The following is a 72,089-nucleotide window of genomic DNA, read 5'->3' as shown; positions in this document are numbered from 1 at the left end:
CAGTATGAAATATTGCCATAACATTTCATTCCAATCAGAATCACTGTTTACTTTCAATATTAAGACCCGCAGTAGGTAAGACCACTGGCTGAAAATTAAAAGCTAATCTATGGAAAATTGTGGCCAAGGGATGTGTTGTCTACATTTGAACATTTGTTAAATAAATAATGAAACATAAGAAAGCAACGAAGCCCTTTCAGAAATCCCTGCACTTTATTTATGCCTTGGTGCCCAAACCAGGAGGAGGCTGCTCTCGCAGCTGTGCTGTTGTGACTGTCCCTGGCCTCAGCTGATGTCCGCCGATACTCGTCATTGTTGTAAAGACCTTGGAGATTCCTGTAGCAGGAAAGTTGATTTGATATTACCCACTTCTGTGTGTTCTGTAAAGTACTACTCATTTTGGCTTTTTGGACTTCTTTTTTTTCACAACAAAACTACTGTAAGACCTGTTCCAATTCACATCACAATTTGATGAATTACCTTCTCAGGATTTCATTATAAATGTGTTTTCAAGGGCTGCTGCAGAGACTGAGGTGTTTTGAAATAACAAATAGGTACAGTGGAGAAGCTGTACATCTAAATGACTTGGGGTCTCAGTGTTCCAGGGAGCGGTTTCTCCAGTTCCTCAGTGTCTGCTTTATTAATATTAGGCGGGGTAATTTTATTATTAATATGAAGCACGGTGCTTTGGCACTGGAGAAGAATTCCACCTCAGGTGTATGATGGGCCTGAGCAGCATGTGAGCAAACCACAGAACTCAGTGAAGCCTCGTTTGTGCTTAACAGCAATCAGGCATGACTTCTAGCGATTTGGTGAAGCGGGATGGACTACAGAGCTGTGGAACTTCATTAGTTCATAATTGTTTCTTTTAAGGATATTCAGGTTCACTTTCTATGGCAAATCCATGGGAGAATAAATACAGAGCAAATCTGCTTACCTCTTAAAGTCAGACTTGTCGAGGTTTGTTTTATGTTCCCAATTACCCCAATTCACTGGTTTTTCCTGGTACATGCATTTAAATGGAATCTGAAGTATTAAAATTATAGAATCATCCATCTCTACAAGACCTTAGACTTAATCTAACCAAAGAGAACAGGTCTCTCATCCAACATCACACCGGCTGGAAGTTCTAAGACTGTTTACTACTTTGTATTAATTACCATCCAAAATGTCTCATTCTAGGGAAACATCATCACCCTTCAACTTCAAAGGTTTCTAAAACTTTTCTTTTTTGTAATGGTGTTTTAATGGAGCTCCAGCCATTTTTTTTTTTTTTTTTTTTTTGGCTGCCTTGGGTTTTCGTTGCTGCGCATGGGCTTTCTTTAGTTGCGGCGAGCGGGGGGCTACTCTTCATTGCGGTGTGCGGGCTTCTCATTGTGGTGGCTTCTCTTGTTGCAGAGCATGGGCTCTAGGCACGCGGGCTTCAGTAGTTGTGACACGTGGGCTCAGTAGTTGTGGCACACGGGCTTACTTGCTCTGTGGCATGTGGCATCTTCCCGGACCAGGGCTCGACCCCGTGTCCCCTGCATTGGCAGGCGATTCTTAACCACTGCGCCACCAGGGAATCCCCAGCCAATTATCAAAATAAGACTGACTTTATAAAACTAAGCAAGCAGTGTGACCCGGATTTTGATTTGACTGACTTCTCGGTCAGCTTAGCTTCTGCAAACATGAATTTGTCCTCTGTGTGTTGGATCTGCAGATAACACACCAAGTCCAGGAAACCAGGACTTGTGATGCCATGTATAGGGCTCTAACCTGGCTTCCTTCAGGCTAAGAAGACAGCAACAGAAGTGTCCATGACTGGTAGTTTCCTTATGATTGTAGGAACTTGAGTATAGCAGATTGTAACGGAGTTGGCGTCTCACCCTTTACCCGACTTTTTGTTCAGAAGATACGTAAAACCAGGGGTCAGGATAGAGGAGGCCGCCTTAAACTCTTGCTGAACAAATAAAGCAACACATTAATTAATACCTTTATTTCTCGAAAAGCATTCTGAGTAATTCATATCAAGTATCTCTGTAGAGTTTTAGAGGCAGATGTATATTCATAGTTTTTTTAAATGAAAATCCAGGATTCTACTCACAGTCCAAAGTACTCTTTCTTTTCATCATGTCAATTTGTCTTTTCTAAGGAAGTTCAAAATTATTTCAATCTTGATGATGATTGTGAAAAAAGCCACTTATAAGTGATAGTTCCTGTTCTTGGACTTATGGAGGTTAATGATATTTTAAAACAAATATTGGCTTGTGTTTTATATACTAGAGTCTGGTTTCCATTCATTTATCCATTCAATAAATGTTTATTGAAAGATATTAGTGGACCAGGCCGTATGCCAAGAGCTGGTTTACAGTGCAGAGCCCAACACACACAGAATTGCCCTCTTCCTTTCAGACAGTAGGACTGGAAGAGAGACGGTTTGGGAATTCCCTGGTGTTCCAGTGCTTTCACCGCCCTGGCCCAGGTTCAATCCCTGGTTGGGGAACTAAGGTCCCACAAGCCATGTGGCATGGCAAAAAAAAAAAAAAAAAACAAAAAAACAGAAGGGAGATGGGTTAAAAGGGTGAGTCAAAAACTAGGATGCATCCTTTGCCATAGAAAGATGGTGAAGAAGTAAGTTATTCAGTGCTATTTCGATGTCCTGAAAAAGTAAATTACCTACTTTTATCATGACGCATGATCTTTGCCGTAATAGTTTTTAGTATCTAGAGCACATCTAAAATAGAGGTTTTATTGAAAAATTACAAAAAGTTATGACAGAATAAAATGTTAGATTAAAAAAAATGACCACATTCCAACATTTTCAGTTATCATATAGCTTTAATTGATCGCTGATACTATATGTTATCCAAATGATCACAGACCACATCTCTCTACCTGGGGAGATGAAACTTGGTTTGATTCCAAAATTTCTCATTTTTTATTATGGCTTTGCCTATTGTAGCAGACTTACAATTTTTATCTTATCCCAGGTGCTAAGCAAGCTCTATTAAGTGAAAGAGGTCTGTCAGCAAGTTGTGTTGCATTTCATTTGTATTTCTTATGGTTATTCAACTATTTAAGAATGACATAGTTTAAAGACAAAAGACTCATCAAAATGATATGCTTACATGTCTATTTCACAAACCATTGCAACATATGTGAATAATGAGAACTCTCTTCTTAACAATTAAACATAGTATTTATCTGTTGTAAGAATCGATAGTCTTTCCTAATCAAGGTAACTTTTAGATACATATAAAGTTATCGCTATTAAGCCCAATATAGTTAAACCCTCAATAATAGAATATTTTTCGTCTTTAAACAAAGGTAGTACGTACATTCTGTAATTAAGCAAAAGTAGCTGAAAATAGAATGTTAGTATGAGTTATTATTATGGCAGATTTGGCTTCTGTGAGTTTCATCAGATTCTGTACTGAAAGATTCTATTACTGAAACATTTTTAACCCTATGTAGCCTTATTAAAACAGATACCGGTATAAAGCAAAGTCTAAAGAGTCTAAATAGGTTTTTAAAGTTTAAGGGCAGATTAAAGAGTATATTGGCCAGTTAAAATATTTAGGCTGGACCCAAACGTAAACAAAGCATTAACTCATATTCCTAATATACCGGCTCAAACATACCCTTTTATATTCATAGGCCCCTCCCAGAGTTACAGCTTTGTGAAATCAAAGTTCTATAAAGCTAGAGAAGTGACTGTGTTTTTACGTGACATATAGTTGACTTGCAGTGTTATATTAATTCAGGTGTACAACATAGTGACTTGATATTCTTATAGCTTATACTCCTTATAAAGTTTTTCTAAAATACTATTGGCTACATTCCCTATGATGTGCATTACAGCCCTGTGACTTATTTTATACCTAGTAGTTTGTATCTCTTAATTCCCGTACCTGTTTTGGTCCTCTCCCCAGCCCCTTCCCTCAAATAACCACTAGTTTGTTCTTTGTATCTGTGAGTCTGTTTCTGTTTTGTTGTATTTGTTCATTTGTTTTATTTTTTAAATTTTTCACATATAAGTGGAAACATACAGTACTTGTCTTTCTCTGTCTGACTTACCTCACCAAGTATGACGCCCTCCAGGTCCATCCGTGTTATTGCAAATGGGAAGATTTAGTCTTTTCTTATGGCTGAGCAGTGACTTTATATTCGAGTTTCTCCCTTAATATTCTGTTACTATAAACTGAGTCACTGACAATGACACAAAGCCTGTTTACCTACTATTTCTACATGGATACTATTACTGTATACCTACGACCCTACCTTGCAAACATTAAGCATGATATGAGAATAAAGTAATACTTAAGTAATGTATTCTCTCTCTTTTTTTTTTTAAACATCTTTATTGGAGTATAATTGCTTTACAATGGTGTGCTAGTTTCTGCTGTATAACAAAGTGAATCAGCTATGCTTATACGTATATCCCCTCCCTCTTGCGTCTCCCTCGCACCCTCCCTATTCCACCCCTCTAGGTGGTCGCAAAGCACCGAGCTGATCTCCCTGTGCTATGTCTGTCGTACAGAGTGAAGTAAGTCAGAAAGAGAAAAGCAAATACCGTATGCCAACACATATATACAGAATCTTAAAAAAAAAAAAAGAAAAGAAAAAAAAAGAAAAAAATGGTTCTGTTGAACAAGGGGCAGGACAGGAATAATGCATTCTCCTTCTGCATCTCCAGATTACCTTTTACCATTCTACAGAGACAGAAAATTCAGAACGCTACAGGAAGAATAGATCCTTAAAAACCTTTTGAAAAAGTACATTTCAGTGGACTTACGTAAATATAGATGTATGCAGTTACTTTAGAGGAAATCTATTTAATGAAATGCATTTTATTATCTAACAAACATCCCAAAATGGCCAATAATCACACAACCAGGAATTTTGGGTTGAGCCTTCAAATTTATTATATGATACCATACATAATAAATTATTCAAGACAATCACTGTGTTATCGCTCATCTATTTCAGGGATTTAAGGAAAGTTAAATGAGGCATAATGGCTTGCGTGCTAAAACATCATCTCAAACTGGCATTGCATTTCAGAGCATTTGCTCCTGGAGCCGTGACATTCTGGGCCTAGATATTAAACATCCCGCATATGGTACGTCTTAGTACTTAAAGATAACTTAAAATAAATTTAAAGTATAGAACAGTGAGGTTTGGAGTAGAGGTTAAAGCATCCTTTACTGTGAAGGCTGCCTAATGTCTGGAAATACCTTTGGCGTATGCACAATTTATCCACCGTTTCCAAAACCACTCAGTGAAAATCTGGCTGAACAACAGTGTTTAGTTTTCCCCATGCTAAATTTCGGGCTCCTCATTCAGGTTCAGCTGCTGGGAGTTTGAAAGGAACATGAGGTTTTTTATTGTCTGGTGTTGGAGAATGGAGGCCACAGGATTTCATGACGTGACCTCTTGAACTCTCATCCCAGTAAAGGTCCACAGGTTTTCCCTCGTGGCCACAGTGCACTTTCCGATGGGTATGGCTTTGTTTTTCCTTCAGTTTTAATAAAGCCAGAGCCAACTCAAAGGGTATTTTAAGGTATATTCACCTGTTCACTGCTCTGTGTTAGGTGTCTTAAGAAAACAAAATCTGTACATATTCCATTTGGTAAATAAATACTTTTCCACATCAAGTCTATGATAACAGTAAGATGTTCTGTACGGGTGGAAATAACAGTAAGATGTTCTGTACGGGTGGAAAATGTCAGTTTACCATTGGTATGAGTGTGTTTTCAATCTTCCTGCTTTTTGCCACCTATTTGCTTTCTGAGGTGTAACCATCTTTTCCTTAACTTTTATTCAGCTGTGTTGCTTTAATGCTTCACAAAAGACTTTTAGTATTTTTGTGAACCTTCACATTTTGACCCGTAAATCGTCAATCTTACAAGTTTTAATTTGGGAATAAAGATGACAAAGACCTGAAAACTGACTTTCTGAACCAAAATTACTCTCTTAACATATATTTTTAAAGAGGAAAATTACTATGACAGGTTGATTGCAATTTAAAACATCATCTTTGGTGGATTACAAGTATTTTAAGGTTCATAATTTCCATAATCATTTTTTCTGCCTATAAAAGTGCTTCAAATTTAATTTAAAATAACATCTGTATTAATTTTTATCATTTAAATGAAACTTGATTGTTTCTAGAGCTTGTAATTCTCTGAAGTGTTGCATATCAAACTGTGCTCTCTGCAGAATTTAAATCATAAAATAAAATGTGCATGTTTTCCCCTGCAGGAATTCTATTTGAATCAAGCCCATCTTTAATTATTGTCAGAATGCACCATTAATAATTTATTAACGTTTATTGTAGTTTATACCTTACACCTTAATACACCTTAAGCTCTTTTAAATATGCATAAATTATAATTTGAATATTATTTTATTCAGCTTCTCCAGTGCTTGATTCACCTGTTACAAATTTGAATAATCTCATTGTACTGGGCATTATGGGATACTACTCACAGGAACAGAGTTTAAGTAGGCAAAACTGAACTCAGACTGTTAAGTGCATAATTATGGAGGGATGTGGCATTCTACAATTTTATGTCTACTCATTTGCTTTAATTGAAGTATGTCAGTCTTTGAAATCTTTTTGTGCTGCTAGAATGAGTATGTAGCGTACATTTCTGTGTGATTTTAGTTTCAAATCCAGGGATTGAATACAATTTAATATATTCATTGCAGTCGGTATTGACAGTAGCTTTTGCAAGGAAAGAATCTTTGGGTCAAAGTTAATTTCAAAAGGTTATGGTGTTGTCAGTTCTACAAAATTGGGAAATGGAAATGTATATTAAGTGTGTGACACTTTGGCAATTCCTAAAATGGCAAATAGTTTGCTGTAGAATGAATGTGAATAACACTTTTCCCTTCTTTTGATGTGACGCTCGAAGACATCAGAACACCGTCCAAACAGGGAAGCACAAAGGTTAGGAAATTATTTTTGCAGTCTGTTCCTACATTACAGAGCATACTGCTCTCTTCAGTATATGTCAAGCCTGAAGGATTTGTTGTACAGGAAGTACTATAGAGTAGATGTACACTGTGTGTGTATCTGTTGCATCTCTCTCTCTCTCTCTCTGGTTTTCCATTGCATCTCTCTCTCTCTCTCTCTCTGGTTTTCCATTGCATCTCTCTCTCTCTCTCTGGTTTTCCATTGCATCTCTCTCTCTCTCTCTGGTTTTCCATTGCATCTCTCTCTCTCTCTCTGGTTTTCCATTGCATCTCTCTCTCTCTCTCTGGTTTTCCTTTGCATCTCTCTCTCTCTCTCTGGTTTTCCATTGCATCTCTCTCTCTCTCTCTGGTTTTCCATTGCATCTCTCTCTCTCTCTCTGGTTTTCCATTGCATCTCTCTCTCTCTCTGGTTTTCCATTGCATCTCTCTCTCTCTCTCTGGTTTTCCGTTGCATCTCTCTCTCTCTCTCTGGTTTTCCATTACATCTCTCTCTCTCTCTCTGGTTTTCCATTGCATCTCTCTCTCTGTCTCTGGTTTTCCATTGCATCTCTCTCTCTCTCTCTGGTTTTCCATTGCATCTCTCTCTCTCTCTGGTTTTCCATTGCATCTCTCTCTCTCTCTCTGGTTTTCCATTGCATCTCTCTCTCTCTCTCTGGTTTTCCATACTATTTTTTGCATACACACTCATGCATGCACGCACACACAATATTCTGAATTCCCTTGCATGCTTACTGCAAGTTACTTACATAATTAGGACCATCTGCTCTTATTACCAACTTAGAATCGTGGCATTCTGTGATGCGACTGCAAGTCATCAAGCAGCCTGTTAGAAGAATAAGTATGCGCGACACTTCTAAAAGATTCTCCGATATCTTGCAGAGATATAATGTAAGGCCCTGAAGAAGTAATGGGTCAGTGAGTTTTAATTTCAAAAAATCCTTTGATGGGCGAATGTTGTCTAACTTTTTACTTGTAAGTACTACTTCTTGCTAAAAATAAAGAAAAGTTTAGGGGAAGCTTAAAGTATAGCTTCTCCTGTCCTAAGAAGTACATATTTAAAGAATAACAACATCATGGTAGCACAGTCAAAACATCCAATAATGAAATCATCCCTCTTACTCTTCTTAAGGCAAGACACCACTTCTCCGCTGACAAGATTTTAGAATTAAATATTGAACTGCAAGCTAAGTAAATCCCTTTGTTGTTACCTTCCAAAGTAGTCATTGTTAAAAATCTGATTGGTCATCAAAACAGCTGATTTCTGAATCGGTTTCTCTTTTAAAATGTGTAGGTTTGAAAGATGCTAGCAGGACTGTTTTTTAAACAGTTCAAGAAAATATTAGTTTTTTACTCATTCCAGGTCTAAATACTCTTGCATACATATTTACATGTCCCATATTAAAATTTATGCATTTTCTCATCGTTTATATATATATATATGTAAATGTATTTACCTTATTTTATGTGTTTTTTGGTCTTCATATTGGTAATGTTATATGCAAATTTAAGAAGCATTAAAAAATTATTCTTTCTGCATTTGAATGCCTACTAATCTGAGGTTTAATACCCTTTAATCACTCTGGTTGCTATATTGCTCTTACCTCTTCCTTCTATCTATATAAGGTGACCTGAAAGGTGATCATAAGAAATAGTAGTCATTTCCATTTTAAATATTTACTAATTATCGGTCTATAGGGTAAACTTAAAGAACCAAATACATGTGCAGTGAGAACCGTTCTTAGTGTCTGTGGTGTTGAAATGGCTCATGCAGGGCCAGTTTGCTGTACCACAAACTGCAGTCGGATCCCTGCCTGCCCTCTTGCAAATGCCAGACCCTAGACTAGAGTAGGGTCACTACAAAATGTAGATGTACCGACATTGTTCTATCACGTCTATTGAACTACACAGATACCGGTAGTGTCCTTTAAAGGGGAAAACAAAAGTAAGCCTGATTTCTAAAAATATATATATTTTTATATGTAATATATATATATGTATTAATATATTTTGTATCTAATATCTTTGTTCAAGAATAATAGGGAGGAAATGCTGAACTAATTTTTCATACCAGAAAGAGGGACTGACCGGCCATGTTTCTCTCCACCGTAACCATTCTGCAGTTTCCTCCTTTGTCAGTGCTGTTGATCTACCTTTTAAGGCAATACTAATACTACCATGGTCTTTTCCCGAGTTGGCATTCGAGATATCCATTGGCGGTGATTTTTTTTTTTAACTTCCATTTACTATTTTCTATAATTTTTAAATTTTTCGTTATTACAATCCCGAGCACAAATCAGGACATATTAATGTACCACTGATAACAATAGCACTAACCTGAAGAACGGTACTCATTCAGCGCAAATGAAGATTGACACGGGAAGTTCTCATTTTTTCCTGTTTTGCTTACTTCAAATACTTGGAAGAATCATGACATAAATATGAAGGCATTAAAGGAACTTAAAAAATTAATGTCAGGTAATGAGTATATTGGTGAATAAGAAAGTAAAATGGAAGAACATGCACCTACGTAAAACCTGCCTTTAGTTAGTCAAGTGCTTCTGCGGTTATAACTGTGAAAGCTGAATTGCTTCTCCTTATTCTTAGCATTTCCCTATGTAGTGCTTCTCTCAGTAGGAGTTATGGCCTCTAGGAAGAAAATGAGATGTGTTTTTAAGAACAGATGAAAATGAGATTGATGAATTTGGGGAAAATATGTGCTATGTAAAGTGTACACTGCAGTTTTCTTTCAGCTTTGAAACTTTAAAAGCAATGCACAGACTCTTTCTTCCCCATCATCCTTTCCCTCTCTTTGAATGTGCCCAGTGGGCGCTGTTCGATCACAACTGGATTTTCTCACAGCTTCACCCTATAGAACAGCTATTGAACGTTACCATAAAGGCTCCTGAAAAGTCACATTTAAATTCTGTGGATAAATACTTAGCATTTCCTCTGAAATTTGATTGGACTAGATGTTGGTAGAAACTTCCACTGTGATTTGGACTTCTCTTTTTTAAAAGTTTTTTTATTACTTTGCATTTATTTTTTGAAGACAGTACTTAGGGATGAAACCCATAGTCTGTTGATAACTCTACAAGTGTCATAAGAAATGGTTAAGGATTGAACATATACTTATGAATTTCAGAATTCATTCACTTTACAGAAACCCACTTTACAATTTTGTTTTTGAACTCTAAAAAAAGATGCTGAATTTATAAAAGTAACAAGGAGATATTAACAGTGCAAATTATTGGAGATTAATTTTTTTGAGGTGGGCAACCAATCACTTTCAAAATACATTTGCCAATGCAATATAGTTACATCCCATTTATTATATGAAAAGATTACAGCATATTTTTAATAGTACAAAAGATACTTCTTAAACTGTGGCTGTATTTTCATAAAGACAGGAACATGGGTTTGGCTAATTTCTGAATGTGGAAGTGGAAGAATGAATTCTTACATTTGGGAAGAAACTTGGCCATCTCTGTGTTGAAAAACTGGAACCTCTTTAACTACTTCTCCATCTCCTTGAAGAATAACTTTTGTCTACTAACTCTTAATTAGACCTCATTTTTAAACAAAATTTATTTTTTTGGTCTGATTTGTCATGAGTTGACATAACTTGGAATAAAGACAATTTCATTAACTCAAGTATAATAGAATTTTGTCTTTGAAGGTATGTGTTTTTAAGTATATTTGCGTGGGTTTAAGTATTTGTGCCTGCCTCTCTCTGTATATATTTAAAATATATGCATGGTATAGTAGTTCTGCGTTACTGCTTAAAAAAAAACCAAAAACCAAAAATCCTGCAGAACTTAGTTTCTGTGGGCCAGGAATCTGAATGCCTAACTGTGATTCAGGCTGACTCCTCTTGAGGCTGCAATCAAAGTGTTGCTTGGGGCTGCGGTCGTTTTCAGGCTTGAGTAGGGGATCCTCTTCCAAGCGCTTTCGTGTGCCTGTTGACTGTCTCCAGGTACTCACTCGTGGGTAGAGAGCGTTTCTTGCTGTGTGGGTCTCTCCATGTGGCTCATCACAGTATAGTAGCTGGCTTCCTCCAGAGTGAGGACTGATTGATAAAGGGATCGAAAGAGAGAGAAAGAGCACCAGTATGGAAGCCATGGTCTTTTCGTAACCTAATCTCAGAAGTGCATCCCGCATTTCACTCATTAGAAGTGAGTGTGTGAATCTAGCCCATACTCTTAAGGGAGGAGATTCCATAAAGGCATGAGTGCCAGGAGGCAGGGGTCCCTGAGAGTCATCTAGAGGCTGCTCCTCACATACGATCAAAACTTGCTGGAGATGAATTAACTTTTCTGGAACATCTTAGTAATAGTGATATAATTCAGTGAGGGGAAATCAGCCTCTGAGAGTAAGCATTCTCTCTTCGTTCTTTCTACTAATTACTAGAAACTAAGAAAATAATTTCATGTCTTTGCGCCCCAGCTGCTTTTTACATTTTTTATGTAAAAAGATGTCAGTTGCCACATATAACCTACTTTTAAATATTATGTTGTTTTTTGATATTTAATATTTGAAAAGTATTATATTTTTTCAATCATAAATTATATTTCACTATTTGAAGAAATTGTTCTATTTCTGTTTACCTGAACAATTTATTCTTGTGTTATATATGCAGAGGTAGCTTAGAGATGAAACATGTCAGTGCGGAGGGAGAATGCCTTGGTTCAAATGCTTGGCCAGTTGCTAGCTGTGTACAAGTGGCTTAACGTTTGTTTTCATTTTGTCGTCTGTAAAACGGAGGTGATAATAGTACTGACGTCATAGAATTGTTGTGAGGATTCTAGTCTGTATAAATATTCTGAATAGTGCTTATTACTGTTAAGCTCTCAGTTAAAGAATCTTTTTATTATTTGTGGAAATCACAGAAGTAGTAGTTGTATCAGTAGTATTAGCAGCAGTACTTTGGGAAACAGTTTGAAATAGTATAAACTGTCAGTATTCGGCTAATAAATGGACTGTTTGAGCTTAAAAAGAAATAAGACAGAGGCTCCCATATACCTGTTGTTCTATTAATGAGTTCCTTGAAATAATTTTGACCTCTTCTCCCAGAAAATAGGATTATAAGGTACAAAAGGAAATACCACGTAAGATATTATTTTTATGACAATTAACTGTCAATGAAAACAAAACCCAGCTCGGGTGACCAAATTCAGCCATGAGGTTTCATATACAGGAAAGAAAATTTTAAATGGAAATACACCTACACAGGAGGCCCATCCTATGGAAAACCTGTGATGGGGAGATAATAAAACTCCTCTCTCTGGAGCTGAGTCTGTAACATCTGCATTAGCAAACTGATACCTCAGAGGGAAAACCGAGGAAAGGAAGTTTTATTTTTTGCTTTGACGGCACTTAATGAGAAGTTGGTGGTATTTTATATGTGATCTAATAGCATTTAATTGATTAATTTTACCCTTCAACACGAGCACTGTCTTAAGTGGCTGGGGACCTCTGAGCAACCTCTAGAACTTGGCCTGGGCCGCTGTTGCTTGAAAACCATGTTTGTAACATTTCAGGTAACAAAGGGGGTATATCCACATAAGAAGTTATCTTTTCAAACCAGCGGTTTAAGTGATGTATTACTAAAGTATGATCCATTGTGATGTCGCAGATTCTGTATCATAGCTTCCCTGTTTGGCAATTTTTTTCATGTGTATTCATGAAATCCATGAGAACGTCCTCTGGTTGTCTCAGTGGGCTGTTTACCTAAATGTCTATAGTAAGTAAAACTGTAATAATCTACAATTAAAAGAACCCCTCCAGAATTGGGGCTTTACATGGTGTCGTATGAAATTGTGAGTCTGGAAATGCAGTTTTCGCGACCAAACCTTTTTAAATGATTCCACATCTCCACAGTGCACGCAATCATCAATTTATTCCCTATCCACATTTAATCTAGGCCATGTTTGGATTTATTTTTGGAGTAAATCTAACACTGTTACCTGATTTTCCTCTTCTTCTCAAATCTAATTAAATACACAGAGAATATTAACTTCAGTTGATGAAGTGACTGTGTATGTATTACTGCCTAATAAATGCTAACACAAGGCCACCAATGGTCTGAGAATTCAAATTAACGCTGCCATTAAAGCAAAGGTCTAAAGCAAAGGGATTTGTTCTCTTTCACTGAGAAATAATTGAAAGAGAGCATGGAAAAAAAGTAGTTCACAGACAAATGGGTACAATATTTACCTGAATAAAAATGGGATCAGATTCAGCATTACTTCATCGACTGCCTCTAGCAACTCCTATAGCTTTAATGCTGCTGAATTGCTTGTCTCTGTGCGTGTGTTTTATAGATTTTATGTTTAAATAAGCACATAGTCATTACTGAGATATACAGAGTTGTAAATTGGTTCATTTCATAGGTAGGAATAACTTTAGAACTGATTGTTAGCAGGGATATTGCTTCTCGTCAATCGCTTTGAGAGTCTGATGGATGTAAAGTGTCTCTTGGGGAAGAGAGAGGGCCTGCTGCTGTCTCAGTCTTTATCAGAATCCCAGCGTTTGCGCTGCTGGAGGCACGATGCACCTTGCAGCATGACTGTCCATATTTAAAGTGCGATTATTTCTTGCTTGAGTTCTTTACAGTTCCTTTTTTTTTTTTTTTAAATCCAACTTTCCATCTGGCTAAAGACCAAGATGACTATGAAAACTTTTATAAATCAGCCTTAAGAGTTTATCATTTCAGTATGTTTAAAATAATCTTCCAGAGTTAATCAAGGTTGACTAAGGCAATGTACCATCCTTATTAAATACTCCCTTGCCATCCTCTAGACTCTTGGATTCTTTGTGATATTATAACTGACACATCCAGCCAGTGATTCCTTCTCTCTGGTCACCGTGCCTCTGTAATGGGCTGAGTGGACGCTCCTAGCTCTTTCCGATGCCCCTCTCACACTGATAGAACAATTAACATACCACTAAGATGATGTCTTCAAAGCCATGCCATAAAATATGGTTTGGGGATGTTACATAGAGTATTTGTCCTTTGGTTATATTATGTCATCTTAAAAAGTTAGAAACATTCCATGGAAGAATATGAAATATATATAATGCAATGATTTTTTCCTAAGATACGCAGAATCTAACACATAAGAAAATTATATATATTTTATATTTACTAAACTATATCACATATATTTCAGTTGGCTAAATTATTACCACATTACATTGACAAAACATTTCATGAATTACCTAAAAGATGATGATGATGATGATGATAAGCCCGTCTGTTGCTTTGGCAGAGGGACTAAAGCATGTGTGGAAATTAAGTTCTTTTACGGTGATGATCAGACAGTGTATTTAAACTGCATCTTCTTCTTTCAGATTCGGGAACTTATTACTTTTTTTCCAAATGTATCTGAAGATTACTTCCAGATATTTGCCATGTCACTAAGAAAATCACAAGATATCAGTATTTATTTCATTCACAAACTGTAAATCCAGTGACATGATGCCATATATCTAAGTAAGCTACAATTAACTAGGAAGACTATGCTGTTTTGTAGCACTGTTTTGTCAAAGCACACACATCCCACCCTCATTTACTTGTAAACAGTTCTCTAAGCAGATGAAAGAGTAGAAAATGCTGTAGAAAATGAAGCTGAGGTTTGGGAAGGTGAGTGCCTCCCAGAAACCCGGCCCCGTTCTGATACTACCATTAGTACCCAGGGAGTAGGACCAGGTTGGGTAGTTTCACTGCATTAATGTGCAGGAAACTGAGGAAAGTAATCAAAACTAGAATAAATAAAATATGCTGGTCTTTCTCTATCCAGATTTCCCTTTCGTAAAATGAAAATTAGATCAAGTACATAACACTTGTGATCATCTGTCCCCCGCCCCTTTTCTCTGTATCAATAAGCTTGCACTTTTATATTTCATTATATAAGCTGCAAGCTATGCTAAGTTCTGAATTAAGGCACATGTTTAGAGACCTTTAACAGTAAAGTCACATAGACGAGTATTGAACATTTAGATGAAGTTCTCGCACACACAGAAAAGGAGAGCCTTTGTGCACACCTTCTAACGCAAAGTAAACTAATTGGTGAGGAGAGTGTTTATATTGTGGGCTAGATCTAGAAAAATGCCCTATGAGTAAGGCCTACCAAATGGAAAGTAGTTGTACAGTGTTGATTATTACCAATAAAAAGATAAATGACATAGATTTGTTTAATTTATTGTTATTAAATTTTACAAACTATAAAACACATGCATATAGGGTTTTCCAATGACTCACTCAGTTTTTGACCCTCCAACCCTATGTTTCTATTTTAACAAAAGATTTAATTTTGTTTTGAATTTCCTGCTCATATGGATTTCATGCTTAAATTATTCTCTTAGGAAAACTAGATGCTTCGAATACTACGTACATTTTTCCTGCTCATTGTGGGGTCAGGGCAGAAGCCAGGCATTTTTCTTCCTTTTTGTTGACACAGTGGACCTACACAAACTCAGTGCACAGTGGTAGTTTTTAATGAGCGGAGCCAGGAAGGAAAAAAGGGGAGGCTAAATATAAAAGAGCCTCAATGGCAAAGGAAGAAAGAGCGGTGGGGAGGGGGGGAGGCAGAGAGGGAGAGAAGGGAGGGAAGAAGGGAGGGAGGGAGGAAAGCACAGCATTAGGAAATAAAATAGGTAACAGCACACAATGGGGAGTGAGGAGATTGTTCAGGCTTCAGGGTCCCTGAAAAGTCCTCACACCTTCATTACCCCCTGTTTGACTGTGTCACAGTGGTTACTTCTTTTGGGCCTTGAAAGAGGCTTCGGGGCTTCAGCCTTGTCCCGGCCCACAGCCAGGGCTTCTGTGTCTGTAGATCATCAAGGAAGGAGGTTGGAAGGCCGAGTGAGCAGTGCTGGTGGCACACGTTTTCTTGCACCCACGCTCGGTGGAGATCTGCCTGTGTCAGTGGCAAAAGGCAAAGGTGAAAATCGCAGTAGAGGACCAGTCGCCTTTCATTAGAGACTTCTCAGTACTCCCTGAGCCTGGCAGGTTTTCAGCACCTGCCTGTACAGGACAGTGCAGCAGAGACTTCACCTCTGGGCAGAGGCCAGTCCCCTGAGAAATGCTTTCAGAGCCTGGGAAGAGTTTCCCAGTTGGGGGTCTTCAGTTAATGGAAGCCCCGGTGAGCTCCCTGCGGGGAGGGGACAGGCACAATAGTAGTCAGGACACTGATTAAGGGCATCCGTGGGCTTGTTTTGATCTGGAGTTGGGCTCATCTGTGGTCTTCTCAGTAGAACACTCCGGGTTCTTATAAACAGAGATTGAGGCAACCTGAAGGACTTGACTTGCGGTTACATAAACTGCCCTGAGATTGCTGAGTTACATGGGACTCTCTTTTCCTCTCCCCTGACTCTAGGGCCCCATCCTGGTTATGAATTGACAGGACACATGCCTGTTTGGGCCACTGTTCTGACCACCAGGCATCTGCCAATAGATTTTTCTAACATTCTAATTTATTAATTTCTAAATGTTTTTTTCCCTCACACCATCAAAAATATTTGTGACTTTTCAATTTTTTCTGTATTCAGTATTTTATAGAGTTAATATGTATAGCTGTTAGATTAATTATGAATGGATTTATTTTTTTAAGGCATGGCTAACGTGCTTTTGAGTTGAATATATTTTTCAGTCCTACTAATAGCATGATTTTGATCAACAAGAAGAAAAGGGTAATTTTAGTGTAGATGTTCAGATATAAATTTGAAACATTTCTAAAGCAAAAGTGAGTCGTCACTTAAATAACCCCATTGTAAGTGCAGAAGATTCATTTTGCACTTAAATAATCAACTAAAAGCAGCATCTGAACTTTATAATGTGCATGAAGATTGTATTTCCTGTGTTTGAATTCAATGGCAAGAATAAAAGTGGAGAAAAATATACATGGGGGAGGATTTCTAGAAACAAAATAGAGCCTTTTGGAAACAGTACACATTGTACCAATAGCATTTTTGCAAGTGTGCTATATATATGGACAAAATACAGAGTAATTTTAAAGATTTGAGCCAGATAGGCAAAAAAGATTGATTAAAGCAAGTTTGCTAAATGGAAATAATGGCCATTACCAGCGACTGTGAAACAATGAATCTTTGCCTAAAGCAGTGAGTGCAATAAGGCTTTTCATAACTTTTTGTATGCATAGTAAAGACTAAATTTGTTGCAGCATCCACAGAGATTTAAATTAATTTCAGAAAGAAAATTATTACATTAATTTGTTTTCATCGAATATAATTTAGAATTAGTTATTCAGTAAGGGTTTTCCCAGTAGCCTTTAATAAAATGATAGAGATGGGCTTATGGGGAGAGAGTCTTAATTGTTCAGCATTCCATTTCTGTTTGACTCATTTTGGAACTTAGTTATTAATATGAAGCAGCTTCAGTAAACTGGTGTTTGTAAACTAAAGTCCCCAACTCCCAGCTCTGCTTTCGTATTATTATTACCTTTAAAGAAACACATACAATTGTTCTAGCCTACATTGTTGGAGGAACGTTCCTATTGTTCTAGAAGCATAGCATAACACAAAGAACTGATTTTAAATGTCATCTCTATCTGTTGAAAGGTATAGCTCTCAGAGGCTGGTCCCGTGGGTCCCTACGATACAAAGTGGGAATCTCGGGAACTTGCAACAAGTCTTTAGTTTACCCGATTTCTGTTCAGTAGGATACTGCTTTCATAGACTAAATAGATGATAACCTTGTGCTTGAAAGAGGTAATACGCAACAGTGGGTCTGTATAAACTTGCTCAAAGGAGACTGGTACTGTAAGGACAGTCTAATTATAGTGGGGTTATATTTCAGGTTCTTCACTGAGGCGTCGCTGCTTAATTGAAGATCGGACCAACCAGATGTGCCAGGTCCTTCTGATTTATTGATGTTAATATAAAATTTGATTAAATAATACATGTAAAATCCTTTGAAAAATTTTAAGCGGTTATAGAATTATAGCATGCTTTGTGACAGACTTTAATCCGAATTCCTCATCTCACTAGCTGAGAAGTTTGTGTCATTCGGTCATTGCTAATAGTGCCGTTAACAGAGAATTGGACACTTTGTGATCCACGCTGTCTGTGCACAGGCTGAAGGCCGCCACCGTGATCTTCTCTGTGTAGCTTCTCCCATGACTGTGGCCCTCATCCCTCCAAAATACTTCACTGCTTGCTATCACCTCTTCTTCCATCCTTCAACAGCAGTCTACACCCATACGCGGCAGCGAGATGAACAGAACGCGGGTTTGAGACCTTCTGGCCGCGCTTTATAAAATGTGCCAAGCCTTGGACTCGGCAGCAAATAGGCACTAAATATTTGGTGAACGATTCAAGGATAAGTGATCGATAAATACATGGAGAGTATAAGCAGCAGTGCGTATTGAGTGACTGCTGGAAGGTACAAGGTTAGAGGCTCTCCCGATGCAAAAACACAATTAAACTTACGTTCCTGGCCTCCAGGAGGCAAATTTGTTTGTGGAATAAAGGCATACAAATAAAGAGATAGCAGTAGACAGGTATGCCCACCGATGATTCAGGGTAACATTAAGAGTAGTAAAGTTGTGAAGGTCTAATAGAATGGCATGGAAGGAGCCAGCACCTTAAACTAATATGATTGGTGAGGCTTCTTTGGATAGAGGGAATCTGAAGAAGAGAGGCAGACCTGGTTACATGGATCAGAATGAAGGGCACATCCTAGGAAACATGGCAGAATGAGCAAAGGTGCATAAGCCAGAAAGTTGCGTTCAGCGTGGTCAGGGAATTAGAACAGGGCTTCACGTGGTAACTGGTGGACTAAGTACAAGAATGGGCTGCATTGCAGATGTCTAGAATTGTAAATTTGAGAATCTGAGCTTGTGTTTATACATATAAGAGTCTTTGCAATGAAGTAACTATGCGAAATACTGCTTTACAAACATGCAGCTGGACATGTGCTGGTGAGATGAATTTGAGGGCTGCAAAACTGAAGCAGAAAGGTAGGAAAGGGTATTTCCATAAACCATGTGAAAAGTAATCGGGGTATAGGTTCTGGTGACATCAGAAAGAATAAATAAAAATGAGCCTCATTCATGAAGTATGAAGTAAGTTCTGAAGAGCCTTGGAAACTGGTTGGGGAATTTTGAAAAATTATTTTATAGAACGGTATTGCCCCAGATATCAGACTGCTAATAGACAGATATTAGATCTGTTCAAAAATTTGGAAATCATTTGGTAAAAATAGAATATAGCTAGTTTTAGGGGTTTTTCTCTTTGCTTCTTTGTTGTTGTTTGTTTTGGGTTTTCACTGGAGGATTTCTCACAACTTATGTGTTCTTGGCCTTAAGAATCTCCAAAAGAGAACTCAGATGACATTTCCTTAACACCATGTGACCTGAACACATTTGACTTAAAAAAAAAATAAAGAAAGAATTACGGGTATTCTTTAGGATATGCTTGAAGGGAACGCTGAAAGAGATAGTAGATAAAACATAATAATGGGTGTTTCCTCCCCTCATTTTGTAAGAGCAGGTATAGTCTAGGTATTGGGAGACACTGGCCAAGCTTGAATATTAACCCTTATGTTTATCTTGAAAATCCTCATTTACATTTTTGAGCCACTGTCTTTAAAATTAAGCAGAAGGGTGATATATAACTTATAACCATCACACCTAATAAAATCAGAACATTTTAGCACAACTCTTTAAAAGTAAAATATTAGAACTTCTTTGGAACGGGGTTATAAATTGTTCTGAATCAAACACGCATCTGGCTAACATACATTTAGAGTAAATTTCACCTTTGAGTTCATGAATGACCTGTACTTTTTTACATAAAAATATATATAGTAAGGGCTATATACATACATGCTGATTTCTTTTGAAAAGGGGATCTTCTAGACTGGAGTTGAAATATTTAATGAACCAGTTCAATAGGCCACCTTAGGAACGAGAATTTCGGAGCGTGTGTGGAAACTGAAGCTCTGTGAAGGTCAGTGAACCAGAGTACTTGGGTGTCAGCCTCGCGGCACCTAGTCTTGCTGCTTCTGATTTCTTAACCTGAAATTCACAGTAGGCTTGGAATATGAAAACTAAACGTGAAATTCCTTTCATCATATTAAGTGCAACTGTCTTTCATTAGGGTTTATACATATCTATACTGAATATTAAGAGATTACCCTGAGGGTACAGTTCTAAAGTTTGTTTGACTTTCAAAAAAATAAAATAATGTATCAATGTAGTTTGTGATAAAAACATGGATCCTAATGTTAATGATTAGCCAATGTATTTTATAGATGACACTGTTCATGTTTATTGGTGTCAATTCAGTTTTACGAATATTCATTAATTGTTCACAAGGTATTAGAGACCATGTGTAGCATTAGGCAGTATTAGTAATACATGCAGTTTTAGAGTACCTATTAATATTTTTGAGACTAACTCAGCTATTTCAAATGATTTTAGATACAGGCAATGTTCCAACTGATGTAAAATTGGAATTCACCCAATAAAAGAGAGGCTGCAAATCTACTTAGCTAATTAAAGGAGCTTATGTTAGGCAGTAGGTTCAATTCAAAAGACTGAGGATCACACCAATATTTTAAATGTAAATCATAACGGATAATTTGGAGGTCTACATTGTGTTTTTACACAAAATATTCAGTCTATAAATTGCTTTAGTTAGAACACTGCCTCTGTAAATTTTGAGATTATTATTCACGTTGCCATATCAAGAAAAATTAGCAATGCTTCTGAATTTCCATGTAATTGGACATTTTATCTATGTTCTGTTCCACATGTGCTTGAATTAAATCTTTCCTCTGTTAGTAATCATTAAAGGTTACCACGTCTCCATCTATGATGTGATCGCTATGAATTAATTTAGAACACTGAGCCACACGGTGACTTGAGCTAAGAACAGCAGCAAGTCTGACGAGGGTGGTTTCTTCATCATATTTAGGGGACTTTAAGAAAGCGTAAAGAGGATAATTACACCTCCTAGGTACTTTGTAACAAGATACGGATTTTCACGTCTGTAAAATGTAAACAGAAATTTTTACGACAGAATATGAGCAGGTATGCAGATTACATAGCATATTCACTTACGTTAAATCTCACGTTCACATTTGTTGAAATAATTATGCTTACTTCTGAAATTGCAGCCAGAGCTGTTTACTTCATAAACTGAGATAATTGAAGAGCGTGACACACACACAAAAACACCCAAACCGTTGAATCTTTCTATTATACCAGCCAGTTAAATTAGAAAACTCGAATTTCATTTGTTGAAAATTAAAGCACGCAAACAAATACATGCTTGCCTTTTAAATCACGTTCGTCTCTCAGTTGCTACTCTGCAAAATTTGATCATCCGCAATGGGCATCTCTCTCGTACCACAGATCCAGCCACCTGCCACCAAGGGCTGGGGCACTTGCCTGGCACAGCACGGCCGAGCCTCAGAAGAGCTTTTTTCTGCTTTTCTGGTAGAGATGTAGGAAGGTTAATGGGTTTTGGTCAGGAGTACTTAAAGCAATTTTTAAAATTACATTCCAGAACATCCCACCTGACCTGTTAGTTGTCCTGTTAGACCTAAAGTGATGAGAGCTGAAACTTGCAGTCATAACCCCCTCCCAGCAGTCACCAGGTGTGACGCTGCTCTAGAAAGAAGTCTTTAAAAACCTCCAGCCTGAGACAATAATATCCCCTGCCTAGGAAATCTTAATGATGTCCAACCTGACTGAAGCAGAAAATGGAGAGTGAAGTTACAGCGGCATGTATTCCTGTTTCTGTTTTTAAAAAGATAGACCGTGCTTGGTTTGGTGTGAGAAGGATGTTAAATCTTCATCAACTGTGCTTTATAAATCTAGGCTACAATCACATTAATGTGATTATAGGTAATCTATTCAGATTCATGAGGTAGGCATTTTGTAATCACCTGCTGTAATTATATTGAATTGTACCTTTTCAAAACTTGAGTCTTTTTATGAAAAAAAAGGTTTTTCTCTTTCGCTACTTTTAAAGCCGCATTTACAAAATCAAGTTATAATTACTTGACTTGAAAAGCAACAGCTAGCAAGACGTAGCCTTTAAATAACTGAGTCAATCGATCAGTGAGAACTAATAAATAGCCCTAGATTCATGGCCCTGGACCAGGAGTGAGACAATCAATGCAAAGTAGAAAAGGCACGAGCATAATTTATTTGTTGTCAAATAATGTTTATATATGCCTGTGCCAATGTGAAGTAATGGCATAAAGTAAGTTCTTTAATGTAGATAAATGTACATTAAAATTTGCAGGAGAAATAAGGTGCTTGTAAGTCTGATGGCAACATTCTTAATATTTTTAGATGTAGGGATTTGCACACTATAAGAAATATGCAGTATTAAGAAGTGATTTTCTTACGTTTCCAGTCTGAGAAAAATGTGTGTTTCAGTACTTCAGCTTGGAAAATTCATTACTTTTGTCCTGAAAGAGAAAGAGAAACAGAGAGAGAGAGGAAGAAAGGAAAAGTATGACACCATACTGTTATGACAAACTAGAAACATAATAGAGACACAGTGGCACAATGAAGTAAATCACCTCTACTGATATCAGACCCCATATTCTGTCACCAAGGGAGAGAAACTGCCTGTGGCATCACGGTATTTCCCCTTCCTGGAAGTTAAATTCAGGAGACGGCTCTGCAGCGGAAAGTCTATATGGATCATCCTTAGGTGTGAACTTCTGAACGCCCCTGTTTGTTTACCCAGGTGATTCTCTAGAGGTTTAAGACACCACGCCATGTTGCCACAAATATATATTCTTGGATTTGGATCTTCTCATTCTCATATCTAAGAATTTTAATATACATGATTTACCCCTATACGGCTTTGAGTTTCTCAGTTACAGAAGTGACACTTGTCCCTGGAGATAATAGAGGTTTACAAGGTATACAATGAAATCTCTCACCCCAGTTTTCCCGACCAATCCCGTTCTCCAGAAGTAATCACTGCTAATGATTTGCTGGGTGTCTCTGCAGGTATTTTTCCATACACTCAAGTCTGCGTACATGTACACACACATATACAGATAGATCTAGATTTTTTTCTTGACTTTGTACTATAAAATGTGTTCTCTAATTTGCTTTTTTTTTATGTTGCAATATACTGTGGATATCTTTCCATTTGTTTATGTGTTTCTTATTATTACATATGATCCCATTACATACTTTACATGACCATGTTTTATTTAATATTTCTGCTAGTGGGCATTTTGTGATTTTTATATCTTCTATAATGAAAATCCTAGTACATGTATCTTTCTATACGTAGGCTAATGCTGAGGTGCAGGAAGTTCCTAGAAGTGGGATTGCCTGGTCAAAGGGGGTGCACGTCTTCACTGTGGATGAGATGCCTCATGGTTCTCTGAGCGGCTGTACCTCTTCTAATTTAAATTCTCGCTAGCGTGGGTGTGACTGCTGGTCCCTCCACATCTCTGACAACACTGGACATTTTAATAAGTGTTTCATATGTGCACTGGTGCTGGGCTGTATGGTTTTTTTTATAATTTATTATTTTTATTTATTTATTTATTTTTGGCTGTGTTGGGTCTCCGTTGCTGTGCGTGGGCTTTCTCTAGTTGTGGCGAGCGGGGGCTGCTCTTCATGGTGGTGCGCGGGCTTCTCATTGCAGTGGCTTCTCTTGTCGCAGAGCATGGGCTCTAGGTGTGCGGGCTTCAGTAGTTGCGGCTCACGGGCTCAGTAGTTGTGGCTCGCGGGCTCTAGAGCGCAGGCTCAGTCGTTGCGGTGCATGGGCTTAGCTGCTCCGCAGCATGTGAGATCTTCCCAGACCAGGGCTCGAACCTGTGTTCCCTGCCTTGGCAGGCGGATTCTTAACCACTGCGCCACCAGGGAAGCCCTGGGCTGTGTGATATTTGGACAACTCGAGCTGCTATCTGAATTATATAGATTTCTGAAATTTTCCATTTGTGTGCACAGAATTGTTGCCCAGTGCATTTCATTGAAGAAAGAATTGTTGAACATAATGATCATTTTTAGAATCCATTATAGGTGGCATATTCGGATATGAAGTGGGAATTTCTCAAACACGGAAGAAATTCCTCTATGCTGAATAAAGGAATAGAGTGGACAATGGAGAAAATGTAAAATGTCTGAAGACAGCATAGCTTTTAGAGTTAGGAAAACATTATAGCAGGATACAAGGCTCCAGCAGTATAGGGGTGATCAGTGGAGTTGATGAAAGGAAAATGCACTGAGAAACTTCTTTTCTTAATCAGAAATTTTTAGTATATTCTATAAAGTGCTTCCCTACAGGAAATCACCTTAAAATTCTTATGACTTCGGACAGCAGAAAACGGCTTTAACTCCTTCCCTCTCTTCTGTGGATGCTAGATGTTGTGAATATAGAGATAATTAAATTAGTTTTATTTAGTTTGTTTATTTTTAATGCAAGAATGGAAACACATAAATATTAATTATCTTGAATTTGTACTATGCTCTTTTTTTTTTTACAAACGCTGAGAAGCTATGCTTAATTCACGTTTATCTCCCAACAATTCTTCTGACATGATTATCAGTGGAATATGTGGCAGAAAGTGTTGCCCGCTATAAGATGCACACGTGGAACTAAATCCTGGGCTCGTGAGAGCCAGTTCTCCTTCCACTGGATGCCATTTCAGCTCCAGGATGCAAAACATGCTGCCAGCAAAGCACTGGGGGAGGCGCCGTGTGGGAAAGTGGATGAGGGTGGGTCTTGGTGTCCGATGACGTGTGTCCTGTGTTGGCTTTGCAGAAATGTTTGCAAAGAATGTCTTAACTGCCTGTGCCTGTGAGCACTAATCGCTGTGTGGCCCTGAGCAAGCCTTAGTTTCTCACGAGGATAACAACCCCAGTTCCAGGGTTTTATGACAAAGAGGGATGATAAATCTGCTTAATACGGCGCCTGGCACGGGGTAGTTCCCGTGTGTTATTACGTGACTCTTCAGTATTTTTCTCCAGCTCCAATCTTTCTGTAAGCTCCAGCTTTATATCGCCATGTCATCATCTCAAGCTCAAGACGTACATTTTCAGCCTTACCAGAAACCAAGTTACTTCTCTTTGTCCTATTTCTGTTACCAGGAAAACTCCTGGGTTTGTTATCCAGCTAAGAGCACCCTAGTTTTGCTCTGATGCTGCACACTGATGTAATATGCAAAGGCTCTGGGGGTTGCAGGGATTAGGCATCCCTCTCTTTGTTTCAGAATTATCCAGTCATATCCAAAATATGACTTTATTTTTCTAATTTTTAGATTTCTGTCAAATCTCATTTACTTCTCCATCCATTAATTCTTCAGTATTCATTAAACATACATTGTATGTCAGATGAGTCTTGCTTCTTTATGTGTTGTCATCTTGTGTGTAGGTGAGAGCTCTGAATTTTACGGCACAAAAAAATATCTATAGTTTCCCCAGATCCCTACAAATAGATTGCTACTTCCAAGTATGCATAGGGAAAAGGGACTTTTTCATCACAGCTTTCTTTTTCTTCTAAGAAAGCACCTCCTTAGGTGTAGCAGTATTGCCCTTAGAATTTTGCTCATCACTCATTACAAGAAAAGGACAAATTTCAGAAAAATGGGAAAGAGGCATCAGAGGAATAATTTGATACCTCTTTGATTACACAGTAATGACAGCTGGGCAAGGAGGGAGGTCGACTCACAGGCAATATTCTCAGCAAGTGGCTGTGTGGCGCTGTCACTCTTTAAATCGTGGCAAATTTGTGCCGTCACAGACAATACCATTGATTTCAAGAGGCAGCTATTGTTAGGCTTAACATGTTTTAATTTCATTTGATGAGAGAAGTGTTTGTAATTCTGTGTGTGATGCTGTAGTCCTAAAATTTTAAGGTAACTCTTTACTCACTTATTTTTACAAGATTTTTATTTTTACTGTGATTCCACAGATTCTCTCTCTGCTTTTATGTAAGGGCTGGAATAAAGAAAAATGTCATTTCTGTAGTAATGTCCTTTATATCAGCAGCACAGTCTTCTGCTGAATTAATAGATTAATCCTATCCTCTTTCTAGTGACCTGTTACATAGTCGTTTAATACCTGCCTGGCGGCCTGTTCTAACACCAGGGTTTTCACATGTTGGTGGGCATAAGAATCCTTTCGAGGGGGTTGTTGTAAAGATGGAGTCATAGGTCTCTTTCAGACCTTTGGAATACTGCTTCACAAGTGTGAACGCTGATCTTTTCAATAGGTGGTCTTTATGGACTCTGATTTTGAGAAACACAGCTGAAGATTCATCACAGTTGTTTTCCCCAACAGAACGACCTGCTTTGCTGATGGATTTGGTGTTTATAGTCTTGTTAAATGCTTCTAGGTCATTGCTAGGGAGGAAGGGTATTTTTTTTTGTGTGTTTTTTTTGGGTTTTTTTTTTTTTTTGGTTTTTTTTTTTGCGGTACGCGGGCCTCTCACTGTTGTGGTCTCTCCCGTTGCGGAGCACAGGCTCCGGACGCGCAGGCTCAGCGGCCATGGCTCACGGGCCCAGCCGCTCCACAGCACGCGGGATCCTCCCGGACCGGGTCACGAACCCGTGTCCCCTGCATCAGCAGGCGGACTCTCAACCACTGCGCCACCTGGGAAGCCCCAGGAGGAAGGGTATTTTAATTATAATGAAAAACCCTTTGAGTTTAAAAGTGTGGTAATTTGTGAGCTAGGAAAATGGTTGATATTTTTGCAGAAGTTGTCTGTGATGTTTCTTATGTAAATAATGATTATGTAGCTTTAAAATGTGGTATAAGTAGAATCGCTAATCAGGTAAATAAACTTTTAATCCAAAATACAGTTTATTAAGATTTCAGGCAAATTACCAACCTAATGGAATTGATTCTTTTACAAAAAAATGACTGAGGATATATTACAATACTGCTGATTAGCTAGGGAACTGAGATTAGGCAGTAAAAGACTTAGGGCACTTGGCATATGAATATATGAGAAATTTTAAATAAATATTCAAAGCGATTGCTACTGTGCTTTTTCCTAGAGTAAGAAGGGAGGTCTCAGGTGTAGAAAATGAACCTCATCTACTGTTTAAGTGATGTTAGCAAATGCGTCTTGTTGGGGGGAGTCTAAAGTCATTACCCCGTCAAGAATATGAAAATGAGGGATTATATGCTGATAGAATAACGATTCACTACATCCACCAAGAAAGTAACTGGCAAAAATTCTTTTGCATGAATAATTGAACACTTGATCGCTGGGTGAACATGAAACAGATGAATAAAGGAACTGCATTGAGAGAAAGTTAGAGATGTAATTGGTTTTGAAAAAAAGGATTTTCTAAACTTAGTACTCAATTTGTTGAAAGTTTCTCTTGTTAATTTTATTTATTTATTTTTTGCGGTACACGGGCCTCTCACTGTTGTGGCCCCTCCCGTTGCGGAGCACAGGCTCCGGACGCGCAGGCTCAGCGGCCATGGCTCACGGGCCCAGCCGCTCCGCGGCACGTGGGATCCTCCCGGACCGGGGCACGAACCCGTGTCCCCTGCATCGGCAGGCGGACTCCCAACCACTGCGCCACCAGGGAAGCCCCCTTGTTAATACTGAACAACAGAATTTAAAGAGTTTATTATGCCCTAAAACCAAGAATATTTCTGAGATTGATTAGTAATTATCCAGAAATTACTTGAGTAGGTCTTCCTGTAGGTTTAGTCTGATTTGATGGCCACTCCAATGAGTATCACGGTCGGTGAAGAACTGTGTTTATGTAGAGGACAGAGGGAAGAGGACTAGAATGTTCGCAAACGGGAGGCAAGGAGCCTTGCAAAGCAGGAACAAAGAAAGGTGTAGCAAACCAGCGCGTCCCAAAGAAGTGTGGTCTGGACCGACCTCTCTCGGAAGGAGAACTGAGAAGGCATCTGGTCACGTGCAGAGCAGGGCAGAGGAATTGGATGATGGTCCCGATGAAGAAGCTCAGAAAGAAGTACTCATTAGCAGTGCTAAGAATGATCTACTGCTGATGACAAGGAAGGGTAGAGTAAGGGTCATAATGAACGTGTAACCTGTTTCCAGTGAGCGCGCGTGTCTGTGTTTAATCAGAATTGTATCAGCAGTAGGCTAGTGGTGTATTCTGAGAAAGAGAATTCTAATTTCTTTTTCTAATTCCGACTTCTAATTTGAATTCTCTAGTTCAATTTCCTTCTTGGATCTCACTTTCACCAGGACTTTTAATATGAAGTCCAGTCATTTCCATTTTCAAATTATTTGGTTCCAAGTCTATCGTTTAATCTCCACATCTACCGCCACTGCCCCAAGCCATGCTCCCGTTTCCTCCGTGGACCAGTGAGATTTTCTCATCCGTCCCCTCATTCCCGTCCTAGCCTCCCTCCGACCCATTATCCACAAACCGTGAAAGGATCTCTGAAAACAGAAAACGGATCATGTCCCTGATTAAAACCCTTTAATGGCTTATGATTGACCTTAGGATACCGAGGAACTGATATCAGGGACCTGCACGAGGGGATCCCTGCTTTCCTGGCCAGCCCTTTCCACACCCGTCTCCATCGTGCCCTCTGCCACCTGGCCCCTCTGCCTTCTCTCGGTGCCTCACTCTTGCCCAAGTCTAAGCACAGTCCTGCCATAGAACCTTCGTACGTGATCTCGTCTCTACCCTTTGTTTGCAATGATTTTTCTCACTCTTTGTTCACGGTTGGAACATTGCTCAGTAATGCCTCTGCTGACTATTCAATTTAAAATAAATCACCATGGTTCCCTTTCAAAGCATTTTGTCCTTTTCCACTGTAGTATATACCACGAATTGCGATTTGATGTTCTTATCGAAGTGTATAATATGCCATACGTTTCATGGTCTATTTATATCCTATTCAGTACAGTATATCCAGCACTTAGAATGGGACCTGGCACATTGTAGATGCTTGATAAACATTGATTTAATTAATAAATGAACAAATTAGAAGTGGAGAAGAGATGGGATAAGATGAACTAGAGCAATAAACCATCACCACCTATGCTGACTTACTCTAGATGTCTCTCTTGTAGAAAGGGAAAAGCAAGCCACTGTTTTAGAGGGGGAAGTGCTAATTCTAAGGCCGAGGTTTGCCATGGGCCCCTGCACTGAGGAAACATGTTCATTAGCAGAAAGGCACTATGAATATTAATACGGGATTAAAAATTTTACATTTACATCCATTTTGTTTTATAGTAAATCAGTCAATTCACATTGCTCTAATATTTGTAGTGGCTGTAGTTTATACCACTGTATGGATTTTCTATGAGTAAGATCTGTTTTTTTTCTTTTTTAATGTCAGTGATAGCCTGTATTTAAAAATACCAGCAACTCGATGTAGGAATATCTGAATATTAGTCATACAAAATGATGCTTCATTAGCAAAATGAAAGGCCCGTCTTTCACACTCCAAATGTATTTTATTTGTGCCCTTATTTGACAATTCTTTTCTTTATTTCTTCCTGTAGTCATTGTGTACTTGTCTTATTCTAACTACTGACTTAGATAAGAAACATTGAGGATTCGGGGATTGGGAATTACCTTTTATATATCTTTGTATACAGAACACATTCAGTATTCGTTGAATTAAATACAAATTATCCCGAATTTCAGTAGATTCTGGCCTTTTAAGAAAGAGCCAAGCATCTACTTGGCATCGTTGAATTTGGTGTGGGATTTACACTGCTGAGCCCTGTGTTTGTTTGGGTAGTTATTGTTCTAAGAGAGAAAGCCAAGGTAGGCAAAAAGATGGAATTCAAACCAACTTTTGTTTTTTCTAGAAAATCTTATGAGAAGTGTTTAGTATGTTCAATATTTAAAATATTGGCTTAAACGTCATTTGGGTACCATTTATTAATTTCATTTAGTGTCATTTCTTCACTAGTACAAACAATCAACTTTTGGCTGCAAAGTTATAATCCTTAAGATTTTCGTAAGTAAGGAGATCAAGAGAGACAAATATCCTGTATGATTAGTTGCATCCTAAGTATATAGCCTAACTCCTCAACTTAGATACTTCTGAAGCTGCATAGTAATGGAAAGACATTTGATATGCTATAATGAAACAAGTAGAAAATGTAAGATTAGAAGTTAAATATATCTGGGTATGAATCCTTCCTCTGCCATTTACTAGCTATGTGACCTTCAGGAAATTATTTCACCCCCTAAACTTCAGCTGACCTGCATATGAAAAGGAGAAATTCATGTTTTCATCAGCAGGTTGTTAGCATTCTCTGTGAATTACCTGTTCATAGCATTTGCCCATTTCTCTAATGTTTGATTTTTCTAGTTATTGATTTTTTTAAACATCTTTATTGGAGTATAATTGCTTTACAACGGTGTGTTAGTTTCTGCTTTATAACAAAGTGAATCAGCTATATGTATACATATATCCCCATATCCCCTCCCTCTTGCGTCTCCCTCCCACCCACCCTATCCCACCCCTGTAGGTGGGTGGTCCCAAAGCACCGAGCTGATCTCCATGTGCTACGCGGCTGCTTCCCACTAGCTATCTATTTTATGTTTGGTAATGTATATATAAGTCCAGGCCACTCTCTCACTTTGTCCCAGCTTACCCTTCCCCCTCCCCGTGTTAGTCACTGATTTTTATAAATTCTTATCTATTCTCCATATGGACCCTTGGTTAATTATATGTGCAGCAGATACCTTCTAGCCTTTAGATTGTTTCTAACCTTTGGTATTTTTATATATAGTTTTCATATAAATTTTAAAATTTCATTTATTTAATTTCTAACTTTGATATTATATAATTTGACTAAATTTATGTCTTTCTATATCTGTATCTGATTATCTATATCTCTTTCTCTATCTAATTAACACACTCACTCCCAACTATAATATCATATATTGTTAAGTATCTTCTAAAAGTATTAGAGTTGTTTTAGGTTGGACTTCCTTAAAATCAAGCCCAGAGGCAATGATTAAATTGCAATAAGTTTATATGGGAGCTAGAACAACACAGCACTGATGGAGAAATGAGAACATGAGACAGGGAAAGGGAAGAAACCAATAAAGGATACATTTTCAAATAATTATAGCTCTGGGCCATTGTGGTTAAGTCCATCTGGGAAACCCTAGAAGACAGTGTAGGATATGAGAGTTATCCTTCCTGAGGGGCAGAAATAGAAAGTCCAACATCCATCTGTCACTGGCTGAGGCTTCTCCCAGGGGTATTAACTCCAAGGTACTTCCTGCCTCCCCCCATCCCCCATCAGTGAGTGAAAACCCACAGGTAGGACACACTGGCATGTTTTGAAATTTGATGCCCAGGGAATATGGATGGGGTGCCCATAACATCTGCTAAGATAGTTGAAATTTATTTTTATATGTTTTGTGAACTAGGGATCAAATTTTATATTTTATGTGGATAACCAAAGTTTCTCGATTATTTACTGAATATTTCTCTTATCCATCTTGCTATGTCGAAGTTCCATTTCTGCCATAAACCAGCTTTTCATACTCATATGGGCATGTTTCTGAGCTCTTGGATCTGTTCTCTTAGGCTATTTTTGTCTAACCTTTGTCCAATACTATGAATTTTAATTAATATATTTTATAATATATTTGAAATTTTAGCTAATCAGATAATTCAATCACAGACAAAACCAGAATACATATAAAGCAGAACCTATTTTTCCCCCTCTTTATCCGTCTTTATTATCTTCTTGGCTGTTCTCTCCAAGAGCGAATTTTAGGATGTGCTTGACGAGTCACACATACCTGCATGTGAGTACACACACACACACACACACACACACACACACACACACACACACGCAGTGAACATTTTTACTGCAATTACATTAATTATAGAGAATATGTGATGAGAATGACATCTTAAATATTTAATCTTATCGAGGAGAGAAATCTTTCTATGTTTTTCAAATTTCTTATTATTTCTCTATAAACATTTTGCACTACATTTTAAAAATTGATTCCCACTCATTTTAGAGGAGTTTACTCACTCTTGTTAATGGGTTTTTTATATTAAGTTATCCAATAGGTTTCTGTTGGTCTAAAGAAATGGTTGTGTGCTCAGGAACTATGCTAAATTTTATTATTAGTAATGAATATCAATTTTCTTGTATTTTCATCAAAGATAATTAAATCATTTATAATAATGAATATTTTTATTTTATCCTGACAGTGTATATTATCTTTTCTTCACTTACTGCAATATCTAATATCTTTAGTCCAATGTTAAACAAAGGTAATACCAGACATTCCAGGGTGCTCCCTGTTTATCATGCTTTTTGTATTGGTTTTGTTGGAATCCCTGTATTTTAAATTTTTATTTTATTTTCTTGTTTGCTAATATTTATCATGGAAAAATACTGAATTTTATAAAATTCTTTCTCTATATCTCTTTAGATGATTACATGATTTTCTCCCTCTATCTGGAATGTGGTTACTTTCACTAACAGATTTTTGAATGCTAAAAAATACTTGACTTCCTTGGAAAACTCTTACTTTATCATAGCATAACTTTAACATCTTTTTCATTTGGCTTGCTACTAGTTCAGGATTTTCTGAAGTAATCATCAATAATTTACCTTTGCTCTAATTTTCTTGGGCGGCATATGTGTTAATATTATTACAGATTAAAAAAAGAGTTGAGTAACTGCTTTTTAAAAAAATTCTCTGGAACAGTGTGAAAAAAATGTACACTATTTGTATTTTCAAAGTTTTAAAATTATGTAGACATTGTGCTTTGGGGTTAGAATTTTTCACTAATGATTCAATTGAAGTAATAGTTGTAGGTTTTAAAAGTTTTATGTATTTTAAATTCTTTTTCTATAATGTTCATTTTCTCTAAGGTTTTGTATATATTCACAGAAATATTACTTACTTGTTCATTCTTTACATGTTTCTAATATATTGATAATTTTGTCCTTTTTGCAATTCCTAGTAAAGCTCACTTATCTTATTCTTTCATATTTTTTCAGAAGGTTCCCTAGTTTATTAGTATTTTCTAATATCTAATATTTTCATTTACTTATGCTGTGTTTTTGTACTTTCTCTTTTAAAAATAATTTCTGATATTTTTTTCTACTTTCTTGAGTTGTTTATTATCTACTTTCCTCTTTAATTCTTTTTTTAAATTTATTTATTTATTTATATTTATTTTTGGCTGTGTTGGGTCTTCGTTTCTGAGCAAGGGCTTTCTCCAGTTGCGGTGAGTGGGGGCCACTCTTCATTGCGGTGCATGGGCCTCTCACTGTCACGGCCTCTCCCATTGCAGAGCCCAGGCTGCAGACGCACAGGCTCAGTAGTTGTGGCGCATGGGCTTAGTTGCTCCGCAGCATGTGGGATCTTCCCAGACCAGGGCTAGAACCCATGTCCCCTGCATTGGCAGGAAGATTCTTAACCACTGCGCCACCAGGGAAGCCCCCTCTTTAATTCTTGACATCATTTTCAATCTCCTTTAGCTGTATTTCTGGATTTGGATGTGTAGTGTTTCACTGACTTCATTTAAATATTTCTTAATTTTCATTATGATTGCCTTTTTCCCATGAACTGTTTAGTTTTGAATTCTTAAATTTTCAAATGAATAATTATTTGGGGATAACATTGTTATCAATTTCAGATTAAAGTTGACCCTTGAGCAACACAGGATTAAGGGCGCTAACCCCTGCCTAGTCAAAATTCTGCATAAAATGTTTGACTCCCCCCAAAGTTAACTGTTAATAACCTACTGTTGACCAGAAACCTTACGAATAACATAAACAGTTGAACACATTTTATATATAACACATGTTGTTATACTGTATTCTTACAATAAAGTAAGCTAGAGAAAAGAAAATGTTATTATGAAAATATAAAGAAGAGAAAATTCATTTATAGTACTGTACTGTATTTAACAATACCATTAAGTTTATGTTGTCTGTCTATAAGATGAATTGTGTGTCAGTACCTACATTAATATTGTCTTATCGGATACAAAACACTGTAGATGTTATACTTATTGCTAACAGTAAATATCAAAAATGAAAAGATAATTTGAAAAATCATGTTTACTATTATAGGTATCATGATTGATGCATTGATAATGAAAAAGCAGCAGTATAATTGCCTTATGGTAGCCTATTATAATCAATACAATAGCAAAACAGTAGCCTGGCCTATACACTAGTGAGAGAGAGAGAGATACTGTATGGTAACGTAATTTTTGAAAGCAAAGTTATAAGACAGTAAGAAAACTAGCCTATTATTAATTTTATATTAGCTATCACTCACTTTATGCCTAGGCAGAGGTAGACTAGTATCTACATATACTTTACACATTAACTTACGTAAATTTTTAATTTTTTCAATATTTTTAGGCTACATGATTCATCTGCAAATTTTTTCAAACTGTAAGAAGCCTCCGAAAAATTTTCCAGTATGTCTATTGAAAAAAATATGCATATAAGTAAACCCACACAGTTCAAACCCATGCTGTTCAAGGGTCAACTGTATATTCCATTGTGGTCAGATTGTGTGATCTGTTTGTAAATGATTATTTGGTAAGTGTAGAGATTCATCTTTTTAATAATATGTGTGTGGTCTTCTTACCTAGCTCGTATGTCGTCTAAGCATTCCTTGTGAGGCCACTGTTTCTGTCCAGTAGTTCGCTTTGTTAATTGTGCTGCTCAGATCTTTAGATTTGTGAGTTCTGGTTTTTTATCTGCTGTACCTATCAACCGGAAATTCAGAAATTTTAATGTTTATGGTGTTGTCAATTTCTCTGACCATTTTGCTCTACAGACTTTGAGGTGCTTAGTGTTCAATCAGGATTGTTACCTTTTCCATGTGAGTTGATCTGTTTTTAAAATAAGTAATGACCCATTTAGACTAAAAAGTGTATTTTTGTCTTGTTGATTTGTCTATTATTAGTATTGCTGCACCTTCTTCTTTTAGTTGGTGTTTCCCTCACATGTGTTTTAGTATCTCTATATTCATCTTTTAGGTAGGTGCCGTCCTGTTTGTAGTTTATCTCTTTTAGGTAACATATAGCTTAATTTTGTTCTGAACGGTCTTCTTAAAATCAAACATGAGAATGTCTGCTCCTTAAATAGGTGACGTAATCCTTTTTCACTGATTTCTTTTACCAATATATTTGGCCTCACTCCTTCCATTTTATTATTATTTTAATGACCATGCTTTCCTTTTTTCTGACTTCTATCAAATATTTCATTGATTGAATTCTCTTTTCTTCACTCTCCTCTCTTTTTAATCCTGGAAGTTATAAATAATTATTACTAATCTTTAGTGTTTTCTCTTCTCCTTTAATGGAGTAAACAGTTAATATTGTTTCTGTTCTTTCCTCCAACAAGGCAGAGGTCTTACAGGCCGTACCGTTGATCCTGTTGTCCTGTCTTAGCTCAGCCGTTTGCAGATGGAATATCTTTGTCTTCTGGCCTCTGTAGTTGATAAGCCTGCCTCCAGTTAACTCTTTCTTATTCCTTTGAGTATAATCTCTTTAAACATTTTCTCTTCATCTTGAATGGTGTACAGTTTCAGCAAATGAGTCTAAGAATGAATCTTAATCAGGGTGCATGACCTTCTTCAAGCTGAGGAGTCCAGTTTTTTCTTAGTTATAAAATATTCTCGGCTGATAACTCCTAGAATATTGCCTCTCTCTACTTCTAATAATCATCTGCGTCTGGAACACCCTTTAGATATGTATTGTGCTTTCCCTCTCACCCCCATGTAGCAAGTTCATATTTTCCATCTCTAATCAAAACGAGCTCCATTCTGAGTAATCTCACAGAGCTATCTTCAAATTCACGACTCTCCAAAGCTGTATTTAATGTGTTTTGAACTCATCCGTTGAATTGTGAATTTAAGTGACTATATTTCTCACGTTTGTAAATTGTTTCTTTTTCACATTTGCCAGTTTAAATCTACAAATACCCTTCTTGAATCTAGTATTCTATATTTGCAGTCATTTTAAACAGAAGCATTTTGGATGATTTGAAACATTATTCTGCCATCTCAAGTTCACGTAGATGTATGTCGACTCGTTGATTGTCAGAACACCTTATTCCTTGGGGGCTGGTTTGCTCGTGTGGTTACAGTGTTCTTGTGGCTTCATCTCCAGTGAGTTTCCTTTTCTACAGAACTCTCCTGCTCCCCAAGTTCTAGAATAACCCTGTAGAGTTCTGCAGTTGTTTTTCTCAAAACCCCAGTATTTTCATCAATCTGGGACAAGTTTTTGATGCTAATTTCTCAATTTAGCCTCTTTTACTCCACAGTTTGCATAAAGTAGGTTTCAATCTGTAGAAAACTGAGGTTTCAGTTTGCAGCCAGACCCAGAGCAGATGAAAAACTTCCTTCATGCTTCCCAGAGTCTGTAGTTGGAGAGGCTCTTTCTCCTTTAAGAGACACCTCCTGGGGTTTTGGCTTGTGCAAGGGTTTCTCTTCCAGCTGCCTGTCTGGTGCAGAGAGAGACCAGTGGTACAGCTGGTGGATATTCACACCTAGCTCCTTCCATGAGGCCTTGTACCTCAGACTGTAGCCTCCGTAGTCCCCGAGGCATCAGCTCATGTACTTGCAGCTCTGTCTTAGAGTTTCTCCCTTCATTTCCATCACTTAGATTACAGATTTTTTTCTTTTTTCTTTTTTTAGTATATCTATTTATATAAAATAAATGTTTATTGCATTTTAAACAACATTTCTGTGTATTACAAGGGGTCTGCCATGTTGCTGTAAATTCTGAAACTTTTTTTAGGAAAGTCTGCCACATATCTGGGGACCCTGCTGTGAAGTAGAAAAGCAGGGGTTTTATTTTTTTCTGGTAACTGAGGCAACAGAAGTTGTGCTCGAATTTTCAGAACTTCTCTTCTCTCTTTAAAGAGTTTTTAAAAGAAACAGTGAGGATGGGAGCCTCTTCTCTCTGCCTTTCCTGTGAAATCCTTAAATTCAGTACCTTAATATGAGATACAGGTTCTGAAGATGATAAAGTGGGTCTGGGTCACAGATGCTGGGCTCCCCTTTCTTGAGTCAACAAAAAGAAATGCATAAAAAAGCAAATTAGTCATATGTCAGTATGTTATGCGCTAAAAGGAAATCTTTTTGTTTTTCCTGTGCTAAGCAACCTACATCTTTGAAATGGGGAAATACATTTCCTCTAAGTGTGAGAAACCACAGTGTGATCTACTTACAAGAGATGCATGAATTAATCATCACTATCTGAGAGTTTTGCTGTTTATGGTTTATTCCAGTTGTTGGGAATGAGACACTTTTACCAAGTCCCTGATTGTTCCTTCCTCCCAACAAGACTCATCTTGTCTCTTTACGTAAAAAGCAACATGTATTCAGACACACACACACATACGTATACTTTGACATACAAGTAAGCATATCCAAAATGAGGAAGGGAAAGATTGTTACTATATTGTTGAGATAAAAAGAGGAATTTTGTTTTCATCTGAGTTCTGGTATAAAAATGAGGTTACAAGAGATGGGGGAACATGGAGATAGTTGGGATTAAAGGCTGAAAGAGGAGACATTCTGGGTTGGACTTGTAGTGTCCTTTAGAAGGAAGGCTGATGGTAAAAGGAAATAGAGCTGATTATGGGCTGACACATTACAAGAAATGGGTGATGTGAAATACTACTAAGCTGACCCAGCTTTAGTTTTTAAAACCATTTTGACAGGCTATGTCATAAAAATGTCATAAACATGGTCCACTCCAGTGCAGTGAATCCCTAAATGTCCCCAACATGCCATGTGAAAAATACCAATTAAAAGGAGTAAAGTAACGTATTGACAGGCGTTCTTTCTTATTTCTGAGTTATATCTCCAGTGAACATTACTTTGAGGTATTGTCCAGTTAATGGCACATTTACCACCAGGTAATTAAATTATAAATGAAGATACCAAGTTATAGAAAGGAGAAAGAATTAATATGTTCACTAACCATGACCGATGAATAATTATGCACAAAGGGGAGAAGGTGTTAACAAACACCTATTATGTGTAAGGCATGTCCTAGGTCATTTATAATGAGACAGGAGGTACTTACGAAGATAATTAGAGTCTCCCCTTACAATCCAGCCTCAACGATCCGAAACCCACTGTGCTCTTGGAGATGTGTATCACATTTTGTTAAAATGCTCACTGAGTAGAAATAAATCAGTGATACCTGATTATAGTAGGTCTTACTCTTCATTTATAAATGTATTTTTCACATTAAGAGTAATGCCTACATTTTTCAATATTTGTAAAGAAAAAGTCCTCCGTCTACCACTCTGACAGAACTACTGAAAGAGAAGGTTTTATGTACACAAGCTATCTCCTGATAATATAAAGATAGGAACATATTTTAGTAGCAAGTGTGTCGGTAGCTCAGATTTCCTTTACAGTCCACCTTCTCGGCTGCCTTTGGCGCATACGGGAAATGGATGGGTGCAGCAGTTGTTTATAAGGTTCACATGTGGTTCCTGGAAAATCTAGGTCATCTCTCAGTATCAGGTGCTAAATTGCCGTGTAAAGCAGGTCAGCTATCCTGCGCCGCCGATTTGCACCACCATGACAGCCTGCTATTTGCCTCTCAAGAGTTAAATCGTATCTGCTAATCCTAGCTTTTAAGCAGCTAGAACTGACATTGCTTAATTTACTTGTAACCCTTGTAACAGACATTGAGCAGAGGGTATTGGTCTTTGTACTGGATTGAAAACTGGCAGTCCCATAGGAAATTGACTAAAACTATTATCAGAGTTAAGGTTGCCTATCATTCTAATTATAATTCACATCCAATAATGAATACCTTGTTCAATAATATTTAATTCAAATCATGATGCTGAGTATAAAATTACATATCGAGAGAATTCATTAGAAGTTTCAAAAGTAAGCTAAGTAAATGTGCCTTGGAGAATGTATTTGATGAATTTGTAAAAGTATTTAAATTAGATCTGCAAAGTATTGTGAAAAATCCACAAGGGGTGCACAATTAGGCGAATAAGCTCTTCAGGGCCAGGAGCTGCTGGGCATCCACTGTAAAGTGCCTTCTGATACATTGTTTATGCAAAGTAGAGAGATGGGAGGAGGGGCAAGGAGATACAATAAAGCGGAAAAGCGGTGGAGGTGATGCCAAAAGTAACTGACGAAGACGTAAGTAATTCCATCATAATTAGCTCTCTAGCCTCTGCCTACATATTATTCATGTCACTGAAGTATTTTAATATGGGACAAATGCTTATTTAATTTATGCATGTTTTATAAAGTCCATAATGCATGAGCTTCGTGAGCCGCTCATTCATAACCAAGTCCTGTTTCAAACTGTTGTGTGTAGGTTAGACAGTGTTGAATGTACAATTTGTAACACTTAAACTGGTTATGTCTGCAGTGGTTTTATCTTAATGTATGGAGGACATATGAACATGTGGTCCACTTTTATTTATGGTGTGCTCATTATTATGCTAGGGTAATTTTAAATTCAAATGAATGTATCTGTTGGTTCATGCATTCACTGATTCATGTGTTCATTTCATTCATTCAACATTTATTGAATGGTAACTATATTCTAGACAAATTACGCTTGACCTGTGTGAAGAACCAATGAAGATCAAGAAGAAAAATGATCCAACTTATAATGGAGTTTAAACTTTATATCCTAACGGGGGGAGAGAGTCCTGCGGTACATAGCCTCACTAATAGTGCACCAATGGAAAATAAAATAAATTCTTCAAAGCAGGGGTCAGCAGACTTTCTGTGAAGTACCAGCTAGTAAAGATTTTAGGCTTTGCCAACCATGCAGTCTCTGTTGAATCTACTCAACTCTGCAGTTGCAGTCTAAAAGCAGCCACGACATAGTACATAAATGATCGAGTGTGGCTATATTCCAATAAAACTTTGTTTACAAAAGCCAGTGACAGTCTGAATTTGGCTCAATCCTGTAGTCTGCCAATCCCGGCTCTTAAAGAAAAGAATTCCAGTCCTGTGAAAGTACAAAAAATGAACTTGTTCCAAAGTGAGCAAGGGGAGTTAGTGACATTTTTACCAAGGAGAAGGCAATTCAGGTGAGATGTGAACAATTAGTGGAAAATAATGAGATGACGTGTGGACAGTTTTTAAAAGGTATTAGCAAGCCCTGTTGCAGGAAGGAGATGCCTACTCCATGAAGTTTATATTATAGAATATATAATATGTTATATATTATTTTCACTTTACAGATGAAGAAACTATTGCTCACAGAAGCAAAGTGACTTACCCAGTGGTTTAGCTCAGATTCCCACGTACATTGTTCTAATTCCAAAATCTTCTTTTCTTTCCATTTTACCACACATACGTAAGCATGATTCCTTTTCTCTTAGGAGTTTACCATCTATCACACACTCTTTTGGACTTACATTTATAGAACAAAATAACATTTTTAAACTTATTTTTGGCAAACCTTCATCATTTCCTGATGTGACACAGGCCAGGAATAAATTCATGAGGGAATGTCCACGGGAAACTTTCTGAAACACATTTGTCACCTTCCACCATCAGCTTCTATACACTTAATATATCACAAAGCAAACTTTATAGAGGGACAGAACCCCAGTGGTTATTTTAGAATGAACCTTCAGCCCTAACGTCTAGGATGTGATTTATTGATTGCTATAAGGCAGAACAGTGAGAGATTTACAGGATCGAGGTAAAAAGAGGAAAATAAATGTCTTTTGGCTAGCAGCAGAGTTAATACAGTGGAAGCAATATCCTTGTCTTTCTATACTCTGTGGATAATTAAGTGTGTTTCATAAGCATGAAGACAGACCAGTGTGGGGTCGCTTGTCACAGTTTACATTTTACTTTCTTGTCTTAACTCTGGACGCAGTAAATGCCTTTATGCATACAGATCGGTTCTGTCCCTAATGGACTGAGTGCCATTTTATAGTGTCCAGACATTCTGTGAACTCTTTCTAAAGTGCTAGATGAGATTTTTGTTTCAAAGTATAATTAAATAAAATACAAAACCTAAAAAGCAAAATGCAGTAAAGGAGCAAACGATTTGTAAATATTTATTTTCTGTAAGAGTTAAATGACATTTTAATATAGTATCTTTAGCTGACACATTGAAACATACATATTATATCCTGATAGAATCAAGAAAATCCTGATTTCCGTAGTTAAGGAAATGGAAAAGAAGACACGAAAATGGCTTTTTTTTCCTTTTACAATGTACAAGCTGTCCAAAATATACGTCTGGAATGAGGTTAGATTGACTTTTAAAGGGAATGTTGCTTTTATTCAATTTGATCAGGAAGAGCTTAGATAGGTATAGATGCAAGCTAGGAAAGAAGTCATATGTTGCAAGAATTGTCATTTTCTAGTTAATTCTCTTCTGATACATGGTTTTTCTTAGCTGTTAGGAAAGGGCTATTAACTAGGCATTAACAAGCAATTTCCAGTTCAATTTTGCAGGTAAAACTGTTTGATTAAAGACAGTGTCTGTAGGTATTTAGAGGTGTTAGTAAAACCAAATGTCAAGCTTAAAGGGAATTTCCTATTAGCAGTTTTTCTCCTGTCCACTCCAGTCTGTTTTTTATGATATAGTTAGAATTTCTTTTGGATGGGAAGTATTTAACAAATATCAATTAATAAAGAAAAACACATTGGAATCTATTTTTCCATGATGGGTATTTCTCTCTCAATTAAGATAAAAATATTCTCAAAGATTCAGGATGTATAAAATAAAAACCTGTAATGAAATATGAACACCACAACGTTTAAGTTTACATAAAGAAATTTATTTTATTCCTTTTTTTTGTATGTTTTTTTTTTTTTTTTTTTGCGGTACGCGGGCCTCTCACTGTTGCAGCCTCTCCTGCTGCAGAGCACAGGCTCCGGACGTGCAGGCTCAGCGGCCATGGCTCACGGGCCCAGCCGCTCCGCTGTCGGATCTTCCCGGACCGGGGCACGAACCCGTGTCCGCTGCATCGGCAGGCGGACTCCCAACCACTGCACCACCAGGGAAGCCCTAGGCCAAACATTTGATTTGGGCTACTAATAGCACATTTGTTTCAAACACAGTGTTATATTTTCTTTACAAAGTTACTTTCATTAACCTATAAAATGTTCAGCGACCATCTTGAGATGTTTTTCAGTTGTGAAAATGGAATGCCAATTCTCTAAATGTCATTGCATTGTCCAGAAACTTTGACACGCTCAGTAATGCTTCTGGAAGCCAGACTGGCTTTGGGAGACACACACGAAGACATGAAGTTAGTTTCAAGTAGCATTTTCAGTCTCCAAGCATTTCACCAGTACTCGTTTCATTAGTTCCATGAAAACTGTGAGGAACAGTCCTAAATATCTATGGCAGAATCTTTTAGGACTTGAAATATATAAAGCAATCTACCTATTTAAAAAATGCTCTCTCAGTAAGTCTTGTTCCGTTATATTTCCATTCTCCATGCTTCTCTGATAGGTTTATTTAATTGTATGGAGATGGGTTACAGTCAGGCGTAATAGTAAAGCTAGCAGAGACCGTGGGCAGCTCAGGGGTGGGCCCATGACTACTCACTTGTAAGACCTCATACCTCTCATTGTGCCTGGCACGTCACTACCATCAAACCTCATTTGTTCTCGTCGCTCTGGTTGGACCAAACCGCTATTAACTGGCGTATTAATAATGACGGTAATACTGATACTACGGCTACAACCGTACTGTGTTTGCTCGAGGTAGACGCTGACCATCCTTCAGTCGTGCAAAGGAAATTTCAACAGATGTCGTTGAAAATGTTTAAGTGACTCTCTTTAACCCAACGTTATTATCTTCGGTTGAATTGTTGAAAGTGGCTAAGTGGACTTTCCTTTGTAAATGTAAACCTTTGCCAATCATGTGGCCAATGCCAATTTCTCTGATTTATAGATTTTGTAGAGAAGTTGGTTAAAAAAAAAAAAAAAGCACAATGAAACGACTCCACTTCTTCCCTTGAAATAAAATCTTTAGTTGCCAAGACCAAAATTCATGCTGCTATCATTGGATTTCCTTATCTTTTCTCTCCTATATGAAGCTGTAATAAGTCCATAAATCAGTTTCAGATTTGTCCCTATTTTCTGTATTGTCAGGCTAGGTCCCCCCCTTTAAATAACAGCTAAGTTATATTAGGGTGAATTGTCATAATTATGTACATTGATGGCTTCAGTGAACACGTTTCCAATATCCACCTTCTGTATAGTCCCTAAAATGGAATGGCTCGGAAGTGACAGTGATGCTGGTTCAGCCTTTGCCTCCTTGGGCTCCCTGAGCAGCCATGTGTTTTATTGGAGGGACCCCTTGCAGCCGTGTGCCGAATCACCACGTGGAGAGGGATAAGAGAGAAAGAAGTAGGTCCCAGACACTGGTGGACTCACCAGCTGCATGTGGCCGTATGAATACAGCCCAGCAGAAGGGCCACCTGAGTTCAGCCCAGATTGATGACATTTGTAACCAAAGGAAATGGTTTTTGTGTGAAGCCACTAAGGTTGGGGGGAGGTTTTTATGTATCAACAGCCAATCCAAACATGGATTCAGAAAGACCTGAAGGGTGAGTAGGAGCTGGGCTGAGGAGTTACAGGGACTGAGGACCAAGGGACTCTTTTCAGTTGAACATGCATAGTTCCTGGGTAGGAACAGAGTCTCCGTGCTTGAAGATGGAAAGCGAGAGGGGAAGGAAAAGGAAAGGAGAGCAGGAGGAAAGGAAGGATGGAGAAAAAGAAGGGGGGTGGGGGAAGACAGAGAACGAGCAAAAGCAAATAGCTTGTGCGACTTGGATTTCTTAATGACGGGAGGGTGGCTGGCTTGAGGCTAGGACGGCAGACAGGAATGAGGCGGTGCAGGGTTCTGTAGACTCGATTAAGGATTTTGGATTCAAACGCAATTGAAGGCTTTTAAGCAGAGGAAGGAACAGAAGGCATTTTGTGTTTGGAAAAAATATGACTTCAGTTGCCTTGTGGAGAGTGGATGGAAGAGGGCCAAGGGTAAAGTGGAGAGACTAGTTAAAGGAGACGGCAGTATTTCAGGTGACAGACGACAGTGACTTGGAATAGGGTTATAGCAGTGCAGGTAGGGTGAAGAATGGGAAACAGATGTTTGGGAAAATTAATCAAGTGAATTTTCTGAAAAATGGATTGGATATGGGTGATGAGGGAGAGAGAAGTATGAATGACGACATGATGACTCCTTGATTTCTGGTTTGTGCAAATAGTTTCATGAAGGTACCATCCTCTGAAATTCAAGGCCCTGGAAGAGAGCAGATCTGTGATGGGAGTTTGGGGGAAGGGTGGTTGAGTTGAGATGTAGCCCTGTTAAATCAGTTGGAGGTAGCTGGAAGATAACAAGCCAGGATACCAAGAAGGCAGTTGGATGTGCTTCATCTGTAGCTCAGGGGAGAGATCTGAGGTGGAAATGTGCATGTGGGAGACATGCAAGTAGATGGTATTTAAAACCCCCGGAGTTGCTATAATGCCCTAGAAGAGTGTGTAGAGTGAAAGGAGAAGAGACTCCAAGCTTAAGCCCTGAAGGACTCTGTTTGTTGGTGATGGAGCTCAGGAGGAGGAAGGAGGAAAAAAAGAAAAGCCCGGAAGTAACGATCTGACAGGATTAGGAGGAACATAGGGTCCTGGAAGCCCAGAAGAATGTTTTCAAGAAGATGGGAGTTCCTTCTGATGGGTCAAGCAAATTGAAAGCAGAAGTTTCCACTGGAGGTAGAAACCTGAGGTTCCTTGATGACTTGCGGAAGAATCATTTGAGCAGAGTGGTGGTGGCAGGGCAGAGCGCAGACTGGATCGTAGGGTGGTACCTGGGGAAGGAGGGGCAGTGGCGTCAGTCAGCCTTCGAGAGACGCAGCCGGGACGGGGGAGATGTTAGGTGGGAAAGTGGAAGAGGACAGAGTAAAGGGGTAGAGTTTAAAGCATTCAGAGTGCTCGTTTTAATGTTGACAGGAAGAATCCAGTTGAGAGGAGAAGCCTGAGGAAACAGCAGGGAGAGAGAACAAACAGTTGAGTATATAATACAGAACGCTTGTGGAAAGACTGGCCTTCCTCGCCTGTCATTGTTACACTATTCAGGAGCTTCTCGTTTCCTCCAAAGGCCCCTGCACTGCCCGTGTCCTTTGCTGGACGCCTCTCGCGCCTCCCAGACACCTGTATGGCTAACACCTTCCTCTGCTTCACATCCTCCCGCAGACGCTTCCTTCTCAGGGACACCCAACCTGACTGCCCTGTGTACCATCTCCAGCCACCTCCCCCTCAGTATTCCCAGCCTCCCTCACCCTGATCTAGTTTTTCTTTTCCTTTCCATGGATTCAATCACAGTCTGTGATGTAACTAACTAGATATCATTAATAATAACTCTAGTTTTCTTATTTATGATTTAATAATATTAAATATGTTACTTATTTCGTCTCAGCTAGAATTGAAGCTCTGTCAGAATAGGGATTTTTGCCTGTTTTGTTTAACGATGCTCTCCTTGTAGTTCCTGACACAATGCTCTGTGCCGTTCATGGCTCAGCAAACGCTCCCCGATCGGCCTTCAGGAGCGCGTCAGGTGCGTTGAGGGATGTGCTCGCAGAGCGTGTTATTGAACACACCTTTCTCCGCCTTTTCCTCGTCCTAACATGGTCCGTGGCCCTGCCCCCGTCGTCCCTCCCCACCGCACGTGCCCACGCAGCTGGGGAGATCTCTCTCTCTCCCTCCACCGCTCCGAGTCTGCCTTCAGTGCTTGCCCAGAGCGACATGCCCGTAATCACCTCTCCTGTGTGGCTTCTTCGTGCGTAAAGAACGGGGACCAAGGGATCAGTCTTAGTTCAGGCTGCGCTGACCAACTGCCACGGACGGAGTGCCTTACATACAACACAAAGTGATCTCTCACGGGCGTGGCGGCTGGCCGTCCGGGATCAGGGTGCCAGCGGAGTCAGGTTCTGGTGTGAGCTCCCTCCTGGGTCGTAGGCTGCCAGCTTCTCACTGGGTCCTCACACGGGGGAGAGCAGAGAGAGGAGAGCTCTCGCGTGACTCCTGCCGGGCACCGATCCCATTCACGAGGGCTCTACCCTCATGACCTCCTCTAATCCTAACGGCCTCCTCAAGGTGCACCTCCTAATGCCGTCACGTGTCGGGGGGGATCGGGTTTCAACACGAATTTTGGGGGGACAGTGCACTCAGCCCATAAGAAGATCACCCTGTTTTCTTCCGCGTGGAGCTTGGCACACCCTCCAGGCTCGTCTGCCGCGTCACCTGCTAGGGTGCTTTCACTCAGGAGCGGAAGAGACAAGCTTTCTTGTTGTTGTCGTTAAGAGACTTTACTTTTTAAAACTTTACATTTACAGAAAAAATGTGACTATAGTACAGAGAGTTCTCATGTCCCACGCCCAGTTTCCCCTGTTACAGACATGTTACATTTACAGACACTTTACAGACATGCTATGTTTATTACAGTTAGGGAATCAATATGGATACGTCATTGTCAGTCCATCCCTGATTCCCATCTTTTCAGTTTTTACGCACTGTCCTTCTCCTGCTCCGGGGTCCCGTCCAGCACCCCACGCTGCATTTTGGGGTCAGCCTCTTGGCCTCTCGCTGCTGTGGCGGTTGGTCACACTTGCCTGATATTTGATGACTTGGACAGTTTGCAGAGTACTCGTCAGATGTTCTGTAGAGTGAGTCCCAACTGGCATTTGTCTGACGTCCTTCTCAGGGTTAGTCTGGGGTTATACTTTTTTTCTTTTAATTTAATTTAGTTTTTTTTTTATACAGCAGGTTCTTATTAGTTATCTGTTTAATACATATTAGTGTATATATGTCAATCCCAATCTCGCAATTCATCCCACCTCCCCCCTCGCTTCCCCCCTGGGTGTCCGTACGTTTGTTCATAAGAGAACGTTCAAATGCAGGTCTTCTCTCTTATTAGGCACCTTAGTACCGTGGTGTTAATAGGCCTGAGGAGGCTCTTCCATCACAACTATAAATACACAGGCATTTATTAAAGACTGTGTCTGTGTGTAAGAAAAGCTCCAACGGTCAAGTTAACTGAGTTCTTCGTCAAACTGTGAACACACCTGCCTGAGAGTGACTCAAAGTCATCACCATTTGTCTTCCCTCACCCGAGAGACAGTTCCAAAAACTTCTCTCTCTGGGCTTAACTGGTTTCCTCAAAACTCACCGCCTCTTACCTCTTTCTCTAATACATGCATAAGTTTATCTTAAAAAAAAAAAAAAAAAGACTAGGGACTTCGCCGGTGGTCCAGTGGTTAAGACTCTGCGCTTCCACTGCGGGGGGCATGGGTTCGATCCCTGGTCAGGGAATTAAGATCCCACATGCCGTGTGGCATGGCCAAAAAAAAATCCAAAACAAAAAACCCTCAAAAAAAACTGGAGTACCCCCAACATTGGATCTGGAATCATACCACCTCCTTCTACTCAGAGGATCCTGTTTTTTTGACAGTTAGGCAGTGACTGATTCAAGGTGCTCTAAAGTGTGTGTGTGTGTGTGTGTGTGTGTGTGTTCGTCATTCATGTTTGACGAGAGAGAGACTGATTATTTGGTTCTCTCGCGGTGTGTGAATCTGTATGTCAGCTGGCGTGGAGACGCATCTGAAAGGATGTGATGTCTCTTCTGACAGTGGTCAAGAGAAGAGTGGCCTGCGGAGCCGAAACTCACAGATGTCCTTGACCTCGTGCTGGAGGGAACACAGAGCTCAAATGCAGGCTTGCTTTGCTGAGTCAGGCTGATACATTGGAATGGGCGTGCCTGAGTTTAGCTAAGCAACTTTGTTCAAAATTAAAGGAGTCTAAGTAGAAACAATTTATTTGGAGTCTTTCTTTTGGGGGGAAAAAAAGGCAAACTATAATCATAAGAAGAAAAGGGAAACAGGTAGGGGTGGGGATAAACTCCTAGGGAATCATTTATAAAAACACAGATGGAAATTAGAAACTATGTGTAAAGTGTAAAACTCTGTGGGGAACTGTATAATCTAAATGCAGAAACCAAGGCAAAGCAACTCCAAAAGCTTTCTCCTGGGCGTCTGGGAGGGACAGTCTGCCGGGAGGCATGAGGTTTGAAGGAGCTAAATGTACTTGAGACTAAATATATCCGTTTCCAAGGGAGGGGGACAAATAATCCCAGAAAGGTGGAGAACATACGGAACTTCCCCTTCTGACTTGAATGGATTTGTTGTCTAACGAAACTCCTCTGGCACCTTGTCAAGGATTAAATCTTCTCACAGAGTTGAAGAAAAAAACATTTTAAACAGCAATACACCACAACATCGAAGCCTTCAGGATCAATCTGCTGTTTGCAGGAGGTGCTCAAAGGGCAACCGGGGACCCTGTCGTTTCCAGCATCCCCGACTGGGGTCTGGTTCTGTGTCAACTGTGCAATGAAGGCATCTTCTAGAAGGCGAGAGGAAGGGGCTGTTTGAATTCTTTCGGGGAGGGCGATGCGCCACTAGGAAGAACATTCCTAGGAGGGGGACATGTGGTTCTCACATTAAATAGATCAAACGAAAAAATGAGTGTAACCCAAGAGAGCTCTGGGAGGAAATGCTCCATCAGTCAGAAGGAACGGCAAGGAGGGGCCTCCCCTGAGCCCTGGGGTAGAGAGACTTCAACAGTAGCTGAGGAGCACCTGGTCCTTCCCTCTCACCACCTTATTCTTTTGCAGTAATAAAAGGATCAGGTAAGCTGTGGACACCTCTGCGTGCGTTATGGACAGAGGGGGACTGGGAGGGTGCCAAGCAGGAGACACCTTAATTACGTTCACCGCTGACGTGGTAACGCGCTCTGCTGAGCTCTCCCTCCACTACCCTTAGACTAAACCGCGAGCTGGGTCTTCTTTGTTCTCCTGGTCGCCCTCAGGTTCTAAACAAACGGTATCATGTCTGATCTGAAGCAAACTCTAATTTCTCATTTGGTCGAGAATTCCTCTCCATCCCCAGCGCTGGTTCAGCGCAGGCTCCCAGGACCGCATGGCAGGCGCGGGTTTCGTCGCTGACTCTTCTCTTCATCTTGTTCTTCTGCTTGTTCCTCCCTTCTCACCGCCTGTGGTCCTTCGGGGTGGGCGGTGGGAGAGGAAGGAAGGTGGTGAGCTCCGCCCCTGCGTGGGCCGTGCCCACCCTGGCTGGGAGCTCGTGACTCCCTCCTCACTTCCCTGCTCCTGCCTGCACCCGAGGAAGCTCTTTGACTTGGGGTCTCTGACTCTTGGCAAGTGGTCTTTTCGAACGGATCCTCTCAGGCAACCCAGGTCCACTCCCATTGACTGTGTCCACTTGACCTTGATAAGATCGGGAAGCGTGGGATACCCCGCCCCAGCCCTCTCTTTCCAGGGTGCCCACGTGGGGAACTTCAGGAAGGCTTCTGTGTAGACTGGCTTTTCCAGGGAACAGCAGCCTTTGAGCGCCACAGACTTGAGGAGGAACAGGACAGTGTTTCCAGTTGCTCACCCTGAGCTCCGTTCCAGACCCTTTGTAGTGGGAAAGCAGACGACTTCCCTAGATCAGCAGTGGCCCTACTCGGGCGGGACGGGGAGATGCAGTTGCTTCTCCTGACAGATATTCCCGATTATTTGCTTGGTGTTCTTAGAGCCCCACTCGTTTGACTCGAGGTGGCAGCGGAAGATCTTCATATGCTCTCGCTTATTTACATGTGGGAAGGGAGGTGAGGGTCACACACTCCACTCCTGCAGCTTTTTCCAGAGGAATACCCCACCCCTATCATCTTCAGTCTGTCCCTTTACCTCCTTAGCTCCAAGTGCATGATGGACTAGGTCACCAGGCCAGATCATCTTCTAGGCGTCTTTGGACCTCAGCCCAGATTCCCAAACAAACAGGTCCCCTTAATGTTTCTGCTGTGCTCTAAAATATATTGGGTGTACACAGAGGGACAGGTCAGCGTAGCTTACAGTCTGTGGTGGCTTTGCGGTAGGGGTGCAACTTCAAGTCCAGTCTTTGTGGATTGAAATGCAAAATAAAGGCATGTGGTACCTGAGATGCAGTTTGAGAAATGGCACAGATACAGCTTGAGAGCCTGAGAAGATTGGATGGATGTGGTGAGGTCAGAATAATGAGAATTCTGCAAGGCCAAGTTAGGATTGATAAAGTGGCAGATGAAGAGCCATTGTGCTCTCCTGTGTTTAACCCGAGAAGACCACTGGCTTAGGAAGATGACTGAGAGCTATGTAAGGGAAAAGAGTTACTGGAGTTTCTCACCCTGCACCTTATCATAATCCCTTGTACAATTTTTTTTAAGTGATTATAAAAATAATTAGGATACAGACAAAAGAGTTACAGGTGATGGCGATGTACAGCCAAAGTAAGAGCCGTGGTGTAGGGTAGGGAGACCCATGCGGTGGGAACCCTGTCTGTCTTGTTTGCAGAAGCCTCCCAGGGGTCTTGAACAACGAGTGGCCAATGATGGACATTCAATAAATACTGACGGAATTAAAGTGAATGGATGTGTGGCGGGAGGCTCGAGGCATGAAGATCAATTAATGGGCTATATCCCAGCATTAAAGAGCCAGGTGTTGAAAACCTCAGAACAAGCTTGGAGGAGGGTTGGAAAGTGACCAAAGAATGGAAATATTTTCATTCTTCAAATACGTGCATTACCCAAGGAAGTTGGTCAAGAAGATCACTGTTAGAGTCTGTCCCAAAGCAGAAATGACAGACAATATTGAAGTGTTTTTGCTTTAAAGATGATTAGAAACATGTGATTAGAGTATAAATGAGATCACTCAGGTTTAGAGATGAAGAACTAGGAAACAAGAATATCGGAGTCCTTGAAGCCAGGTATTTTTAAGTCATTAAAGAACAAGTCTAAAGAAAGAAGGACCAAAAAGCAAGCAAAAGGCGGCCTCTATTCCGTCAGCTGTATTCACTGAACATTTACTGTGCATCAGACGATGTGCACTGCTCCCTAAGTATCCTGGCTAATGTGGTCCACACGGTGAGCTTGAAGTAAGGACTACCATGATCCCCACCGTTCAGATGACACAGCGCGTAGTTTGCTTGGCCGCAGGCAGCCTGATGCAGAGGGTGTGCTGGCCTCTGACACTTGGCTACTCCTGGCAGCTGGAAGAAGGGGGCCGGGAGAGGACGGCAGGAGGGGAAGGGGGTAACAGACCACCTCGATCATGTTCAAGGGGACTTAGCAGGAGTCAGCGATGAGATGATTCAAGTCATGGTCGAGGAAGGATAGAGGGGATGAATAATGAGAAAAAGACCTGCTCTGTCAAGAAGGTCATTCAGAAGAGCAGCTTCAGGAATGCTGAGGGAGGAGGGGGGCTTTTAGGAAGTTTGACATGTTAACAGGTGCAGAGAAATGGGGAGGGGATGGGAAGGTGTCAACCAGAAAGCACAGCAGGATCAAGGGAAACTTCTCATGCTGTTGAAGTAAAATATGTTTGAAATTCCCAGGGATGGAGTCATCAGAGGGGGAAGGAGTCAAAAAGCTAAAGGGCAAAAGGTTGAGGGGTTATAGGTCTTAGAAGGTATGGCATGAGGTGGAATTCTAATCATTGATGGAGATGTGAAGACACTGTGTCAAAAGTCTGGCACGCTTTTAAAGAGTCCAAATGGTTTGAGCAAGCCTGATATCAAGGGAAGATCTATGTCAGACGGTTTCCGACAGAAAGGAAACCGCGCTGCACCTGCTGGGCTGCACGTAAACGATGCCCAACTACAACGTCACACTCTGGATGAGTGCCTCGGCTGGTAGCACTTCAGATCTTGCTGTCTTACTCTAGCCAGTCGTTTGTCTATTTAAATGCAGTAGAAGCTCTCTTAATCAGTCTCTACGTAACCAACTCACCAAACCCCTGATGCTCTTCATTTCCTCTGGAGGTAGGTGGTGAGTGGCGCTCACACTGCTTGTATGTTCTGGGCTAGGAGGCTTCTCACCTCAACTCCCGTGTGTTGGTTGGAATATTTGTCAAGAGTCAGTTATGAATTTCTCAAATCTGTTTATGTCCGAGGTACTTGATATTGCAAATGTGCCACATAGTTAACTTAGATAATACATGAAATATGTGTGTGAGCAGAATGATTTCCGCTGAAGGTAATTTGGAAGGCTGTAAAGATGGTTGAAGTCATGGATGCTTGACCTCCCAAGGGAGGACACGGAAGTTCGGCAGGTGGAAATCAAAATGTCAGCGTTTTTACCAGTAAAATTCAGGTGGAAATACGTCGTTTAGTGGTGGTGCTGCAGCACCCTCTGTAATGCGTCATTCCAGAATTTCCCAGCCATACCTGCGCCATCATAGGTAGCCGTGGGCAGCTGGTGAGCTCTCCCGCAGGGCTGAAAAGCTCATCTTTGTGGAGAAGCAGAAACATATCTATCATGAGGACAGGTTGGGCTCATGAGAAAGAAATTACAGTTGTCCACAGGTATCCTCGGGGGATTGGCTCCGGGACACCCCTCCACCCCCAGGGATACCAAAATCCAAGGATGCCCAAGCCCTTTATATAAAATGGTGTAATAGTTGCATATTACTTTTGTGTATCCTCCTGTATACTTTAACTCATCTCTAGATTACTTATCACCTAATACTACACAAATGCTGTGAAAATAGTTGCCGGTTCATGGCAAATTCAAGTTTTGCTTTTTGGAACTTTCTGGGAATTTTTAAAAAATATCTTTGATCTGTGGTTGCTTGAATCTGCGGATGCAGATCCCATGGATACCGAGGGCCGAGTGTATGTGATCTGAACCAGTTTAGCTGCTTCTTGTGAACTCAACCAGCAGATACCTTTCCTCCTGCTCTAGAGACTGGGGAAAGTGACCATAGCAGGATCAACTCTGAATGATTTTGTTCCAGATGGAAACAAGCACCTTGTCAGCAAGTTTTAATCACACACACACACACACACACACACACACAGACACACACACACAGACACACACACACACACACACACACACACACAATTGCTGTACATTAAGTAGAGGGAAGACGGCTATCAGCTATGTAGGGAGAATCATTATAATCAGGAAGGAATTTACTCTCAGACTGAATTTCTAATTCAACTTTAAGGCATCAAAGCCAGACATTCTAGGTAATATACTAGGTAATATACTAGGTAATTCTAGGTAATATACTACAGATGTGTTTTGCGCAGAAGTCCATTCTGTGAACCCCACTCAAAGAAAAGTTCTTGACTCTATGAAACATTGGCACATAAGTGCACATTAACATGTTTTGAGTTATAATAAAATGTTAAGGTGTGAACCATTTCTGTGATTCCCCCTTTTTAGCTGACTTTTTAAAGTTAAACAACTAAAGTACTGGTTCCAATCACATTGGACAAGAGGGCTTTTCTTGTCAAGCTCAGTGATCAAAAGTTAGCACAAAACTTCTGAAGTTTTTTGTTGTGTTGGTAAAAACTTAGCACGGTTGATAGATCGCCCTGAACTATAAGGAAAAACATATTGTGGCGTGACCTGGTTTCATTTATTCTTTCCAAACTGCTGGGCTGTCTTCTTTGCCAGGTAATGGGATTAAAAGTGAGAATTAATAAGGCAGTCTTAATCTCGAGTTATTCACAATTTTGTGTTTATATAAGGAATTCTTATTTAGTAAATCATACTGTACCAACATATTAGTCCAGGTCTTCTGAGAAGCAGATGCCAAGATGGGCTAACACAGCAAGGACGTGATTAGGGGAGATAGATGTGAGGGAGCACGGGGAGGGAGCGGGAGAAAGCTGTGAGTTTTCTGACTGTAGTGTTAAGTCTGACCCAGAGGGAAGGAGAGAGAAGGGGGAGAGGGGTCTGGTCCTGCTGTCTACCGAAGGCTCAAGGCGACCGCTGGAAGTTCTCAAAGTTCTCCATCGCAGGAGGTGGGCTGCATCCCCCGCTCCAGTTGGAAGTGTGGCTTTGGAGCTAATGCTGTGACAGATTGAGGGCCCAGAGCTCAGCCACCGGGCCTTGGTCACACACACTCCTTGTAGTTGGAGATCTGAGAGGTACATTCTCACGGCCACTGCAGCTGGGTTCTGAACTTAGAAGTCTCGCTCATTGTGGAAAATTAGAAAACCAGCAGACTTCATTGTTTTGGCTTCCTTCTTCCTCCCCTTTATTCCACTCTCCTGTGTCATTAGGATCCTCTTCCTGGAATGCAGTCTAATGTTGTCCTGATCCCATTGCCTTTAGCGAAAGTAACTCTTCGATGTGACTCTAGTTCTTGATGTGACTCTCTCCAGCCTCCACCCACCCCTGGAGGAGTGGTCACCAGGTAGAGTTCCCTGAACACTCTGCTCTTTCCTCTGCCCAGGGGTCCCTCATCACTGAACTTGCAAGGATTAAACAAGTGCCACCTCCTCTAAGAAGTCTTCTGTTCTTCCTTCCCACTGTTTCAGCAGATACCACCCCAAGTACTCTTGTTTCACGCTGTAAGTAACTCTAAGGCGTGTCTGTCTGCTGGCCTGGTGCCTCCCCCCTAAGGCTGTAAGCTCCTGGAGAGTCAAGATTTCTGTCAGAATCTCCAGCAGTGAGCTCAGTGTTTGACCCAGAGGAAAGGCTAAACCCCTGGCGACCACCAGACAAAGGGATGACTGCACGATCGCCTGCTTCTCCCCGGCCTGAGAAAACAAGGCTTTGTCCAGCGGAACACAGGGGAGATACATCCTTTATTGATAGTGGCAATGATTTCCATTTCATCCCTGAAACAAATTATCCTGGTTATTGTAGTTCACAGTAGAGGTGGGCCTTCCCGAAGGAAAAACAATGCCAATATACGCCTCTGTGCTTTTTGTGTACAAAGTGCTTTGCTGTAACACCCTATGCAAATCCTCCCAACATCGCTCTGATGGCCTAAGTCCTCTCTTAGCTGAGACGCTGAGTCCAGGCTTGTCTCGGTTATGGTGGGTGGTGATCCCCGTGGAGCCGGAGAATGCCTGAGGCTCCGGCCCTTAGGCGACTCCGCAGGTCCCACTGCTGTGAAGGGCAGAGCCCACGGTGGAGTCACAGGCTGTCCGTCCCTGGTGTTCTCCGTACTCTGTAATCCAAGTCATAATTCCTACGTGCTCTGGATGGTAAACACGCTGTGTGCAAACACAGTTGTGTTGAGAGGATGCCCATGAAGAGTCTGCTAGATTCAAGAGTTTTATTAAAAAACAAACCAAAAAAATAGAGCACCTTATTTTTTTTTTTTTTTTTACCAATTTGGCAAATGTATTTTACCTAACAACTCTGTTCAATTGTCTGGGGTCCCCCATAAACCGAACCAAAAAAATAAGAAATAGGTTATAGCCAGTTATATTATTCTGTGTTTAAAAAACGTACACCCTTTTGATTCTTTGGAGTAGTACTACATGGGTAATCCATTATTACATGGGTAACTGTAGTGTAAATGTATTCAGTAGGCAAAGAGTCATCTTTGGGAGGGAAATTAATGATACAATACTGTGGTATGTTGAGTGAGTTCAATTTATTCATTCTATTACCTTCTCAACAAGGATAATTTAAAGTCAATAGAAGTTTCATTTTAAAACCTGCAAATTCTCAAATCTTCTAATTTAGTTATGAAATTGAAAGAGATGTCAAATCATTTTGAGTTTACATTTGTACAAAGTAAATAAGGTGTACGTGACATATCTCTCAAATATTTCTAATTAACTTCGTTCTGACATTTTCATTCTTTTTTCTCAAATTGTGCAGCCGTTAATATCATATTTCCAGGATAATCATATCTGTTACAGCGTGTATATTCTCTCCACCCCGTCCTAAAGCCAGAAAAGCCAGGCTGTTCTGTTGTAAACTTTTATTGGCAGGAGTTTGTAATTCAGCTATAAAATTTCATGCTGGGCTCCAATTCGGTGCACAAGCCCTATGCCCTGAAGAGCTTATGTTACTGCAGAAACAATTATAAAAAGCCATTTTTTTTTCTTTTTTTAGGTAGACCAAAAAAATCGTACAGTAAGAAACATTACCCTTTCAAAACGTGCTTTCTTTCAAAAAAGTTGGTGGATAGAAAGATCTACTAGGTACTTGGCTCTCACCCCTCACACATCAAAATAATGATTAGATGATAGCAGCAGAAAATTTACACTTAACCACAGGTGCTGCTTGCTCCGTGGTACTCAGGGCGCAAGAAACGTCACCTGCATTCTTCTAAGTCAGCTTCAATCCACTGTAAGACTGCTGTCATCAGGCTTGACAGGAAGCCCGTTATCGGTCAGTTTGGGGTGCCCTCTCCTGCCCTTCGTATTACAACTCCGCGGCTTCTGCACAGGCCAGAAAAAGAGCAAAAGACACAGACTAGGTGTGCGGTGGCTTTTTGATACTTGCCCAGGAAGCTAGTTTTATTAGCAGAATCGGACCACCCATGCCATGATCAGTAATGAGAACTTCGACAAGCTTCCCCAGTTCACTGTAGAGTCAGTCCTCCCTTGATATCCTCCGGGGATTGCTTCCAGGACTGCTGCAGATACCAAAATCCTCAGGTGCTCAAGTCCCTCATATAAAAAGAAGTAATGTTTTCACATAACCTGTGCCCCTCCTCCCATATATATTTAAATCATCTCTAGCTTACTTATAATATGTAATACAATGTAAAAACTTGTAAATACAATGTAAGTGCTATGTAACTAGTTTCTGGGGAGTGGTAAATTCAAATTTTGCTTCTTGGAAACTTCTGGAATTAAAACAATAATAATAATTTTGGTCTGCCCTTGGTGGGCCCTGCAGATGAAGAACTCGGGACTTGCAGTGCCATCCCTCCCCTGAGGTCTTGGTACTGGAAGTGTAGGTTCAAGAATGGGAGCAGGTCTCTGGCCCTCAAGGACCCCAGAACACTTGTGTTCCAGCACACGTGCACACACATCTCCCTCACTCCCGTCCTCCCATCGTTTCCCCTTTACCCAGTTTCCAGTCTGTTAGGAATCAACCGTCTCTCAGTAGAGGTCTGTTTGTGGAGTCCACACATTTACTCTAGAATCCTCCCCTGCCTCTGAACCACAAAACCAGAAAGTATGTATTTTTACTTTCTCGCTATATTGGGTAAGAAGGAGGGGTGAAAAGATAGGGGTGAAAGAGAATGATTTCAGTCTTTCTGTTTATTCTACTGCAGAACAACAATAACAACAATAACTACATGTTTTGTTTTTGTAAAATCACCCCGTCGCATAGTAAACTTTCATTTTGCTCTAACCTTCTCAGCACTGGGTAGACGGCTCCTAAGATGTGGATTGTGGCTTTAAATTTGCAACTAATTAGCCCCTGTCTTTGGGTATGTAACTGAAACCCTGATCCCATTTTATTCACCTATAAAATTGAGAGGTATGAATTAGTATTTTACAAAATTTCTTCCTGACGTAAAAAAATCTCATCATTTATGAAATAATTAAAGTATAGCCTAACAGTTTCTGAGTTGTTTTATGCATTGTGTTAATTCATAGCTAGGGATTTTTGATGATCATACAAAAATTAGAATGTATATAATTAATAGTATTTGTTATTCTGATGATAATCATGGGGCTGTTTGTCGAAACAACACTAGATCAACCAAGTGACAGAAAAAGAATGGCATTTTGTAAGATCTTCTGGAAGCTTTACAGATATGAGTAATTGATAGGATATATTTTTGTTTGAAGACAGACCTTAGTTTTGTTTTGTTTTGTTTTTTCCGGTACGTGGGCCTCTCACTGTTGTGGCCTCTCCCGTTGCGGAGCACAGGCTCCGGACGCGCAGGCTCAGCAGCCATGGCTCACGGGCCCAGCCGCTCCGCGGCATGTGGGATCTTCCCAGACCGGGGCACGAACCCGTGTCCCCTGCATCGGCAGGCGGACTCTCAACCACTGCGCCACCAGGGAAGCCCAGACGTTAGTTTTGATCAAATTCCATTGTTCAGGTTACTGCACTGTCCTGTCAAAAATACATGAGCTGGGGCTTCCCTGGTGGCACAGTGGTTGAGAATCCACCTGCCAACGCAGGGGACACCAGTTTGATCCCTGGTCCGGGAAGACCCCACATGACTCGGAGCAACTAAGCCCGTGTGCCACAACTACTGAGCCTGTGCTCTAGAGCCCGCGAGCCACAATTACTGAGGCCACGTCCTGCAACTACTGAGGCCCGTGTGCCTAGAGCCCGTGCTTCGCAACAAGAGAAGCCACCACAATGAGAAGAGTAGCCCCTGCTCGCTGCAACTAGAGAAAGCCTGCGTGTAGCAACCAAGACCCAGCGCAGCCACAAAGAAACAAAAAATACATGAGCTGCTCTGAGAAATATGTGACTGTCAACAACGGCCTTTTCCAGAGCTTTGATATCACCCCTTTCCTCTGACTCCACCCTTTCCCATAGGTCAGCATATCTATGAACCACATGTTAGTTGAGCGAGTCCCCCTCTTCGGGACAAATGCACCGATCTGCAAGTGAAACCCTTCTGGAAGACCAGGTGCACATTCATGATTTGGACTTTAAAGCTGTTGATACTTTCTCCTACCTAAATACCCTGTGCACCTTCCAAAGATATGTTGATCTCAAAAACGATAGATAGACAGGTGAAGTAGGTGGATAGATGGATGGATGGATAGAGAGAGAGAGAGGGAGAGAGGACTCTGGAAGTCTGAGCTACCCTTCAAAAACTGAGAGACCAGACGTGGCAGATATTAATTAACAATAATTTATCAGACTGAATCCTCAGACTTCTAGTCTGTCCTCAGTGATGAATGACTCCGGGCCCTTCCTAGCAGAACCGGAAGCAGAGCTGCTATTAACAGACCGCTAACACATCTCTCAAGAGCCAGAGCACTGAAACGGGGTTTCACGTGGGTGGATGTCAGTCTGAGAAGAAGTAAGTTATAAATAGTGGGCGATCTTGATTTGTTCCATCATTCAGTCCTTCCCCGTAACTGTTGACCTCTCTGTATGTAACATTTCAGTCTTCTGTCTGTAAGTGCAGTCTTGTTTAGTGGGTGCCCAGGACTGAGGAGGCCGTGGGCAGTCACAGATGTCTTCTGTTGGGTCACTCCACAGCTTACCGACACCTTTCCTCCTCTCCCCGTATCTCCCCAGATGAACTTGGATGGGGCCCCTTGCCCTCTGGTTTGCTGTTGGGCTTGGCCGTCGAGGGGCACCTATAGGATATGGGAAAGTGCAGTCCCTCTGCAGAGATCACACCTGTGTCACCCCGTCCTCCTGCACAGCCCACTGTCCCCTTGTGCCTTCAGAAAGTGCAGTCCCTCTGCAGAGATCACACCTGTGTCACCCCGTCCTCCTGCACAGCCCACTGTCCCCTTGTGCCTTCAGAAAGTGCAGTCCCTCTGCAGAGATCACACCTGTGTCACCCCGTCCTCCTGCACAGCCCGCTGTCCCCTTGTGCCTTCAGAAAGTGCAGTCCCTCTGCAGAGATCACACCTGTGTCACCCCGTCCTCCTGCACAGCCCGCTGTCCCCTTGTGCCTTCAGAACTAGGGTAGTAGAGGCCTCTGTAACTATTACGAGGATTCCGCACCATCATTTGTGGGTTCCCTGTACCCCGTGTACCTCTTTGTCAACGGCTTTTCAGTTAAACTCTCCTCAAATCATCCAGTTTTAGCGTGCCATCTGTTTCCTTGGGGACCTTGACTGATACAGGACCACGGGAAGCTTTCTAGAGAAATTAAACGATCAGCTCTGTCTGGAAGGAGTTGGGAACACAGGGGAGAAATAGTTTGGAACAAGAAGGAACAGAGGGAAAACAGGAACATTTCAGTGAGTAGAAGGAAGGTGTGCAAAGATGGCGGTTGCTGTAGTTAGTTAGCAGTTACCGAATAGGATCGGCTTTTAAGTGCGTCTGGTTGCTCTTCCAAAGCAAGTCCTTGGGTAGCGGAAGTTCCAACCCAAGACTCTTCACATTTTTAGGTTACGTTGAGCAACTAACAGCTTCCCCACCAGGTGGCGCTCATGCAGCAACCTTGGAGCAGAGAGAGGGGAAGGTTAAAAAGCTGTCAGACAGATGTTCTTGTCTTTCAGGCTGTATCTAAGTTAAGGTAGGAATGATGAGGTCGGAAAGGCTAATAAATGTATTATGTGGTGGAGAAGTTATTTCTCCTGGCCCATGAGACAGAAAAGCCATTATTTTAAAGCACCACGCGGGCTGTGCTTCGTCCGCTGCGACACCAGGTCCTCCTAATCCTGCTCGTACTTCTGTTATTCCTCGTGTGCTACGTGCCTTTGGATGTGAGTAAAGAAGAAGAGATTATAGGAGTTTCTGTAAGCTGATGGCTTAAGGGTTCAGCAAATTTAAATAAATCTGTAGCAGAAAAAAAAATGCGTTTGGACGCTGATCATCCAACAGTGAATAAAAAATGTAGACACAGTGCGTTAATGCGAGGAGGCAGATGACGTGCAAGAGTGGCATCACCTGTAAGTGAAGCGGACAGTGTGACAAAAGCGTTTTTTCCCCTACTTTGATCGAACAGACCAGAGCATCTTTGCACCCAGCTTGCCGAAGTGCTGACGCTGTTTTCCATCTCGCTTTCTCCCTGTGTCCTCACCCGATACCCATCATTCTTTTATCCGGGCCTCCTCCCTGGGACGACATAGACAGTCAGGAGACTGAACTGGGTAGTGCCCACAGAGTGAGAAGTGGGACAGAAATATCTGGGGCTCCTGTTCTTTTCTCCCATCTCCGTCTTCCCCAGGAGACTTTCTGCAGACTCTCATAGTAGGTTCTGTTGCAGCTAAGGGGTGTCCAAGAGAGACAGTGGGCCAGCTGACTGCCGAGGCACGTCCCTCCCAGGTTGATCATCGGGGTGTAGAGCAGGCCCTCAGCACTGCACGCCCCGGAACTTGGTTACTCATCCAGGACCAGATGGCAGATTCACGTGCAGGGCTGTGAGTTTGAGGAGCTGTGCAGCCAAAAAGGAGGCAAAGAAACAGGAAAGGAAGTGACTGGTAGGTGCCAGAGAATCACGTGTGCGGCTCAGGAGACACTGAGCAACCCCAGAGATGAAGGTGTCCCCATTTGACAGATGAAGTAGTGGAGGAAAGGGAAACTCAAGGGTTTTCACACAATATCGTCCAACTACGAAGAGAACACAGAAACAGAGACAAAATTTATGTGCTCATTAAAGTCTCAGATGATGGATACAGAAGCAGAAAGAGGCACCAGATTAAATGAAACTGAGCCCTTCTTTTTTATCCAGAGTTTGCTCTTGACGGTATAAAGGTATTTAGAAAATTAAGTTTGCAACCAAAATGTGTCTTGTTTAAGCAAAGGTTTGTTGTGAAGAGGGTTATTCTGTCCAGATTCTGGGTTAGTCCAGGGACCTACGTGTGCTCACGATCTGTAGGCACACTAAACGTGTCTGCTGGACAGGGACGTCTCCATGGCATAAACCCTGGGCTGTCTCGCAGGGCCCTGTGCTTAGAAGGGCCCCACGCTTGGGATAGGTTCTCGCTCTGCTGCCGCCATCTTGAAATTCTTACCACTTTTGGACAAGGGGCCGCTGCGCTTCAGTTTTGTTCTGGGCAATGCAGATTATGTAGCCAGACCTACTTTGAGTCAGAGGATGCTTCTTTTTTAATCACTGCTGGATAAACACGGACACTTCCTGTTCCTCCTTAGTCCATTTTGTAACCTTTCAGAACATTCAGTCGGCAAGTTATGTCCTCGGATAGATTGGCTGGAGCGCACCCATTGGGTCGTTGCTTTAAATAGTCAGCGCCTTCTTTCACTTGATAAATCCACACTGAGCACGCATCTGGCGTGAGGCACCTGCGAAGTCTAAGGTGATTTCCCCATTCTTTCTAGCAGCGTGGTCCTTCCGCTTCTCAAAAAGAAGGGAAGTTGTGATAGCTTGCAGCTCTAAGCCATTCAACACTCCTACTGGTTTCCCCTCTCAGAGAATGAGCTTTCAGGATCTTGTCCTTCCGCGCTGAGGGCATCTTATTAATTCCCCTCCGTACTGCCTGCAGTCACCACCAGCGGCAGCCACTGCACTGCCATCTGAGAAATGAACCCCCATGGAAATCACCATCCTTGCCCCAGGCTAAAAGAACTCTTCTGGCAGGTCCTGGTGGATTTGTGAAATATTAAATATGTTCCATATTCTTTGTACGTTAAAAAAAGCAAACCTGAGAAATCTACTTATGTATTAAGTGTCTGTTTCTACATGATATTATTCTCGGCACGGTGCAGAGGGCTTTAGCTGGAGTCTTATTTCTGGAGAATCTGTCAGCGATAGATCATGAGACTAAAAATATCTGAATGTAAAGACAGCATATACAAGGGCGAAGACATGAAGACTACAGAACAATGCAGAACAGAGTGTGCGCTTGGTGTCCATTTCAGGAGCGCGTACACTCGTAGAGCAGTGAGGAGTGAGGGAGGCTCACGTGGCTAATGCTCACACCGGACGGCGCATGGAGAAGCTACTAGACCTTTTCCAGATAGTTCTGGAAGACTGTGAAGAGAAGGTGGGATTGCATGGGTTACTTGGATGATAGAAGAGCGATAACTTGGCAGACAGGAAGAGAGAGCATTCCAAGAATGCGGCACAGCTTGGAAACGGCGTGTGTGGAACGACTGGGTGATGAAGATGTTAGGCCAGTTGGCTTGAACCGAGGGGAGGCTCCTTCCAAGGAAGGGTTTCAGATTTGATTCAAAACAAAATAATGACTTTCTGTGGCATTATTGTGGCAACTAACAATTTTTTTTTTTAACCAAATGCACACTACACAAATCAAGACCCGGGTTATGGAATTTCTAGAAGAGGAAGTCTCTTGGGTAATCAGAAGGGAAGTAAGACACGAGACGGGGCAGCATCAGCTCCCCTCGGGAGTGAACACAGATAACCCGGCGCACTCCGCCCCGAAGAGCAAGCAGAAGCAAACAGCTGGAGCTGCTGGAGGTGAAGGGAGCAGGGCTTTTTCCTTGTTTCCCTCTTGTGGCCAAAGAGGACACAGGCCCCAGCCTTGGCAGCTCTACTGCCTTTGGCGTGGTGCTCACGAGCTCTGAAGTTCTAGCTGAGGCTCAGTGACCTGGGCCTTCGGGTGGAGGACCGCTGTCTGTATTTACTCCATGATCGACCTCAAAACCTAAGTACAAAATGTATTTATCCACTCTCCTAGATTTTAAAATTCTGAGAAAATTTGCTACTTTTAAGGTGCTGATAGGTTAAATAAGGAGAGAAATCATGCCCGTTTGAAAAATTAAATAAGAAAAAAATAAAATAATTATCATAAAAAGATACTTACCTACCAAATGATTGACTCTGATGAGAAGGGTAGAGGAAGGCCATATTCTTTAGGTTGGAAAAGACTAAGAACTTTAGGAGGGGTTAATGTGTGAGATGTATCTTCAAGGATGAGTAGAATTTAAGTACTTCAAAGGCAGCACGAAGTGTGATCGGAAAGGTACCCAACCTCAGAGGAGAAACATGGCGGCCAGAAAAGGTGAGTCAGAAGAGAAGATGGAAGACGCTGTCCAGAACAGAAGGCTTCTAGAGGACGTTAGATGAGACCGGAAAGGGAGGGGTAGCCTCACTGGTGATGGGAAATGGAACTCATTCTCTCTGTTGTAAGGGATGAAATCATCAGAGAAGAGCGCTTTTCGCCCAAGCTCAGGAAGGAAAGTTCATATGTGCAAGACTTTTGACAAGTGTTTCCCCGCCCCCCACCCCTGATGCAAGGTTGAATTGTCAGTGTGTAGCTGAGGTGAATCGTCACGCCGTACGATGATTCTGATAGCACCGTCTGAAGAGTTGCCGGATAATCTGTCCTTGTGAAAGGCCGTAAGCACATTCTTGAGCTCTGCTCCTGCTACCTGAGCGAGTGCCTTGTCGAGGGGCGCGGGAGTGCAGCGTGTGGCACGTCCCGCTGCTGCGGCCATCTGCCGTACCTTCTGACGTGGTCTGGCAGTTCCAGAGATGGCACGGGCAGCCCGGCAATATAGCCATATGTTATTCTGCTCTTCCTTCCTTGAGCGACGGAGCAGCCATCTTCAAGGTACCACCAGGAATTCCAAGTCACGTGACTGCCTTTGTGTCCTCAAGACCAAAGGTATCCGAATTTATTTGAAAAGCACAATGACAAACAGGCAGCCAGTGTGAACAGAAACCTTCTCGGGTGCCACGGAGTGAAGAGTTAGCCTCAGAGTAGAGGAGATGGGGGACTCCCACTCCAAGAAAAAGATAAAAGCAAACAAAAAAACTCAAAAAGCTTGTAATGATGAGTATTCACGGGTGGCTTGAGAGGAGTCATTCCCTGATAAAGTAAAAATTCACATGAAGTTCTAACCAGCATCCTTTTTGTATAACACTTGTTCACAAGGTTGCATACTCCAGAGCCATTCAAAGTGTGGTCCGCGTGCTGGAAGTATCCGCATCCCCTGGGAGCTTATTAGACATGCCGGATGAAGCCCAACCCGGACCTGCTGAGTCCTAAGCTGCATTTCACCAGATCCCCAGGTGATTCCTATGTGTGTTGAGGTTTGAGACGTCTCGGTCAGAAAGAAGATGCTCAGAAAACCTTTGCCTACGTAGGTTTGACTGTTCTGGGCAAATCATCTGGACGCAGTGAATGAAGCGGGGCTCCTCCAGCTGCATCTAAACATTATATGTGATGCTCACAGAGGAGATTTCATCGCAGACTTTATACCCCAGATGCATTTGTGTTAATAATAACTGAGCCCGTAATGTTTACCATTGGGACCAGTGCACAGAGAACCGAAAGGATGCCCGTTGGGTTATTTCATCACCTTCAGTTCCTCCTCAGGAAAGAAGCACAGAAGAGTTTCTGTTCTGCCTCCTTGCTCCAATCCGAGGCCTAAGAAGTGATCTGAGATGACTACTTCTTGAGTCGCGGCACTTAACTCTCTGCTTACAGGCTTGTCCACAGAAGAGGCCACGAGTCTGGAGACTGACTTGTTAACCGTATTAGCGCCCACGCTGCTCTGTGAGCCGGTCCTCTAATCCGGGTGTCAGACGTGGGCTCGGTGCCCTCCAGGCCGGTGGCTGCGTCCTTCCTCTGCTGGCCGAATCTGCGTGCACGCTCTATTAACGAGGCAGGGAAAAGTCTCTTCTGGCTCGGAGTCTGAATTGAAAATGAATATCCTGTTTGCACAGCACCATGACACTTTACATGATATCATACCCAGGCAGCGGTCTTTCTGAACAGTACTTCTTAAACACTTCATGTCCGATATCGTATGAGCTGCAGTTGCTCGTATGGAAAGGAAAAGGATGGTTTTAAACTTGAACGAGAAGAACAACAGTGCCTCCTAGGCCTCCAAAATGCCCACTGAAAATTCAGCACTAAAGACAGAAAAATGACTAACAAGAACCATATTTTAAAACCATTTTTTAAAAGTATGTGTTTAGCCGAGGAAACAGAAGAAGACTTATGAAAAATTAATGCCATCTCTTATGGGGTGATTAAAGATAGAGATAACAGATTGCCAGTTAAGGAGGCACACAGGCTGGAGAGGTGATATAGAAAATAAAAAGTGGATTATTCGGAGTACAATTTTTACTTGAAAATACATAGGACAATTTTTAGCATCAGTCGTTTCATATTAATATGGTTACTTAAAAAAATGTTTTGTTTTCTTGGAGCCCAGCACACATGATGGGCCTGGGAGCTGCCCTGGGGTTAAGATCCAAAGGGTCCACCTGAGAACCTAAGATTCCGCTAGATGATCTACGGGTAGAAACATGAGAACTGACTTCCTCTTAATCATCTAATAATCTAGAATATTTCGAAGTATTCCACTTGAATAGCTCCCACACAACTGTAAAATTGAGGGTACAATTTTCACTTATTTATTTCCTCAGCTGGTATCTATGGGACATACTCTCTGTCAGGCACCGTTTCAGGACTCTGAAGGGATAATCACTAAGCGAGACAAGCACAGGTCCCTCCCCTCGTGGAGCTTACATTTCAACAGAAGAAATGTGGAAATCAACAGCCCGAACGATCATCGCCTTACAATTCTGACAGAGATAATTGGCAAAAGAAAAATTAGCATCACAGAAAAATATGTTAACATCTGGAGAATAATGAAATTATGAGCAACAAGCATCAGTGAAATCATGCCAAATTCAAACGATGACTGCTCCTGGTAGGCTTCCAGAATTCACTATTAAAATAACGTATTAGCCTTGAACCCAGTATGTCTTTGGTGACGGCTGTGGAGAGGGTTATGTCATGCTCCATTCGTGGGGGATGGACAGATGCCAGGGTCTTTCACGGGAACCTAATTGTTCTCCGCTGCCAGGAAGTCGCTCCAGCATGACAGAATCCCAAAGAACGCAGAGCCTGAAGACAAGAACTCCCGAGACAAAGTCTTACTGCTTTGGGTTATGTTATAGAACCCCCAAACTGCGCTGCAGCCGGCAGTGCCTCTGACAGACACACATCCCCCACGTTCACCAGGGATGGTCTGTGTGACCTTGAGCAGGTTATGAATACCTTGGAACCTCAGTTTTCTCATGTGAAAAAATCATAAGTACATATATTCTTCTGTGTAATATATATTTATATATAAAGTATATATCCATTATGGAGGACGCCTACTGCACAGTTCAGTATGCAACAGATGTTAGTACCTTGCCTCAGTCTTACAACTGTCCGATCAGATTCATAAAGTTAGAGTGTATTTCACAAGCACACCGCAATCCTCATGTTTTACCTCCAGAAGCACCGGCACGTGTTAGCCTCCCTGCTGCCCGCTGCCCCAGCCGCATTTCTTGAGCATGCTTGGAAGTTTGTTCACGAACCCGTGAACGCTTACTCGCATGTCACTGGCCTCCCCCTGCCAGCCACCAGCCCCATTTCACCAGCTCACCTGTTCTCAGCTGGACGCAGTGCCTGCGAGTTACTTGTTGGCATTTTGTCCTTCTTAAGAAGTCGGAATGGAATGCTGAAATAAGCAAAGGCGGATACTAGCTGTAGGAGCAGCTCGTTCATAAACACAACGTGATGGAAACAGACAGATGTTCGGTGTGCTAACGGGGGTACGTTCTCAGACTCAGCCTGTCATTGGACCTAATGTGGGCAACAATGTGAACAGAGGCAGGGACGGGGAAAAAAAACGTTGGTAAGGATACGCAGAATACTGTATTGAAATTATATCTAGAGGCGAGATCAAATCAGTATTTCACTTTACTGAAAAAGGCCTTATTCTGGCCCGTGAATCTGCTTCTCTGTCGTTTGCCTTTCCCATGTATTTTCTAGAAGGCATTGCATGTAGAAGCAGGGCGTTGTCTCTTCCTGTTTGCTTTTGGCCTTTTGTTCATTTATGTCCAGCCTCGTACAGCAAGGATGTGAGAAAGTAGCAGATTTCTCTGATCTCAGTATCCATGCCCTCTGAGTGCCCCGGCCGCTCATATCTGCACATATCTGTTGGGCATCTCCCGTGTTCCAGGCATCCTGCCCCCAAGGACACGTTCTCTACTCGAGTGAGCGGAAAGATCTGGCGTGGATTCAAACACATTGAGAAATGCATGACACAGGAGGACGGGAGAACTTCTTTGTCCTTTACAAACACTTAGCCTGAGTCTCTCTCAAACAGGTAGGAGCTTAGGCTTCATACGAGGGTCCATGGAGGGACCAGGGCTTTGCTGCTCAAGGGGGAGCTGGCAACTCTGTGTACACTGGCACAGAGGGCAGACCTTGGAAGGCAGGCGTGGCCAGGAGCCACCAGAGGCTGTTTCTGGCTGCCAGGCGCAAACCCCTCTGGAGCTCTGGAGGCCTCCACCGTGACTAGGTCCTACTCCCCAGCCGGGAGCTAAACAGATCCTTCTCTACTCGATCCTCAATTATTTATCTCGAAGTTTTGGCCACTCTTAGAGGTTCTCCTTAGGTCCTTTTCTATATGCCCTTTGGATACGTGCTTGACGATTTCTTGATGATCCCTCGGACGCAATAGGCTAAGACTGCAGTCGTTATCAGTGTAACTGAGATCGTGGATTACTGCAGCTAAACAGGTGAGAGTGGAAATGCGGGAACGAATGAATGGCACTAACCTTGTTAGCGGCACAGAAATCTAATTCTGATCCCAGATTCACTGTTTAGAAGGTCCTGTTTGTTGCGTCAGTAATGACACCACCAGAAGCTCCACACGCTTCCCCATCTCACGCTGTGTAGACCCAGGAAGTTAGCAGCTCCTGTCAGGCCAACCTCCGGAACAGTCTGACCGCTTCTCACTTTTCATTATTTATTTCAGTTGTCACCACCTTAGTCCATACTTTCTTTATCTCTGGTATCTCTGTGTTCATCTAGGTGTCATCGTTCTAGCAAGTTTTTCACTTTCCACCAGTATTTTTTTTTTTTTTCCAGGCAGTTCAGTTTATCTGAAGCACTGCTCCCCTCAGGCTATTTACCTGTCAGAGCTTGGTTCAAAGTTTAGGGCCCGGTTCACTCTTACCTCCTGGAAGAAGCCTTCCTCAGCCACCCTCGTGAAGCACGTCAGAAGTCAACCCACACCTGTCTCTGTTCCCCATGTCCCCCTTTTCTACTGAATACATAAAACAGCAGGGTTTGATTCCACCACTTCACCAGACCCCTCTGGACAAGACCATTAACCCCTTGGCAAAGCTGGCTGCATCTCACAGATCTCCTCTTACTCTGTCAGTGACATCTGACACAGGTGGTCATTCCTCCTTTTCTTCATGTTTTCCCCTTGGTACCCTGCACGCCACTCATCCATGGTTTTCCTCCCACCCCACAGGCCCTCCTCTGTTTACTTTGCTGTCTCCCCGTCGTCTCCCTGATGCCTACACTGTGGGGTGTCCCAGAGCTTAGCCTTGGATGTCTTCTCTAGCTTGAGGCTTTCTAGGTGATGGTATCCAGCCTCATGGCTTTCAATTACCTTTAAACTTGATGAATCCCAACGTTACGTCTTCAGACTAAACCTCTCCCCCGAGCCCTGCACTCGCACATCCAATGGTCTACTTGACATATCCAGTGGGAGGGCGACAGGCATCTCTGATTCTTCTCACTCCCATGGCAAGTCCATGCCACCAGCCAACCCTGTTGGCTCTACCTTCAAACTGGATTCAGTGTCGTACCTCCTAAACCTTGCCGTCTCTACCTCTCTTGCCCAAGCTACTGTCAGCTTCTGCTGGATCGCAGTAGCCTTTTCTTCTTCTGTTGCATTTCTGCGATCTCATCCACAATAATCAGAGAGAACTAGAGTCTTTACTAAGATCCTGCAGGCTCTAAAAGACCTACCTGTGCTCACATACCTCTTCTCTCCAACATATGTTTCCCTCCAAATTCCCTGTAATCCTTCCTTTAACTCTATTGGCTCCTACCTTACAGACATCTTGGAACAGGTGAAGCACGTCTCAGCCTCAGGGCGTTTGTTTCCCTTTGCCTAGAGCATCCTTCCCCCAGATCTTTGCATGACCTTTCTCTTTTTCTTCAGTCATCTTTTCAAATAATCCCTGTCGCTGAGGCCTTCTCTGAGCACCTGTATAAAATCGTAGCCTTTCTCCCTGAAACCCCTGCCTGGCTTCATTTCTCTCCCCAGACTTCTCACATTACCAGCACTTAATTTGACTTTCTTTCTTTCTCTCTCCCTTTTTTTCTTTATCTATCTATTTCTCTATCAGTTTGTGTGTTGTATCCCTGTGAGGACCTGTGATCCATGATGATGGTTTTTGTATGTTGTGCTAAACCCAATGTTTAGAACAGTGCCTGGTACAAAGTAGGTGATCAATAAATACTTATTGAAATAATGATTAGATGGATAATTGGAATCAAAATCTGCTTACCACCCTTTCCACAGATGCCCACCCCTGGCAGAGTTTTCCTCGGAAGCTGTGTGGTTGGGAAGGCATTTCTGGAGTGCACGTCAAAGGGAAGTTGGAGGAAAATGCTTGAATAACTAATGGCACAAAGCGTAGCTTAGAGTGTTTCTTCTAGTAAAAAACATGGAAAACCTGTGAGAAATTAAAGGTATCAGATGGTGTGGTAGAAGAGAGGAAACTGTGTGCCACAGGGCAGAAGGTACATATTCAGTATCTGAATCTTACTGCCTGTGGAAGCTGAGCAAGCTGCTAGTCCCGTTTGGCCTGCATTTCTCATCTGGACAACAGTAGTGATGGTTAGCTTGTCTGTCGGTGGCTGAGGAAAGAAAGAGAGGGAGAGGGCTTCCCTGGTGGTGCAGTGGTTGAGAGTCCGCCTGCCGATGCAGGGGATGCGGGTTCGTGCCCCGGTCCGGGAAGATCCCACATGCCGCGGAGCGGCTGGGCCCGTGAGCCATGGCCGCTGAGCCTGCGCGTCCAGAGCATGTGCTCCGCAACGGGAGAGGCCACAACAATGAGAGGCCTGCGTACCGCAAAAAAAAAAAAAACAAGAAGAAGAGAGGGGCAAAGGAAGGAAGGAAAGGAGGAAGGAAGGGAGGACGGAAGTCTGCTGATGATCCGTATTTCTACCGAAGGGTAGAGGAGTAAGTTGTAGTATAAAGAAAGTTGCACAGAAGTTGTTGTTTTGATGTGGCTGCATTACATAGAAAGCATTCGGCCGTATAACTGGTTACCTCGGCGTTCTAGAAAGAATACCTGAGTTAGTAAGCTCCACAGTTTCTATGCTGTTTGTGACCAGTGCATACACCTTTGGCCCAGGGCTGGAGCTCGTCCTTCCTGGCCATGATAGGTGGAGTTTTGGTCCATTGTAGGCAATATTGAATGTAATTATTCATTTATAGATATCCACTAAAGTATGAACTGGTCTTATTTTTGTTGGAATGCTTTACTACCTCTCTCCTCTAAACATCTTAATGTTTTATCTGAACAATACCTGTTCATTTCATGTAACTACAGAAGGGGATTCTAATTTAGTAATTATTTAATAAAATTATGCTAAAAACACATAACCGTGCTTTGGAACATTTTGCAATATGCTGAAACATTGTAACGTGTTAGAGATTGTAAGTCTTTATTTCTCATTGTCTGCCTTTGAAATTTAGTGTCAAGATATGATCTTCAGTGCTGTGTATGTTTGGCATTTTATTTTATTTCAGCTGAGCTCTTAGAAAGGGTTATACTCCATCTGTGACTGTGGAAATGTCATTACTTAGCTATACCCATTCTGTGCATAGTGTTTTCTTAGATGGGTTTCTCCTGAGGCTTTACTAGGGCAGAATGTGAATTCATAGCTGTACCTGAAAGGAACATGACATTGTGTTTCTTTTTTCTTTTTTTGAACACCTTTATTGGAGTATAATTGCTTTACAATGGTGTGTTAGTTTCTGCTGTATAACAAAGTGAATCAGCTATACGTATACATATCTCCCCATATCCCCTCCCTTTTGCGTCTCCCTCCCTCCCACCCTCCCTATCCCACCCCTCTAGGTGGTCACAAAGCACCGAGCTGATCTCCCTGTGCCATGCGGCTGCTTCCCACTAGCTATCTGTTTTACATTTGGTAGTGTATATATGTCCATGCCACTCTCTCACTTTGTCCCAGCTTACCCTTCCCCCTCGCCGTGTCCTCAAGTCCATTCTCTATGTCTGTGTCTTTATTCCTGTCTTATCCCTAGGTTCTTCAGAACCATTTTTTTCCTTACATTCCATATATATGTGTTATCATACGGTATTTGTTTTTCTCTTTCTGACTTCACTCTGTATGACAGACTCTAGGTCCATCTGCCTCACTATAAATAGCTCAATTTCATTTCTTTTTATGGCTGAGTAATATTCCATTGTATATATGCGCCACATCTTCTTTATCCATTCATCTGTTGATGGACACTTAGGTTGCTTCCATGTCCTGGCTATTGTAAATAGAGCTGCAATGAACATTGTGGTACGTGACTCTTTTTGAATGATGGTTTTCTCAGGGTATATGCCCAGTAGTGGGATTGCTGGGTCATATGGTAGTTCTAGTTTTAGTTTTGTAAGGACATTATGTTTCTTAAAAGCACAGCCACCCGTGGTGTCAAGCTAACAGCTCAAAACTATGGTCCAGTGAACTAAGGACACTGCTGAGGAGGTCCAACATCCCGTAAGTACCGGGAAAGACACTGAAGTTTAGACAGTGAAGCGTGTGGAGGAGCGATCTGGGGCCACAGTGGTTACCTCTGGAGCTGAAGGGAGCACCCAGGAAAAGGAGATACAAGCTCAAGTTCCAGTTGTCCTTTATAAAGCTTCTCACCCAGTCTACTGACAAAGCAGAGTTTATACCCTTGTAAAACCTACCACATTTCATTCTTTATCTTTAGGGGAAACATTTTTTTTTTTTTCAGAAGC

The sequence above is a fragment of the Grampus griseus genome (assembly GCF_964374135.1).
Source record: "Grampus griseus genome assembly, chromosome: 21".
In the NCBI taxonomy this organism is placed as follows: domain Eukaryota; kingdom Metazoa; phylum Chordata; class Mammalia; order Artiodactyla; family Delphinidae; genus Grampus; species Grampus griseus.
Note: the sequence above shows the minus strand (reverse complement) of the source record.